At 39.9% G+C, this 58,389-nt stretch overlaps 2 protein-coding genes across 4 annotated transcripts in view; both read right to left on the bottom strand.

Annotated features, from left to right (window-relative positions):
* Positions 1 to 2,609: 2,609 nt before the first annotated feature.
* On the bottom strand, positions 2,610 to 36,589 carry Dguok (deoxyguanosine kinase). Of its 3 annotated transcripts, XM_047521863.1 has the most exons (7): positions 36,406 to 36,589; positions 26,178 to 26,290; positions 14,544 to 14,716; positions 10,408 to 10,555; positions 4,108 to 4,223; positions 3,303 to 3,402; positions 2,610 to 2,838 (listed from the first exon to the last, which is right to left on the bottom strand). In XM_047521863.1, exons 1-7 carry the CDS (start codon positions 36,545 to 36,547, stop codon positions 2,812 to 2,814), a joined length of 819 nt encoding a protein of 272 aa, XP_047377819.1. In that variant the 5' UTR covers positions 36,548 to 36,589; the 3' UTR covers positions 2,610 to 2,811. The 3 variants fall into 3 exon arrangements, with proteins under 3 accessions (XP_047377819.1, XP_047377821.1, XP_047377820.1); XM_047521865.1 differs by lacking the exon at positions 26,178 to 26,290 and having other exon boundaries at positions 36,406 to 36,537; XM_047521864.1 differs by lacking the exons at positions 4,108 to 4,223; positions 10,408 to 10,555.
* A 6,637-nt stretch (positions 36,590 to 43,226) lies between these two features.
* Positions 43,227 to 58,389, bottom strand: part of Actg2 (actin gamma 2, smooth muscle) — a 21,514-nt gene continuing 6,351 nt past the window's right edge. The window contains exons 2-9 of the mRNA XM_047522234.1: positions 55,810 to 55,971; positions 54,539 to 54,667; positions 51,422 to 51,532; positions 51,065 to 51,149; positions 49,111 to 49,272; positions 48,075 to 48,266; positions 46,403 to 46,584; positions 43,227 to 43,446 (exon numbers count right to left, since the gene is read on the bottom strand). Of these exons, the coding sequence (XP_047378190.1) occupies positions 43,303 to 43,446; positions 46,403 to 46,584; positions 48,075 to 48,266; positions 49,111 to 49,272; positions 51,065 to 51,149; positions 51,422 to 51,532; positions 54,539 to 54,667; positions 55,810 to 55,935 (1,131 nt within the window). The 5' untranslated portion in view covers positions 55,936 to 55,971 and the 3' untranslated portion in view covers positions 43,227 to 43,302. The remainder of the gene's footprint in view (positions 43,447 to 46,402; positions 46,585 to 48,074; positions 48,267 to 49,110; positions 49,273 to 51,064; positions 51,150 to 51,421; positions 51,533 to 54,538; positions 54,668 to 55,809; positions 55,972 to 58,389) is intronic.

Raw genomic sequence — 58,389 nt, 5'->3', positions numbered from 1 at the left:
TTCATCATTATCTCCTTGGTATTGAGAATATGCAGACACTCAAAAATATTTGCTGATGAATGAAGAGTGAGGGCCTGGTGCTCTTTTCCTAGGTCTGCTGGTGAGTTCTACATTACTGGTTCCTGGAAATACAGATGAGAATTAAATAGTTGGGCCCTTCAAAGCTAAATGGCTAAAATCACTGTTTCCAAAACACATCAAATACCCTATCTTCATCTCTGGTCTTGTCCAGAATCTGAAGCAGCAACCAAGCATGAGAACAAGTACTTTCAACACAGATGTCAGGACAGTTCAATAGGGGAGAGAACAGTCTTATCATCAAATGGTGTTTACGGGGACAACTGGATACTCACGTGCAAAAGAATGAAGGATTATTTTCATTATACACAGAAATTAACTCAAAGTGGATCATAAACCTAAAGAGTTAAAATGGTAAGATTCTTAAAGAAAATATAAGAGCTGGATGTGGTGGTAGAAGAAAATACGGGAGTTGGATGTGGTGGTACACACCTGCAATCCCAGTTACTCAGAAGGCCAAGGCAGGAAAATAGCAAGTTCAAGGCAAGCCAAGCAATGTAGTAAGACCCTGTCTCAAAATAAATAAATAAATAAATAAAAGAAAAAAAAGTAGAATAGCTGTGACTTTGAGTTATTTGGTCTTCTTTTAGACATGGTACCAAAGGGATAAATGACTAAAATAAATAAAATAGACTTCATCAAAATGAAAAAAATTTAGCCATGCCTCAAAGGATGCTATGAAGAAAACAAAGACAACTGGTAGAATGGAGGAAACATTTGTAAATCATTACATCTATCTGATCAGGGACTTGTACCCCAATCCTGAGAGCATCAAGAACTCTCAGGATTTGAATACAGACATTTACCCAAGTAAGATATACAAATGATCAGTAAGTACATACAAGATGTCAATCTCATCAATCATGCATATCAAGAGGATTGCATATCAAAACTACAATGAGATATCATTCCACACCTCCTAGGACAGCTTATCAAAATGACAGATATCAATTAATGGATAAACAGAATGTGGTACATCCATAAAATGAAACATTAGTCATATTACAATCTGGAAGAATCTTGAAGACATTATGCTAAGTAAAAGAAGCCAGTCACAGAAGATTATATAATTCCATTTATATGAAATGTCCAGATTAGGCAAATCTATAGAGACAGAAAGTAAATTGGTGATTATATAGGGTTAGATGATAGGGGGGAATCTTGGGGGAAAAAACAGGATATGGGCTTTATCTGGAGAGATGCAGATGTTCTAGAATTTGCTATTGGTTGTACAACCCTATTATAATACTAAAAACCATTGATTTGTATCTTTTAAATGGATTAATATGATTATTATATATTAATAAGGCTATTAAATTTTTTAAGTGGGATAAATTGTTGAATTTTTCCCAAAACATTTGTTAGAAGCCAGTCTATCATTCATTTTCCAAAAGTATGAAGAACAGAAACACAGATTCCTGTCTTCCAGGACACTCTTAAGTCTCAAGTTCATTTTCCTGTGTCTGCAGAACTGTCATGGGCTCAATGTAGGAAATTCATTCCTGATGAATCATGGACCTACAAGCTTCTTGCAATACAGCATTTCAGTTCTATACAGTCATGTATTTTTCCTCCTTAACAATAAATTGTCCTTGAAGCTTGAAGAGCAGCATAAAAACTTTCCTTTCTGTACAAAAAGAATCACTCCATTCAGGGCATCTGTAATTCACCAGGCAAGGTATTCAGAGTAAGCCAGAGTACAAGGATGGCCTATCCCTAAATGTTAGATCCTGAACTTTGGGTTCTTGATGTTCTCTCCCTTTCCTTCTTTTGACCAGAGCTGGAGATATAACTCAGTGATACAGGACCTGGGTTGGCTCTACAGCATAGAAGGGGGTGAGGGTGGGGAGAAAAAAAAGAAAGAAAAGTCATTCTCTCTTTCTTTTGGTCAAGTTCTTCAGTTCTCAGGTAAAGGACTAAATCCCCCACTCCTAGTCCCTGGTACCAAGAGAAACAGATGGGAAGAGATAAAAAAGCCTCCTTGAGTTCAGGCCTTCCCCATTCTGAGGATTCACACCTGAGTTTCTCCCACCCCCTGAGCCACTTTATTTCCCTTCTTCATACATGGCAGGGCTCTGGGAGCAATTCATGCCCTGGCATGTCAGAAGAAACAAACCAACAAAGAGCAAGTCTGGTTGGTGAAGGATTCCAGAAGGAAAAAGGCTAAGATTTTTCTCAGGTGAAAACTACTAGTTACCCATGCATGGTGATGCATGCCTAGAATCTCAGCAACTTGGTAGGCTAAGGCAAGAGGACTGCAAATTCAAGGTCAGCTTGGGCAACTAAGCAAGACCCTGTCTTAAAATAAAATAAAATAAAATAAAACAAAACAAAACAAAATGAGTTGTGGATGTAGCCCAGTGCTAGAGTGGTTGCCTAGCATGTGTGAGGCACTGGGTTCAATCCCTATTACAGTTGAAAAAAAAAAGAAAAAAAAAAAAAGAAAATTGATATGATATTAGGGAGTTCAGAGCAGACATCAATAGAGACATCCTGAAACAAAATGAGTAACTCGATTAAAAAAATGAATGTCAATCAACTTTATTTTCAAAATCCTTGATACATATATATATAATGGCAAAAACTAAAGACAGCATAAACACACCCCTGTGTGTCAAGAGTGCTTGAGGGGCAAAATGGGATGGGGATGGAAAGGTGGGTGGGAGGTTTAACATTTTCTAGCTTCAGAAAGTCAGAGAAGCCCAGTTCACAGCCAGAACATCTGAGAATTGGTTACAGATTCTTTATAAAGGTGTTTACCTGTGGGAAAGAGAAAATTCGAGTTAAATTTCACATTTTCAGCACACTATTCAATGGTTCACTCACAATGTGTATGTATGCAGTCCCATGAGTTTTTGTGAGGAAGAGAAAATAGGCATAGAGAAGAAATGTGAGCTACCCAGGGTCATATAGCAGCAAGTGGCAGAGCTGGGAATAGAATCCAGAAGTCTCATTTCCCCAGTTTTATAATACCTTAGAGGAGAAAGTCAGCTGGAAAGCATATGTTACAAGTCAATTATTCAACAATTATTACCCCTACATACTTCAGAGAATAGGAATTTTATTTGTAACTTGTACAAGATCCCTTTGGCTTTAAGAGTGTAAACTGCAATCTGAGATGCAAAGCCCAAAGTTCAATATATTAAACTTTGAAGCAAAGACCAGAAAGATAAAAATACAACAGAGGAAAACTATTAGAATGCAGGAATTAAGATCCTTCCCACCTTCTTCATGAGTTCTTCTTGTTTCGTTACTTCTTCAGAAAAATCATCATTGACATCCAACACCAGAACTGGAATGTTCAGCAGAGCCTCAAAGTGCAGCCTATATGAAGCATGAACACAAAAAAGAAACCTGAACCAAGCATCACATACACACCAAATTTTAACAATTTGGAGAACACAGCTCAATTCACATGGCTTCTCAATGAAACAGCACATATTCAGCATTAAAAAACAAAACAAAACAAAATAAAACTCAATAAAGTTGGTTGGAAAGAAGGTGGCTAAAATTTCTTTTTTTCCTGAGACTGATACTGAAGGTGAGAACCCTAAACATTTGAAGTGGACAACATATTAAACTAAAGGGAGGGTAGTCCAGAAACTAGGAGTGCTACTTTAGTAAAACAACCATTTTTCCAAAATTTTCAGTTCTCCATCCTAAGACAAGTATCATCACCATCAATTACAATGTTTAATCTAGGAAAATGTAGAAGATAGAAAAGAAACAAAAAGCTGAAGCAATAGTATCTAATAAAAAGTGGAACACCTTTTTTTTTTTTTGGTATTGGGAATGAAACCCAGGGACATTTTATCACTGAGCTATATTCCCAAACCTTTTTATTTTTTGGGACAGTGTCTTGCTAAGTTGCCAAGGCTGGCCTCAAACTTGAGATCCTCCTGCCTCAGTCTTTGGAGTCACTGGCATTACAGATGTGAGCCCTCTCATGTCTAGTTGAACTTCTTGTTTTGAACAATCAACTGTAGCAAAGTAGGTCTCTGTCTGATATTGATCTTTTCTCCAACTCACTTGGTTGTCTTGTGAATAAGCCAGGCTTCGTGCTGATCATGAAGTTGCTCAAGATAGGTCAGCTCAATTCCTTTCTCTTCCTCCCTGGCCCTCTGGTGCAGTCTCTTCAAACAAACCTAAAAGACATCCCAGATATGTTGAGTTCATCTGCTGTTCTGTCTGTTACAATGAAGTCAAGGGAGCCCCGAGACCCACATACTGTCTCTGTGTCCACCTTGGTTACTATAAGCCATAGTCTTGGTTCTGTTGCTTTGTTCCCTTATTCCATTGGATGATCTACACCATCCTCTCCACCTCCATCTTAGACCTGCTCTTCCTCTGGAATATCCTTAGCTAGTTAACGGCAAACATCATCCAACCAGGAACCTGGCAGTGCCTTTCTTTCTTCATCTACCAATCAATGAGGAAGTCACAAAATTTTCTGTAATATCTCTAGTTGGTTCTCTCCTTGCTTCTCTTCTCACTGCCTTAGTCAGGTGCTCACTGACTCTCATTTGGACTATGGCAAATCTTTTGCCTCTCTGCCTCCTGAAGAAGTATTTGAAAAGAGCACAGGCCTTAAAGTCAGAAAGTCTGGAGTTCATCAGTTTCCATCATGCACTAGTGGTATGATCTTGGTGGGCTTCCATTTTCCTATCCTCCACCCACCCCAGCTCCCACAGAATTCACTGATATAAGGCAAGTCAAGCTCCTGGCAAAAGCTGTTCTCCCCTCCCAGTTGGTCCCTTAGTTCAGCCTTCCATAGCACTGATACATATACATATATAATGGCATTACTTTCCTTGCATTACTTCATGGACTCCTTACTGCCTATAACCATAACTAAGGTTCAAGGAAGTATTAGTGACCTTTTATTTATAAAAGGGTAAGTAATTTGAAACATCTCTTTCATATTATACCAAACACTCTTTCTGGAGTAGAATGCAAAATCTGTACAGGTCAAAGATAAAATGAGAAAATGAAAAGAAAAAAAAAATGGGACACTTGACACTAACCTGCCTTCCCCAGTTCACTGTGTGTGCTGAACAATATCTATTCTGCATCTATCTGGTAGAAAGCACACTGGCTCAGAGAACACAGGTGTCTCCATCATTACTTGTCACACAAGGCCACCCCTCCTACTTCTCAACTTCCTTAGCTCCTCCCCTTGTCTTGTTGCTTCAGTCAGATTTGACCTTCTTCCTCTGAGACAAGTCAAGCTCCTTCATTCCTCAAAACTTTTGCTCCAAATGTTTGTTTTGCCTGAACTGCCTCTGTTTTTCTCTCTGCCAGGAAAATGTTTTATTATTCAATGTTATCTGTTCTGGAAGTATACTGGAAGATGGATTAACCCACTAATTTAGGACTTCCCTCTCTCAAATACTTAAAAAATGTGAGCATTATCCCTAAGTGTAGTACATAATGTCCTCAGAGACTTGGGGTTTTTGCTGTTTCCCTCTTCTATTACCTTTCTGCTAAGCAAATTTCACTTAGGACCTTATGTCCATCTTTCCAAACTGATGAGCAGACACAGGTCTCACAGGTTAATACTTTTAGTTCTTATCACCTTTTCTATGCCTTTTCCATAATCAATTAATAAGATAATAAGTTAGGGGCAGTTATAATAATAACTGTCCCTATCCTTGGAATTTGATTTGCTATTAGCAATTTGGACAATGGAGGAGGTAACATGGACTCATGGAAGAGGCAGGTATGCTCTCAAATTCCCACTTTTGGGGAAGTCCCCCTTTACCTTTGGCCCACTCAGAATTGAATGCTGGCAAGGCTCTGGGCAAACACAGACTACCAGTGGTTTTTCAGATGAATCAGAGGATAGAGTGAAGTCTGCATAGGACACTAGGAGGGCACACAGTGACTGGGGGACACCCAGGAGGCAGGCTTAGACTCTGTTCTTGCTTAGGGCTGAGCACAGGATATGGCTGAGTAGGTGGTCAATAAATACTCATTTCATGTATTCATTTACTATTTTCAGCTGGACACAGTGGCACACACCTGTAATCCTAATGATCCGGGAAGCAGAGAGAGGATGATGACAAGTTTGAGGACAGCCTAGGCAATTTAGTGAAACCCTGTTTCAAAATAAAAAATACAAAGGGCTAGAGATGTGGCTCAGTGATAGTGAGCTTTAGGTTCAATCTCCAGCACTGGGGAAAAAATCCATTTTCACTCCCCATCTATCTTTTTCTTCTACTTTCATTTTTTTTTGGGGGGGTGGGGTAAGGGAGGTACTGGGGATTGAACCCAGAGGCACTCTACCTCTGAGCTATATCCCCAGCTATTTTTATTTTATTCTAAGGCAGAGTCTCACTAGATTGCTGAGGCTGGTCTTGAATTTGGGATCCTCTGGGCTCAGCTTCCCGAGCTGCTGGGATTACTGGTGTGTGCCACCATGACTGGCTTACTTTCTTTTCTACTTTCCTTCACTTGGAACCTTCCTTTTTTTCTTTCCTTCTATTTTTCTATCCCTATATCTCCACCCTCAATGATGGCTCTAAGACACTCCCCCTTTCCTAATCACAGCTTTTCAATGTATCACTGACATTCAGCTACCTAGTTCTCTTCAGCCCCAACCAATGTTATTAACTTTCTGGATACTTTCAGAAATAATTTATACACATACTTTCACCTAAAAAAAAAAAGTATATAAAAGGTGTTCCACCATATATTTGGTATCTGCTTTATTTCACTAAGCAAAAAAATCTTAGTTATACATTAGTACATAAAGAATTTCTCATTCTTTTTTATGTTCTCAGAATTTTCTAGTGTATGGACAGAGTACAAGAAATTCAAACAGTCCCTACTGATGAACACTGGGTTGTTTCCAATAATTTGCTACTGCAAACAATGCTGCCTGGTACACAGGCTACTCTGCCCATGTGTGAGCATATCTATGGAGTAAATTCCAAGCAACTGATTAACAGGCCAAAAGGTATGAGCATACTGCCAAACTGCCTCCTTGGAAGTCAACTAATTTATATTCCCACCAGTCAGTAGTTTAGGATTTCCTAAATTACTACCTATGTTCCTCTCTGAGAGAAAAATATTGTCTGAATTAGTGAACATTTAAAAAAAAATGTATGTTTTTATTTTCAAGTACATAAAAGAACACAGCAATTCTTACAAAAGTTACTTATAATTCATTGCGACACTGATGTGAACACTGATTTATTAAAATAGGTTAATATTGTCCTTTTTACTATTAATTTGCTTAACAAAGTAAACTCCTCCCTGCCCACCGAAGTCTAGATAAACTCCTATTTTGAACATGTGGCACAATTCTTGCTTTACTGACATGGTTATGACAAATTCTTTTTTTAAAAAAAGTTCAAATAGTGCTTTTGCCTGGCCCCACTCATCACGGTCCTCCTGAATACACACCTGAATAAGAACAGGAACGAGAGTGTAGGTGCAAACTGCAGGGAGGGACCCTTCGGCTCATCTTCTCCTAGATAGCAGGGAGAAGAGCTAGTATTGACTGCTCAGGGTCAGAGACAGGAACTGGATGGTGACGACTGCTGGGTCTGCTCATTGTGCCTCCCAAGCCCCAAACCCAGGAATCATTTGTTCCCACACACCTCCTGCATGCCAGTCTCCATGCTTCACAGTACCAGGCAAGGCGTGGCTCTTTGAGGCACCCTGGTCAGCTGCACTCTCTCTGCCTGACTCCAAGGCACTGAGGGAACACCAAGACCCAGCCATTTCTCTTCTTATTTTTTTTAAATTTAAGGGAAAACAGGTGAAAAGGAGCTGAAATCCCTACTGAGGTCCATCTCACATGCTCTAAACAGCATTTGTCAGTATTCTGTGCTGAAGTATTAAGCACTGGCACAGCTGTTCCCTTGGGTATAGTTACCTCTGAATCTCAGAAGAGGCTGGGCAATGTAAGGGAAGGATATGGGCATTCCTGAATCCCTGGATCTAATGCCATTAAAACAGAATTAAAATCCGCAGCTATAGGCTGTGGTTGGAGTTCAATGATAGAGTGCTTGCCTAGCAGGTGTGAGGCACTGGGTTCAATCCTTAGCACCACATAAAAATAAAAAAAATAAAGGTACCGTGTCCATTTACAACTAAAAATATTTTTTAGAAAGCCCTAGAATTAAAAAAATAAAAAATCCCCATCTAACCCAAAACAAACAAGCTATTTTTCTTCTCTGCCATTAAGTTGCAATAATCCTTCAACTCACTTCATTCTTACCAGCTAAAATACTTTAATTCATCTCCTCAAAAGAATATATCAGTGCCTCCAATGATAATCACCATCACTACCCCTGCCCCTATCCAGGTCATTCATTCAGAGTTCATTCAGAGCACATACAAAAAAAGTGAAGGAGACTTCCTTGCTTTTCTGTGGGTCCCGGTGTCTGAGCCCAACCTCCGCTCCCCAGAAATACGGGCCCATGAGCTGGTCAGGCAGTGCTATTTTACTCCAAGGAACAAATCAGCCCACCTCCTCCTTTGCTCCTCCAGACACTGTCTTCATGGCACTGAGCTAGCTGCACTCAACTTTTATCTCCTTTGGAATAATGAAGTCAGAACTCTCCCTTCTAATGCCCAGCCCCTCAATCTTCTGCTTCTTTCAGTCCAGTCATCCCATGGAAAACCTGTCACCTCTTTAAATGACAACCAAATCCTTCAATCAGCTCAATAACATAGTCCTTGGCCCTGGTTATAAGCCCTCCTGGGGCAAGCCTTCTCTCATCTTGAACCCTACCCTCAACTACTTCAAGCTACCCTCTTTGGCAGGGAATTCTTTCTCCATTTGCTGACACCTACCTCTAAAATAATCACTTTCATGAATTTGCCTCTTATATACCTGCTCCCAAGCAACAAACAGCACTGAAAGAAGTCACAGAAATGTCAAATTGCAATTAATGCACTTAACTTTAGCATAGTTCTCTCTCTTCTCTTTTTGGTACCAGGGATTGAACCCAGGGGTGAAAACCATGGAGTTTCATTTCCAGCCCTTTATTTAAAACAGGGTCTTGCTAAATTGCTTAGGACCTGGTTAAATTGCTGAGGCTGGCTTTGAACTTGTGATTCTCCTGCCTCAGCTTCCCAAGCTGCTGGAGGTGTGCACCATGGCATGTGGCTAGTGTGGTTCTCTTCATAAAGAGAATCTTCACTGAAGGTTCTCAGCCCTCTGGCCTCACAGAATTTCTAGTTCATTTTCATTTTAAACCTTAGACTCTCTTAATTTCTGTAGAATCTCTTATTCCCTCCTAATGTAGCTTCTGTCCTATAATTTCTAGAAACTCACAAAACAAAGATCCCCAATATCTGGATCCCGTCATATTCAAAGGCCTCTTATTTGGTTGCTCCCTTCCTAAGATCCTCTGCTCTATGGCCTGTGTGAGTCTCTGATACAGTGACTCTCCCACTTGTTTTCTGACTGCTTAATCTGCTCTCAGGCTCACTTTTGCCACAAGGCTTAGTCCTAGCTCTGAAAAGCATGGCCTCTAGCCTCCAGACAGCTTTCCTTCCTTCTAAGATTATGTGGTATAGCAGGCATTTGACTATACTTTAGAAGTAATTCTCAAAAGCTGAGAGCAATGCATCTTTCAGCAAGTACTTCTTGCCTTAACTTAGACTCCTGCTCCAGAAATCTTTAGTGCTATCTTGTCTTAGTCAATGGATTTTACAGACAAGGACTCCTCCAGTGCAAAGCTTTCCCCAGGGTTGCCCACTCTCGCTGTCAGTCAGCAGAAACCAAAGACCATACTGTCTCCAGACACTTCAGTCTCCTGTCATGACATCATCCTGTATGTCGGTTAGCTCTAAAGTCCAAGTCAGAAAGCCACAGAATGTACTTCTGTAGTCCATCCTGTCATTCCCATGGTCTCCTCAAGGTTAAAAAAGAGGCTATAAATTAGGGCGGTATCAGGATGAAGTTAGAAAATCCTTCTTCTCTCTTTCTCCACATCCTATCCAGAAAACCACCATGAGACCACTACAACCTCTTATGACCCTTCCATTGGAAGGAAGCACTGAGGCCACTGGCTGTAGTTCAGAGTGTATGGACACTCTGCAAACCTGGAGTGATAGAGATAGTGCCCAATTTATTCTGGCTTTGTGGCTTCACTAAGAGGGACCCTTCAATGCATACTTCACTGCTTGAGCACACTGCTGCACAAGACCTGTGGGACATGGTGTGCTCAACACTAGAATAGGGGGTATCCACCTACTGCTTTCTCTGCCCTGGATAATGCCTGTGCTCTAACTTCTCCAACAAGAAAATCTGAACGTCACCTCTTAGGTTTCATAAAGTCTTGAAGACTAAGGCTTTAGGTTCAGAGTTACCTGGGGAGTAGCCTGGAGGTAGATGAAGCCATGTATCGAGAGCCGACTGGCAAACTCCTGCAGGAGAAAAGTATGCCAGTCCTGATAGATGTGCCATTCGATGTCACTGAGGGAACCATTTTCAAAAAGATTCTTTGCAAAGATATACCTGGTTGTAGGGTAAGAATGGGAAATGAAATGAAAAGCACAAGAGAGAAAGAAGCACAAAAATCAATAACCAACTTGTTCCATGCCTGTTCAAAGCACTTAACCTTTCTAGCTCCTCATATATCCTTAAGAAATCTGTATTCTTAACCCACATCTTCTTCCTTGTTCAACACTATGATGAGAAACAGTACCTCGACTTAGAGGCTGAGATCACAGCTTTCCAGATGGAATAAGTCATTGCAAGAAAGGGGAAACCAGGGCTGGGGATATAGCTCAGTTGGCAGAATGCTTGCCTTGCAAGCATAAGGCCCTGGGTTCAATCCCCAGCACCACACACACACACAAAAAGGGGGGGGGGATACCAGCTGGGTGCATTGGCACACAACTGTAATCCCAAGCAGCTTGGGAGGCTGAGGCAGGAGGATCATGAGTTCAAAGTCAGCCTCAGCAACAGTAAGGTGCTACACAACTCAGCGAGACCCTGTCTCCAAATAAAATACAAAATAGGGTTAAGTATGTGGCTCAGGGGCTGAGTGCCCCTGAGTTCAATTCCCGGTACCAAAAAAAAAGAAAGAAAAAAAGAAAAAAAAGGGACACCAGAAGAGTAACTCACTGGTCCATGACAATTTTTAAACCAGCGGGGACATACAGCAGAGAGTACAAACTTGAACTTTTGAGATTTCCTGGTGATGGCAAGGCCCCAAACAAAAACCAAGTGAATCCAGCATAAAGCCACCCAGCACATTTCATTTCAGGACTGAGGGCGTCTGAGTCCTCAACCTGCTGAGTTCCCCTTTTGTCTAGCTGAGAAATGAAGAGGGAACTGCCTTTATGTGGTGTCATCTATGGAGCAGGAAATGCATTTCCTTGTAATTTCAGTATTAACAAGAAAGTAGACTCTCCCCCAAAGTACATATGAACTTCTACTAGCTTGCTTCCTCTGCTGCTGAGCTTCTGAGTCAGATTAAAGAAGGCTAAAGCTGAAAATCAAACTAGCTTTGGTCCTTGCTTACTTCCACAACAAAAGGAGGCTCTGGTAAATAGGAAATCAGAGCTAAACAGAAACCATGTCAGAAGGGTCAATTCCGTTTTCAAATCTCAGGCATCTTGATACAAAACACAATTTACATCCTCAACAATGAACTTCAGTTTCTAAGGCAACGCTCAGCAACGGGCCACTTATGGGAAAATGAAATTCAGAATCCTTGTGTATGAACAACTCGGGAAGTATAGCCTGCAAGGTTTTGAGTGTGCCCTTAGGAGAATATTTTTCGGAGTAACTCTGCAGGGTCTGATCCCGGTTATAATGCTCATTAGCCATAACACACTGGGAAGTCACCTGAACTCTCTCAGTCTATTACTGTGATGACTACATATAATACTCATAAAGTGCTTAGAAAAGTGACTGGCATAGTATTCAAGATATCTAGTTATTACTGAAACTGCTTTTTGCTAGACTATAAAGAAGCTAATGTGAAAACTACCAAATGCAAACTTTCTTAGTCTAGAATGATTTTGCTATAGTCTAGCTGAAGGTAAAAGGAAAAAGGTGACTTTTGTAATTCAAGTTCTGAAAAATGTTTAGCTTTTCCACAGATAACTAGAAGAAATCCTGATTTTATAAAGAAAAATTTAAAAGTCTATAAAATGAGCTGAGAATGAGCACTTCCCTTATTTTTCCAAAGCTAATAGTGATAGGTGAGAGAGAGTACAAGGTAAGGTGCTGGGCACTAAGAGAGATCTACTGCAGACTGAATGAATATAGGGGCTGTGAAGAACAGGGCTCAAGGCCTAGCAGTCAGGGTCTCTGTTCTAAAACCACATGCTAGTGATTCCTTTAACTCAATCAGAAAAGACTTAGATTTCTTTCTCCCTGTACTCTACTATCCCAGAAGACCATGTTCCTCTTTCAGAACACAAATCAAACATGGAAGCATGTTTTCAGTCCCTGTTAGACTAGGATTCTCATGGAGGTGGTGACTGGATCTGCCTTCTCTGCTATAGCCCTAGGAGCAGGCCTGATGCCTCAACACAGGAGGCATTCAATAAATCTGCACTGAGCCAACAAATAAAGGAATGATGTGTGTGTGTGTGTGTGTGTGTGTGTGTATGGATGCATGTGTGTGAACTGAGAATGAAACCCAAGGCTCTATGTAAGCTAAACATCATATTCTACCACTGAGCTAGCCATACCCTAGCCCTATGAATGAATGAATTTTTAAAAGAATAAGGGTCTAAATTATCCTCAGTATTAGAATTTGTAATGTAGTTATCTCTTCTGTCTCAAAAATGCCCCTTCTGATGAAGGTACCCAGAATGATGTAGCTGTCCACAGTGTGATCATTCTTACCTCTGATCCAGGTAGCTTAACAAAGCATTTCTAATTAATGAAGTATTTCTATTTCTCTGTTTTCATCTAGGAGGTCTCTTATATGCCTACCTCACTAAGGGGCTAGAAGTCAAAAGATCAACTGTGAATGCTTCCAGGCAATCCAGGAGATCATATGTAACTCAACTTCCTAGTCTCAGAGGCAAGCCTTGAGAGACGAGAGGAAAACAGAGAGAAGCACAGTATACAGTAGAAAAATAATTAAACTCAGACCCCAACCATTTGTAATCCACCAATTTAGCTTTCTTTTTTTAGAAGAGACCCCTCTTGGGGCTAGAGAAAAGGAATGTGTAGCCCACATGGTTTGTTTCATGTATCTTGCATGAGTCTGAAGTAGACAGAATAATCACAAGCCATTTACAAATGAACCCTTATTTTTTTTCTTCTAGGAGGCTTTATGGGAGCACTAAGAACTAGTTTATCTAATTTAAAATCCTAAGTATCTTCAGCAGAGCTCTGTGACACACGCCTATAATCCCAACAGCTTGGAAGGCTGAGGCAGGAAGATCACGAGTTCAAAGCCAGCTTCAGTAAAAGCGAGGCTCTAAGCAACTCAGTGAGACCCTGTCTCTAAATAAAATATAAAATAGGGCTGGGGTTATGGCTCAGTGGTTGAGTGCCCTGAGTTCAATCTCCAGTACCAAAAAAAAAAAAAAAAAAAAAAAAAAAAAGTATCTTCAGCAGTGGGTAGACAATGAAAATTGATAGATCAAAAGGGCTTACTACAGATAAGTTTGCTTAAAAGCACTATTCCACCAACAAAGTTCACAACCTTCACACATGAAAAACCTCAGCAGTATTCAGATAAGTCACCCTAACTTCATCTCTTGGTGGTCCAACCCCAAGTTACAGCCTGATCTCTGTGGTAGAATGGAACCAGGAAATCTGGTACCTGGATGGGGTAGTTCTTTTGGAAAAGACAGGCTCACCTCCCAGGCTATCTGCTAGCCTATACTGAAAGTAACCATGCATCTTTTTCCTTCAGGATTAAGTCCTGTCCTGAAGTACATAGGTACTTTGTGTCTACTCTAGAGTGGCCAGCAATAAGCCCTATCACAAAAGAAGGGGGTCAAAAAAAGGATAGGACACAGATTTTTGCAAATGTGCTATTTTTGCCTAGACATTCTTTTTTGAAGAATACAAAGAATTAATAGATCTCCTGTTATCATTTTGGCAACACACATTTTAATTGTCTATATTTTTCTTAAAGGTGATAACCAATCAAGGATTCATCCGGTTTCCTGGAACATATACCGCTACTCAAGAGTCTATTTTGTACTTTTAAGTGTGTAAGTTATACTAGATAGTTACCAGTTTGCCTCTGTGTCCTAAAGTAAGGAAACATAAGGTAGTCAGGTGCACTGTGGGAAATTCAATGCATTCAATTTATGAAAAACAACCTCCTTTTCTGACATATAACTCAGCAGAATTACAACTCTGGAAAAATCTATAGAGTTGTCTTTAAAAGGAAGATTTTTTTTTTTTTTTTTTTTTAAGTACAATTTTCATTGACAAGACCCAGCGCAGGACCCATGCAAGAAAAGCAAACACACAGAACTGAGCATGGGGCTTGTGACTGGCAAATGGCTTGGTGTCTTACCTGTCACTGTACACAGATCTCTCAAAGATCTGTACGGGCTTCTTGGCCTGCACGAGTTTCTCAGGGAAGGGCTCCAGCTGTACTTTCAGGCGGCTCATAAAGGAAAAAGTCTGAAATATGTAGGACCATCGTGCTGGATCCTGGTACATCATGTCTAGCAAGTTTCCCAAACTCTGGGTAGAAAATACAAAAAAGAACAATTTCCTAGAAGGTGTATTTATTCCATAGTACACTGGTACACTATCTCCTCACCCTTCACCAAGAAGGTTTAACACTCAATCCAAGAAAATACAAGTTTCCTTTCACTAAAAACGTACAATCAGATACTCCAGCTTAATGACATCATCAGTAAAGAGATTTTCCTACCTTTATTAGACAAGAATCTGAAAGAGAGGGATGACATGCCACCTTCAAAATAAGAAAAGAGTAGAGGAAAACCATACAGAATTAACACATTCACAGCTAGGAAGGGTAGTGCACACCTATAATCCTAGTGACTCAAAAGACTTAGGCAGAAGGTTTGCAAGTTTGAGGCCAGCCTGGGCTACTTAGAAAGATCCTGTATCAAAATTAAAAAAAAAAAAAAAATTTAAAGGACCAAGGATGTAGCTCAGTGGTTGAGCACCCATGGACGGGGTCAATCCCTAGTAATCCTAAAACAAACAAACAAAAATAAAAACAAAACACATTCACTGACTAAAGGAATGGAGCTTTTCAGAGGAAGAGTGAACAACCAACAGCTATCCAAAATTCTACTCTGAATTAAATCTTTCCATTGTAACACTATGTTGATTTTCTTTTGAGATTCCATCTGTGTCTCTTTCTAAAATGTCAAGGCAGGTAAGAAAGTGCTTATTTTTAAAAGTTCAAGCAAACAAAGAGAATTCTATATATTTTATAGAAGGATTCCAATTTGTTAAACAAAAACAAAACCTTCCTCCTTTCTAGAGAATTTATGAAAAGCAATTTGGAGAGTTTTGTTGATTCGGCATGTATACGTGGAAACAAGTATGGGATACTCAGGAGCCCTGGGTTCTTTTCTGGTTCTACCACTGATTTAATACAAAGGTGAGTTTTGTGCAAAGCACTTTGGATCTGGATTCATTCATTCAATCACCATTAACTGAAGGCCTGTGTGGATGAGGTGCTATATGGACTAGGTGCTACAGTGAGTATAGAAAAAGGAAGTAATACTTATTTTGATATTTACTATGCTGTTATCTCATTTTATTTTCAAAACAGTTTTGTGAGTTAGGTAATGTTAAGCCTATTTTCCAAAGGAGAATATCCCATCAGAGGTTAAGTCATTTACTTGTTCAAGTAAATTGGGGAATAAGAGTTGAATGGGGAGTCAAACCTGGCCTCCTCTAACCTCCTCACTCCAATGCTTCTTATGAAGATGAACTAGAACTCAAGGAACTCCCAACACAAATGGAAAAGGAAGACTAGGATACAAAGAGCTAGAATATAAGGCAAAATGTGACGGTCAATCACATTAGGAAGTTTCTTGGAAAAAATGACATTAAGCTGGGAAGTAAGAGGGGTGGGAGGGGTGGGGGGAAAGGGAAAAAATAACAGAATGAATCAAACAACAGTACCCTATGTAAATTTATGATTACACAAATGGTATGCCTTTATGCCATGTACAATCAGAGAAACAACATGGATCCCATTTGTTTACAAAAAAAAAAAAAAAAAAGCTGGGAAGTAACTGACGAGCAGAATTTTTATAAATGGAAATGGGGGTTAAGAAGAAAGCATTTCAAATTCAAGGCCAACCCCAGCAAGTAAGTGAGGCCCTAAGCAACTTAGCAAGACCTTGTCTCAAGATTAAAATAAAAGGCTGGGGATGTGGCTCAGTGGTAGAGGACTCCTGGGTTCAATCCCTAGGCTCCCCCTGCCAAAAAAAAAAAAAAAAAAGAGGAAGAGGAAGAAGAGGAAGAAGAAAGCATTTCAGGTAGAAACAAAGACAGAAGGGGCTTTGAGGGGGAGATTAGGTAAAAAGAGTTAGTATAATCTGACTAAACAGCAGCACTCTTAGATTACAAAGAAGGGTCATAGCTCTTTGAAAAGCTTTCAAAGAAGCAATGTGTATAAAACTGAATGAATCAGAACCCATTCACTCAGATGTATTTCTCTTCTTCTAATAATCCCCCAATGCACTAACACACATTAGCCTCACAAATGGCCCCTAATAGAAGCAGCAAAGGCACAAACTTGAATCTCCCTGAGTCTCTGACAGTGTCATTCTAGACTGTAGGAGCAGCACAGTTTATAGACTGAACAATGGAGTAGGGGGGCACCAGGCAGGCAGATGTAGGAGGTGGACTGAGTGTGAACTTCCATACAGTGGACCCTGAACTACCAAAGAGAGACTATTCTGGAACAAAATCCATACAGGACCTATATGATTTGCAAAAGAGCCATCTTTGTTAAAGAACAAATGCAAACATCCCTCTAAGTGTGTAAATGAATAAAGGGACAATAATTGGATATAAAAATACTCTGCAATTCAAAGGAGAGAGGACCAATTTGTGTGCTCAGACAGGGCTGTCGTTCAAAACAGGAGAAAACAGAAATATCTCGAGATTCTAGAGATTATATCACTGATAAAACAAAAAAAGGCTGTTAAAGGGCTGGGGTGTGGCTCAGTGGCAGAGTGCTTGCTAGCATGTGAGGCACTGGGTTCAATCCTTAGTACCACATAACAAATAAAGATGTTCTGTCCATCTATAACTACAATTTTTTTTAAAAAAGAGGCTGATATAAAAAAGGAAAAAAGGGCACTATGAAAAGAACATTCTTTTCTTTTTGAGGGGAGGGGTATCCAGGATTGAACTGGGGGTGCTTAACCACTGAGCCACATCCCAGTCCTTCTGTTTTTTACGTTGAGACAGGGTCTTGCTAAGGACTTCACTAAGTTGTTTAGGACCTTGTTAAGTTGTTGAGGCTGGCCTCATGTTTGTGATCTTCCTGCTTCAGCCTCCTTGCATGTACCACCACACCTGACTAGGAAAAGAACATTCTTTAAAAAAAGAAAAAACATTCTTAAAGAAGACAAAAGCAATTTCCAAAGAAAAATACAAAGACAGTAAGTAGCAGACTGTACTGAAACAAACCCAATTAGTGAATCAGAAGATTCATACTGAGTATCAGCTTAAGAAATTTCCCCTAAACTAAGAAAAAAAAGATAGAAAATTATGAAAAGAAAAAAAGGCATGTTAGGATGAGGAGATTTTATATACATGGAAATGTAGCTGTAGGTACTCTTTGTTTTTTCTTTTCTTTCCTATGGAAAGGTACACCAAAATGTAATGTCACCTGGGTTCCACTTCCCAACAAGTAAACCAATTTTGTATCAAACAACTTCCCACATAGGAGCCAAAATGATTTCCTGCAACTTCAACGTACATATCTCCATATCTGTGGGTTCCACAACTATGGAGTCAACCAACTGTGGATTGAAAATATTCCAAACACAAAAAATTACATCTATATGGAACACACAGGCTTTTCTCTAATCCTTTTCCCTTAAACAATACTGTATAAAAGTAGTTACACAGTATTTACATTGTAATATGTATTAAAAATAAGCTAGAGATGATTGAAGAGTATAGTAACAGAGGATGTCCTGGAACCAATCCACTGCAGATACCAAGGAACAACTGGACCCATAGCTAAGATAAAGCTTCCCAATCAAAGAAACAATTTCTACTCTCAGGAAACAAGAATTCAGAGTTCCCAATGAAAAAAGAGCTGAGGAAGATGTCGGTTCATGAAGTAACACCTCCCTCACCATGAAAATAACTACTGAATAGAAATGTGATAGCTCCACGTATTTGGGGGGACAAAAAAAGTTTCATGATACAAGTAGGAATTTTAAGTGACCATATGAAAAACAAGCTAAAATCAAGCAGAAAATAAAAGAAAATCTGAGGTGTGAGGTTTCAGCAAAGAAATTCACTGAGAACCAGAAAAGATTTTATGTGTTTTGTATGTGTTTATCTATACAGTCATTCCCACACACAGACACAACAAAAGGAATCCACAACTGGACCTAACCTGGCAAAATGTCAACAGTTCTTTAAAACTAAAACAAAAGCAACTACAAAAATACCAATGAGCAGCAAGCATGGTGGCACACGCCTGTAATCCCAGGAGCTCAGGAGGCTGAGGCAGGAAGATTGTAAATTCAAAGCTACCCTCAGCAACAGCAAGGTGCTAAGCAACCCAGTGAGACCCTGTCTCTAAATGAAATACAAAATAGGGCTGGGGATGTGGCTCAGTGGTTGAGTGCCCCTGAGTTCAATCCCAAGTAACCCCTCAAAAAAGAAAGCAATGAAGAGAGACAGGACACAAATTACTTAGAAAGACAAAAGGGCCCAAACCACATAACACTTTCCTATAATAGAGTACCTTTTATATTGCAGGGCAAAAGAAAGATGGTTTCAGACAAGCAACCACTCAGAAATTATGCCACCTACATATCCTTTCTGAAAAAATTTTTTCTACAATGTATCTAAGCTAAATGGAAAATAAATCAAAATAAAGAATTAAGAGATGGGAAGATGCAGTAAAGAGAAAACAGTGGTCAGTGATAAACTAGAAAGGAGTTTAGTATAAAATGACTAATGTGGCTATGTGACTTAATGCAAATTTAAGAATTACTATTAAAAGAGAAGTTTCATATGTCAAAAACATTCTGAATCTACAAAATTACAGGATTTCAATATACCTGGGGATGGCTGGGTGTGGTGGTGCACACGTGTAATCCCAGTGACTAGAGAGGATGAGGCAGGAGGGCAAAAGTTCAAAGCCAGTCTTAGTAATTTAGTGAGGCCCTAAGCACTTTAGTAAGACCCTGTCTCAAGAAATGAAAAGGGCTGAGGATGGAGCTCAGTGGTTAACACCCCTGGATTCAATTCTTGGTACAAAAAAACAAAACACAAAAAATAAAAAACCAAAAACCAAACATGGGGATGGAATCTGTGAAAAAAGATAATAAAAAAGCACTATTTCTCCCCACTTCACAGACTCCATTAACACTGACAGATTGGTTTAAATATGCATATTTTAATTTACCTGTACCACTGATAGAACAAAACTAATAAATTATCTGAATAAATGAAAGGGAGGAAAATGAAAGAAAAAATTAAATAGAAAAAAAGATGAAAACACAAAATAAGGCAATAGATGATCATAAGAAAAAAAAGAAAAAAAATCCCCAAGAAAGGCACACCATCAGATTGGGGAAAAACTAAAAATCCTGTTTCTAAAAGCAACATCTAAAAAAACAGATTGGTTGAAAAGTAAGAGAAAGCAAAACCTACTGATATAAATAAAAAGAAAGTGGATGCAGCGACTCTGTATCAAGCAAAAAGCATTACGTGTTGTAAGAGGGTTTTTAATAACTACCAATAAACTAATAAAGACCCCACAAGGAAGTCCTGAACCTTTTCCCAGGGAATTATAAAGCACTGACATACATAAATAGTATGCAAAGTCAATTAAGAACACAAGGAAAAGAAGTAAAATTAAAAATATAAGGAAACACAGACAAAATATAATACAGTACACATTTTAACCCACTTCTCTTAGAATTTATTTATTTTTGGTACTGGGGATTAAAGCCTACCACTGAGTTACATCCCTCATCCTTTTTACTTTGAGACAGCATCTGAATTGCTGAGGCTCTCACTAAATTGCTAAGGCTGGCTTCAAACTTGGGATACTTCTACTTCTGTCTCCAGAGTTGCTGGATTACAGGCATTCACCATCTCAGTATTTAATAGAAAAAGTAGATGTCAAAAATGAGAATGTGACATGCCTGTTCAGTTCCTTTACCCATTTATTGAGTTATTTGGGTTTTTTTGGTGTTAAGTTTTTGAGTTCCTTGTATGTCCCAGAGATTAATGCTCTATCTGAGGTGTAGGTGGTGTGTGTGTATTTTTTAAGCAGTGCTGGGGATTAAACTCAAGGTCTGGTGCATGCTAGGGAAGCGCTCTACCGCTGAACTACACTTTCAGTTTAAAATATTTCAAAAAGTACTAATTTTACACTATTAAATTTGAAAATCTCAAAAGGACAATGTTTTAGAAAACTGAAATTACTGAAATTGAATCAAGGTGTTAAAAAAAGAAAGAAAAAATTGCGAATAAGAAAGAAAACAGTTTTCTAATAACTATTCCCCTCAAACAGCACCAAATACATATTATTTTACAGATGATGTCTATTATACTCTTTGAAGAATAGATATTTCTTATTGTAAGGAAGATTCAAAGTTTCTCAGTTTATTTTCATAACTCTGGTGGTATCTGTCCCAAACTGTCTATACAAATAGTAATACTAATTAATTTCAGCAATATGCACACAAAATTCCAAACAACATATTAGCAAATTAATGGAATAATAATACTACACTATTACAAAAAATAAGCTCATCTGGAAATGACAGAATGGTACCATTACCAATCTATGACTAATACTAAGAGATTTAAAAAAATTCATGGTTACCTCATTAGATGCTAAAAATTCTTTTGATGGAAATTCAACATTTGGTCCTGATAAAAAGTTAATAGTTACTATCCTAGTAATGGAAGGGTACCTCCTCCACATAATCTATTGAAATGAATAACAGAACTTAAAACTGACATATTAGAGAAAGGAGGGATTGTGTAAAGGGAAAAGAGGGGTGGGGGGTAGGGGAGAGGAAAAGATAACAGAATGAATCAAATGCTATTACCCTATGGGAATGTATGATTGCACAAATGGTATGCCTCTACTTCATGTACAAACCGAGAAACAATATTTATCCCATTTGTGTACAATAAAAATAAATTTAAAAAAAAAGTAAAAAAAAACCTGACATATTAGAGGAAGTTCATTAAAGATAGAATAAGATAAAGGGGATTCTCTTCATTGCTATTATTTAATATTGTTCTGGAAGTTCTGAAAGAAAATAAGAAAATAGAAATGAGGTATGGACATTGGAAGCTCTTATAAATAATTACTGTTTACAGCAAATTATTATTTTCTATAACCCCAAGCAAATAAAGAAAAAAAAAATCTGAGGCATACAAGTCAAATCCAACTAATTACTTTCCTTCAAAACAGCAATAACCAGTTTGAAAAGACTGGGAAAAAGATACCAGTCACAATAACAACAAAATAAACATTCTAACTGGGACTACATTAAACAAAAACATTACTGGGACAAGTAGATACCCACTTGTGAAGGCATAAAATCTGAGTCCTCTAACTTTTAAAGTCACATAAAGCATAAAAGCAAAAAAAGCATCAAAAAGAAATGATGTGGATATTTTTAAAATCTTTGCTATAAGCAGGTTTTTAAAACTTTAACATCAAAGGCAGTAACTATGAAGAAAAAGATGGACAGATTTGACTACATAAAAACTGAACTGTATTAAGAACTGCAAAATGTATCACATATAAAGATAAAAGAAAAATGACAAACTGGGAAAGATATCAGTAGTACATGACAGAGTTAATATACTTTGCATTACAAATTGCTCTCATGATGGGGCTGAGGATGTGGCTTAGTAGATACAACACTTTTCTACCATGTGTGAGACCCTGGGTTCAATCCCCAGCATCACTGAAAAAAAAAAAGAAGAACAAAAAACAACTTGGAGCTTTTATAAAACCATTACAAAAAGATGGAAGATCTCAAAAGCACGGAGTGAACAGGCAACTCACTAAAAAGAACAATAAAAAACAACGTGACAGGAAAAAACACGATCAACTCATTGGCAATCAAAGACATATGAAATAAATTAACATTTTCTTACCTCTCATGTTGGCAAGGATGAAAAGGAATAGTACTGCTGAGGGTATGAGAATGCTTCCCTTTTCTGAAGGGAAATTATGTGAGACACAACAAAAGTATCAACAACATAGATCACTTTTGGACATCAAAATTTGAGTTCAATTATCTTAAAATAGACAGACACATAATATTTGGTTATTAGAAAAAAGACTTTGGTCAGGTACAGTGGCACATGCCTGCCTATAATCCTAGTGTCACAGGAGGTTGAAGCGGGAGGCTCACAAGTTTGAGGCCAGCCTCAGCAACTTATTAAGACCTTATCTTAAAGTGGAAAATAAAAAGGGTTGGGGATGTAGCTCATTGATAAAGCGCTCTTGGGTTCAATCCTCAGTACTGAAGGGGAAGGGGAGATTTCACTACAAGGATATTTATCAATGAAACATTGTTTGTAGTAGGGAGAATTGATAAACTATTCAAAAGGAAGGATTGCACAACTAAATGATAATTTCCTATTATGTAGTAGACTGAAGCCATTAAAATGACAATACTATGCAAGGAAGACCTTGTCCATTAAATGACATGCAGGTGGCAATCACAATCTTTGTCTTAAAAAGGCAAATGTATGTATATATTTTACATGTAAGTATACGTAAATATATACATTTTATCCTCTGTAGAAAGAAGTGTTAAAGGACAAACCTGTTAATCATTTTTATCTCTGGATAATGGAATTACAGGAGTATTAGTTATTTATTACTACTTAACAGATAATTCCAACGTTTAGTGGCTTAAACAAAAACATTCATTATCTCCGTTTTTATGAGGCAGGAATTTGGGAAGCAGATAAGCTGGGTGGTTCTGCCTCAGGGTTTCTCATGAAGTTTCAGTCAACATGTTGGCCGAAGTTCTCACTGTCTAAAGGCTACACTAGGCTGAAGGACCTGCTTCCAAGGAACCTGTGGACAAGAGGCCTCAGTTCCTTGCTGTATGGGCCTCCTGATAGGGCTGCTTCATGAAACAGCAGCTGGCTTCCCCCAGAGCAAGACACAACATCTTTTAGGACCTACCTTAGAAAGCCACACTATTATCTGCTAAGTTCTACACTTTAAAAACAAGTCGCTAAGTCCAGCCAAGGCAAGGAGAATTAAGTGCTCTATCTCATGAAGGGAGGAGGGTCAATTTGTGTACTATTTTGAAATCCCAACAGGTAACCTGTGGCGTATGCAAAGATATATAATTTATTTCTAAATGGAAAAGTTAATTTCACAAATACATGTACAAACACATATATATACGGACATAAAGAGACAACTTAAAAAACAAAAATCTTCAATAAACGTGCCTACCACAAAGTGTAATACAATTCTAGGCTGGAATAACAGAAAAATGGCACCCAGAACAAGTTATATGATAACTTTGTACCACCAAAACAACACCTGTCATGTCCTATTCAGCTCTGAGTACCACACTTAGTTGTTTCTAGTAGAAAATGAACACACACTGGTGTTTATAACTTACACAAAGTTACTTTAGAATGAGGAATAGCCTGGAGAAAAACTAAAGGTGTTCACAGCTTGAAAGAAAGTAGGCACATCATTGCTTTCAACTGTATTCAGGGTTGTCACATGGAAAAGACTTAACAAGTAAAACTAAACCAATGAGTTGGAGCCATAGGGGTTCACTGTGGTTCAATACAAGGAAGACTATCAACAAGAAGAGTTGGTAGAAACCCAAATGAGACACTCAGTGAATACTCCAGGTGGCTGTAGAGTTGTTCATGGAGCCTGAGGGAGCACTATGCTGCCACTACCTCAACTACTCTAAAGTCCTGTCCAAACAAGTCCCTCTTTACTCATACTGATGTATTTGGTGTTGAAACCAACCCCATAGCTTTTGCCAACACAGCAGACCTACTTTAAGCTGAGATATAAGTGAAACATGGTGCTTGGCATGGTGCAGTGCCTGGCATACAGTATGTGTTTCATAAATGTTAACTCTGTGTTGACTTAAAAGTGATAGGAGCCAGGCACAGTGGCACCTTCCTGTAATCCCAGCAGCTTGGGAGGCTGAGGCAGGAGGACTGCAAGTTCAAAGCCAGCCTCAGCAACTTAGGGGGGCCCTAAGCAACTTAGTGAGACCCTGCCTCAAAATTTAAAAAAATAAAAAGGACTGGGGATATGGCTCAGTGGTTAAGTGCCCCTGGGTTCAACACCAGTTACCAAAAAAAAAAAAAAAAAAAAAAAAAAAAAAGGTGATTGGATGCTCTGTTAAGTTCTCTTGCAACTTTTAAGACTTAATAAAAAAAAGTTAAAGTCATTATCGTTGAGTTGCATTGCTAAGATTTTTTGTTTGTTTCTTGTTTGTTTTGGTAAGGGCTTGTCACTTCTTTAATGTAAACTTTCTGTTATCTATACCTACAGAAAAGTGCACACATCAGATGTGTGCAGCTCAGTAGATAGTCTCAAAGTATGGGTGATTATCTTGATGTAAAAAATTCTTCTAGGTGAAAGAGTGGAAAAAACAAAGAAGGAAGGAAAGCCTACAAATGTAGAGGAAGATGATCCTGAGCTGTTCAAACAAGCAGTATATAAACAGACCACAAAACTCTTTGCTGAGCTGGAAATTAAAAGAAAGAGAGAGAAGCCAAAGAGATGCATGAAAGGAAACAACAAAGGGAAGAGGAGATTGAAGCTCAAGAAAAAGCCAAATGAGAAAGGGAGTGGCAGAAAAACTTTCAGGAAAGTCGAGATAGTGGGGTGGAAAGCCAGCGAAACTTCCAAGCAAATGCAAAGGGGAAGAAAGAGGAGAAAAATCGATCTTCCTGAGACTTCCAAAAGTAAAAATGGGTCACTCATAGCCACAGAACCTTCTCCCAGCTCTCCTTCCTGCTCTAAAGGACTCATTCTTTTCCTCTCACCTTCACCACAACACAGAGTAGGTGTGCTGTTCAGTCTATTTTGTTTTCAATGCAATTTAACATCAATCAGAGTAATTCTTTTGTACATTAAATTGAGGGGCTCTGTTTAAAAAAGACTCCCCCCACCTGTTACCCTTAGAACAACCAGGATTGGAAGGTGCTACAATAGAAACTCCATGTATAGTTTATGGAAATCATCCATTAGACATATTGCTTACAGTGGTGGTGGTGTCATTTCAGAGACAAGCCTGGGCTACATTAGGGAGTCCCTATGCCTCAATTCTTGTTTTGGGGTGTGCCAACTTTTGAAGCCCTAGATCTATAAAGGAAGGCAGTTGGGCATACGGACCTGTTGCTTGATATCCTGAAGTCCTCTTGTATTTGGCATGTGCCCTTCTGTCTGACTGACAATCAGTGTGGCACAAGGCGCTAAGACACTTATAAACTTGTTCCAAAAAGCTAGCCATCTTCCATCCAGTACCATTGTGTCCTAGCCTGCCTGCATTCATTAGTGGTAATATTCTTTATTTATAATAACTTTTTATATTCAAACCACTGAAAAAAAAGTCACTATCATTAACCATTAACCCTGATGGTCAGTTTCAGTAATAATAAAATAATAATATAAATACTTAAGGGGAGGAATGACAAAATTCATCTTCAAAACCAAGATGGTTGGACAGCTTTGGGAAACCACAAAGAACAGAGGCAGGCATTGATACAGACATATAAAAGCCACAAAAATCAAAATGAAACATATTCGAACAAGTCATATCCTCTCTGGTATATGTGGTCTGCTTTCTGGAATAAAACTACTTAAAGCAGGAGACTCAAACTGGGCTATTTTACCTCCTCAGAGCAAATTAAATTATTACAATTAAATTACTCACCCATGCCTCCTGCCAACTACCCGCCACAACTGAAAACTTACTTTTTGGGTGCCAGCAGCCTGGATATCCCGCCATGCTGCTACAGGTTCTGTAGCTACATGCCACTCTGGGTACATTTTCGTGAGTAACTTCACAAAGGTGGACTTCCCCACAGCTGCAATGCAAACAGCATGTATTGGGATGCTTCCCAAATCAGGCTGAAGAATGCTGCTATGCTCTACCATAAATGCCCACTCAAGGGAACAAGTTTTTCCAATTTCAAATTTCAGCCATATCTTTGTCTTTGGAATAATGATGATTAAGGCCAGGCTAACCAGAATCTTCATAATGAATATAAGTTACAGGAAAGAAAAATCCCCTCAAGGTTTGATCTGTAATTTTAATGTCCCAACCTCCCAGAGGTAATGAGTATTTAGGAATAGCTGAAATTTTAACAGATCCATCGTAAGTAGATGAAATCAGCTACATAAATTGTAAAGCTTCAGTCACAGTCCTATTTGCTCGTGACAGGCCAAGGGCGGGGGAAGGATAATCCACGCAGAAGGAGCAATATGAATGAGAGCCTGGAAGAGAGAAAAACTTTGCACATGACAAGATAAAAGAGAAGTCTGAGGCTCTCAAGTCAGCATGGTTACAGCATGGGTAAATGAGGGAGAAAAATGGCTCAAGATGGGGGTGGCTAGGCAGGCAGGCAGTCCAGGGTCAGATCACCCAGGCCTTGAAGTCATCATAAGTCTGACTTCTATTTTAAAATCAAAGGGAAGTCAGTGACAATGGGGTTTAAGCAGTAAAACTGCATTCCTTCTCATTTTCAAAAAAACACTACCCCAAGTGTGTTAGATTGGGCAGAGGAGGAAGTAGGCAGACTAATCAGATGACGAAAGCAGCTTGATCAGAGTAATGGCAAGGATATGGAAAATACTGGTTGTTTTGAGAAATATTTCAAAATAAACCCAATCTAGTACCACATACTCAAGTGATCTTTTCCATTTACATCCATATCTGGTCCATACTTCTGAGCTCCAGAGGCAGAGCCTTCCAGGCATCTTCATTTGGACATCCCAGGAAAACCTCAAAGTCAATATATTCCCCAAATGATTATCTTTCCCACTAAACTGAACTTCCTTCTGTATCCCATATCTCAGGATATGGCAACATCAGTCACTCACTGTCAGAACTTCCTCTTCTGCCAAACTTAAAGTGGCCACTGAATCCTTCTGCATTCGTTCCTAACTCTTCCCCATTTGTCCTTTTCTCTCCATTTGTACCTCCACACTCAAGGTTGGGTTCTCATCATCACTTGTCTCTCCAACTCCAGTCTGTTCTTTTCAACCCAATTTCTATGCTGCAGCCATACTGCACATGCAAAAGATTCTTGCTGTCCTCAGTATAAAATCAAACCTGTTAACCTAGTCTACGAGAAATAACAGGGTTTTGCCCCTGCATATATGCCCTAATCTCAGCTTTCCTACATTCCTGTTGGACCATATTCTTTGCAACTCCAATCATGCCATGTTCTCTCCTGCCAATGTGACTTTGCATTGTTTTCCCATTTTCTGGAGCACCCGTCTCTTTACTTGGCCAACTCCTACTCCATCTCCAAGGTTCTGCTCAGATGTACCTCCTGTGAGCCCTGACATCTCTAAAATGGATTAATTAACCCTCCTCGGTGCTTACCCTCATATTCTGGGTGAGACTCCACTACTGTAATTAAAACTGTAGTTAAAGATGGGGTTCTTCCAGGGTAGAAAACAAAGTCCAGCCAAATGTCTTGACTAATATATAAAATAAAGTAATAATTTTGGTTCCCTCTGAGTCCCGCATTTGTGAACTCAAAACAAACTTCAGAGTGTATCTGGAGCTTAATCTCTATCCAAAGTGATCTTTCTCAAGTGAGTTCCACCAAACAGAACCAAGGGAGAGAAGGGGGCACCATTCCAGTCAATTCTATAAGCCACTGTGGTTACTTATCAGGAGTGCTATGTCTCAGCACAAGAGCCCACACATCCAATATGTGACATTTATTACACACCACCCCAACTCCTTTCTGAATACACAGGATAAGAACAAACAACATGAATTTGTGCATTTTGTACAGTCATGCTCTTCTCAGTCCCCACCTCCACCCAACTTGTTTGTCTTTTCATTTTGTTCAGCCTCTGCTCTTCCCACACATCAGTGAATAAATGCTTTCCTCTGCTCTTCCAGGCCTGTGTCTAAATCCTTTCCACTTCCAAGCCTAAGTTCCTACCTCCTTCATGAAGTTCAGGACTTCTCTAGGTCACATCAAATTCCTACTACACTGATCAGTTATCATTTGGTTGAGTCTGTGTTTTCAGATACCTGTCTGCTCTGAGTAAGCCTTACATTAAAACATATGGCCAGTGGTCACTATTTAGATTGTAGGTTGTTCAACAGATTTAAAACATGGTCCCTGTTTGGATGAAAAGTTATAGGCTGAAAAACTACTCTAAATAATATGGAAAGATAAAGGTAGCTGATTTGTTTGTTAGAACTGAAGGATCATTAGCATTACTGATATTTTTATATTTTTTAAATACTAATTTTTATACACATACACACACACACACACACAGATAGATAGAGCAGTACTGGGAACTGAACCCAGGAGAACTCTACCACTTAGCTACATCTTCAGCCTTTTTTTTTTTTTTTTTTTTTTAATTTTGAGGCAGGATTTGCTAATTGCCTATGTTGGCCTCAAACTTGCGACTGTCCTGCCTCAGCCTGCCAAGTAGCTGGGATTATAGGTGTACCCCACTGTGCCCAGTTGAATTACTAACATTTTTTAAAAGTTAAAGAACAATTACTTAAAAAAATCTGTTTAAGAAAGAAGGGAAGGGCTCTGAGGGTTAGGGAGAGCCAATATCACCTATGTGATCAGACACTATTAGTTCATCTAAGAGCAGTATGGACTAAGACTCCAACTCATGCCATTTAAACACATAAAACCTAGAACACCAACAAATTAGAAATGGGAAATATATGGTTCCAATTACTGGAACAATCACTCCTGATATCCAGGGCACCCTGCACACCACTCCTGCTTCCAAGGCTCTGGAAAGCCAGTTTAGTAATCATAAGTTAGCTTTAGCACAGAATGACAGTAAGTGGTGATGGAAGGTCCTGAGAATTGTGCTGCCCATGTTGCAAGGCAGGGAGACTCTAGGTAATGCACCACAAAGCAATATTTACTAAACCAATTTCCCTGAAGCTAAGCTGTGCCAAGCTCTACCCACAGAGTAGATGGATAATGTGTAATAATTACTTTTTAAAAAATTCAGTTATATTAAAAAAGCATATATTTAAAAAAAGATGGCATAACTTTTCCAGTGCAATGATATCTGATAATAGTGTTTTTTTTTCTTTTTCTTTTTTCGTCTTTTTTCTTTTTCGCTTGGGCATTCTTGTTTTGTTTAAAGACAAAAGTCTTACAGTGTTACTAGGGTCTTCATAAGAGTGGTAGTTTGGTTCTCCACTGCCACAGAAGCCTCCTACTGACCAGAATACCCATGTAAAGAAAGTCCACCTTCTTCAAGCAATACTGGCCTATTACCCTATTATCTCAGACTTAGCACAATTTAGTTACAGGTTGTTATCTTTCAATACACTGTTACTGTCTTAACATTTGGGAGGTACCTGACCCCACAAGCAGCATCAAATCTCTCTTTTGGGCCTTGGCTATCAGCATACTTTCTATATGTCATGATTCTAAAAAGAGATGGGAGTTACTTTCTTAGGGTATATTACTTCAACATGTTGATTTTTATTAGCTCCAGGATTGTCATTTCACAAGCTGGACCAAAGTGTTCTGTTGTTAACGTTCATTCTTTCCTAAAGTGTGACTTTCTTTTCCCACAAATTTTTCTAAGAACTGTAATGCTACAGGTATAGCTAATTATGCTAAAATCTAGTAGTAAAACAGTATCTGTTATACTATTCCAAATAATATATACTTAAGAAGTACATTTTACTAAATATACTTTAAGTAAATATCACCTCTAGGCATTTTCTTGAAACAAGATGGAAAAACATGAGAAAAAATCCAATTCTGAAATCCTTTACCAAAGTCAAAAAAGGTATATATAAAATTGTCTAATAACTTAAAAATTTTCTCCCAAAAAGAGTTGATAGTCTATGTCAGGAACTACATTTGATACTGATACATTCAATCAACACATGTTTATGGAGGAGTTACCAAGAGGTAAGTAGCTCTAAAATGATGAAGAGACTGAGATTTTGCCCTCAAAGAACTTATTCTATCCCAAATCCAAGACCAGGTACCCAGGATCTGATAGGTTCTGATCCTAAAAGCATTCTGAGCAACCTTAATAATCAGTTAGCAGTCTTAACAGAAACTTAATACAGTTTAACCTTGATTCCTATATTTTATTTTCATGGGAAACTATTAACCAGGAGGTGGTAGGGGGAGGTTCCTCACAGCTTCCAGAATATGATGCAAACTCATCCTGTTCAGCACAAAAGAGCCTCACTGATCTGGCATGCCCTCCTCCCCCACTCTGCCTACCCAGTGATTCATTCTTCCACTGTCACTTTGTCTGTGAAGCCTCCTTGAACTCTCTCCAGCTCCACTTCATCCCTAGGAAGAGTTAATTACTGCCTGCCCTGCCTTACCAAGGTACTACACTGTAATTATTTGTTCACTCATCACTCTCTCCGGCTAGTCTAGGAGTTCACTTTTTGAAGACACAGACTGTACCTTCTTCCTTCTGTATCATGAGTATCTAGCCAGGTACTAAGAATAGAGATGGATAGAAGGAATGAAGTGAATCACAGAAGCAGAGAATCAATATACAATATCTGAAATAAATTGGTGCTTTCCCTCCAGGATTCTTTGTTCAATTTTTACAATCAATAAAAGCAAAAGGCAAATTAGTGATGTTAATATCTAATTTGAATGTTGGAGGAAGCATGCTATCAGAGAAGCCTTCTGTTGCTTTCTGTACAAATGTCTACACTGAAAATAAAAAAAGTTTCCTTCTCTTTGGTTGGAGCTTTGAGAATAAAGAGTGAGAATGGTCTCAGATGACTCACTGATAATTATATTTCAGACAGCAATCCTTACTTCAATTTAGGTTTGTATTCATAAAATAACTGACTTTGAAGATAACACACTTCAGTGATGACAAGTATTAAAAGACAGGTTAGGTATTTCTTTTTTAGATGTTCAGGGATGCTAGGCACCAAGTTTTTGACTGTCAATTATACATTGCATATAACTTCATAAGTATTGTTAGATGCCATTTGTTGCTACTTCACTGATCCATTTTCCTTACATGGTAATTTCTGTAATTTCCTGTCTGTAATTTCAGGATCAGAGTTAGAATGGCAGAATTCCAAGAAAAGTCCCTTTAAATATATAAAACTTCATTTAGGATCAGGGTTCACCTTCTACTGTTCAAGTTTCCCAAATGGGTGGTCTCTTCTGATTTGTTTCAGGATGCCACTTGTGATCAGAGAAAAATGTAACTCTTGATTCAAAAAACATATAGAGCTGAGTGTGATGATGTATGCCTGTAGTCCCAGATACTCAAGAAGTTGAGGAGGAGGATCTCTTGATCCCAGGAGTTCAAGACCAGTTTGGCCACACAGCAAGACCCTGTCTCAAAAATACAAAAACCAACCAAACGAAACCCCCCAAAACAAAACCTACAATCCAAAAAAGAGTTCCATATAGTCCCTCTTTAAGTACCAATGATCAACTTCCATAGGGATATCACAGAAAAGGATTCAAGAATCTACACTGAATGAGTACAATGCATCAGTCATGGGGCTAGGTACTGGTGATACAAAGATGAACCAGACACTAGGTGGCTCTGACCAAGAGAAGGTATTGAATATGTAAACAATTTCGACAGAACTCAAGTGCTGACACAGTTGTGGGTACAAAATGTTATGACAGCCCACAGAGGAAGAGTGACTAATTCTGTCTGGGGAGAGTCATCTGGGCATGTGGAGTGATGGAAAGTAATGAAAAATGAAAGTAAAAAGAGTCAGATTAAGTCCCCCAGTCCACTTCCAAGACTTGACAACTACTACCATCAGCCAACAACTTCCAGATCTGAAATCTCAGCTCCCATCTCAAGTCTCTCCTATGTCTCATAGGTACCTCACACAAAATGTATCACTCTTACCTCCCCCAGACCACCTCTTACTTTAGTCCACATTGTGTGTTAAGAGTCAGTACCCAAATTATGAAACTCAATGTCATCCTCTTCTATTCCTCTTTCTTAACTCCAAGTAGCCACCAAGACCTGTCAATTCAACTCTCAAAATGTTTCAAACCATCATTTCTTTGTCTCTCCACTCCCTCTGTTCAGGTTTGCATCCGTTTTCCTTCCAATTACTATAAGAACCAGAAAACTAGTCTCTCTATTCCAATTCATTCATTCATTCATTCATTCACTCAACAACTGATGGCAAGGCACCATGGGTACTGCAGCAAATAAGACATACAAAGAAAGTATCTGTTTTATGGAACTTTCTATTCACTCATTATGGTCAATTTTTTTTTCTTTTTTTTACTGGCAGTACTAGATATTGAACCCAGGGACACTCTACTACTGAACTATATCCCCAGCCTTTTTATTTTTTATTTTGAGACAGGGTATCTTTAAGTTGCCCAGGCTGGCCTCAAACTTGCAACCCTCTTACCTTGGCCTCCCCAGTGGCTGGGATTACAGGCCTGTACCATGAGGTCTGGTCCATTTCCTTTTTGAAGTTAATCTGCTCACAGCACATACTAACTTCAAGTCTTAACAGTCTCCCACTGACAACAGGATACATTCCTAGCATGGTCCACATGCTCTTCAATATGGCACATCCTATCCTTCAACCTCTTGTTCAGCCACCCTCTCACAGGTTTCTTAAACTTCAGGCACATCCAGCTACTTCCCTTCTATTTAAACTGCATGTGTTTTTTCAGCCTTCACCACTTTTGGCAAATGCTACTTCCTATGTTTGGAACATTTTTTCCTCTTCGTAGGAATACTGGGAATTTCTATTGTGGAGATTTAGAGTTTCTATGCTCAATCATCGATCACATCACTCAGTGTAGAACTTATGTTCAGAAGTGTGCTTCTCCCACTTGGTTGTGAGCTCCTTGAAGGACAGGAGTAATACCACATTCATTGCTGTGCTCAGTGTGTGGGTGAACTTACAGCAGTCACTCTGTAAGTCTCTCTTGCATGAGAAAGCAAGGAAGTAGCACAGAATCTGGCTAGGTGAGAAAGCAAAGGTCAGGAGAGTTAGGAACTCAACCTGCTCAAAGAATTCACTTGTGAAGAAGTACTCTGGCGTTTGAGACACAGTTTCCTTTAGGGATGTGTTTCTCAAAGTACAAAGAGACTATCTTTAAATAACACATTATGTAGGTAGCAGGACCTTCTTTTCTCATTTTTTTTTTCCAGTTTCTGATTTGGTTAGAGAACACATACAACTGCGGTAACTGGTCTCACTTTCCCTCCACAAGCACTAACTCCAGGTGGGCCCTACTGCAGCCCAGCAATCTGATACTTCTCTCACTCACTCATTAAATTATTTCATGTTTTTTCTCTCCTAGATGTCTCTCATAATCTTTCCTGTTTCACTAAGAAAGCGGACACAACCAAAGGACCTTCCCCAAGTTCTCACCACACCTCATACATTTGGTATCAGAGCTCATAATTTTGCATCCTTCCTTTGAGTAGGGAAAACTGTGCTCCTAGCTAAAGTAAACTCTTTCCACTTGGGCAACAGATCCCATTTTTTCTTGCTTACTTAAGCAATCTAGTTAATTCTAACTCTCTCCTGATTCATCAATTTTCCCTCTTTCTACTAGACCATTTCCATCAACTTACAATGATGCTTTATTCCCTCATAAAAATAAAAACAATTTAAAAACTGTCAAACTCCCTTCCAATTTCAGCTACCACACCATGACTCCTCTTTCTAGAAAATGTTCCGAACAGTTGTCTTAACCCACTGTCTCCAATTCCTTACCTCCCATTCTCTTTGAATTTATGCCAACCAGGCTTTGCTCCTACCACTCCTAACACTATTCCTTTCAAGTTCACCTAAGATCTTCATTTCCTTAAACAGTGTAACACATTCCCACTCTCTGTACTGTTTTCTCACTTGGCTTCCAGTATATCATTTCCTTTTGCTTGTTCTCCTATCTAGAGGTCCTTACTTTTCAGTCTCTTCTGCTTATTCTTTTCCATTTCTTCAATCTGCCTACCCTATGGCTTAGTCCTTTCCATCAATATGGTCTCCTGACTTTAAATATCTACATTGATAGCTCCAGTCCAGAGAGTTTCTGAATTCTACACTCATAGATCCAACTGCCCAACACATTCTCTTGAATATCTAATAGGTACATAAAAACCATATATGCATAAACCCAAAATATTTTGGGTTTTTTTTGGGGGGGGTAACTGAGCAGCTTTACTACTCAGCTACATCCCCAGTCCTTCTCATTTTTTTTTATTTTGAGACAAGATATTGCTAAGTTAAAGAGGTTGGCCTACCGGACACAGTCCTGCCTCGGCCTCCACAGTATCTAGGATTACAGGTGTATGCCACCACACCTGGTTAAAAACCAAAATCTTGAAATCTTTCTTTCAACTTGTTCTCCCAATCTTCTCTATTTAAAAAAATCCAAAATCCATCTTTCAAGTTGTTCAAGTCAAAATAATTAGGATCATCACCAACCCCTCTCTTTATCTCCCTCTACACATCATCAACTTCATCTGGCCCTACCTTAAAATGTAACTTTCACTGTAACTATTATTGCAATGGCCTCCTAATACCTTCTTTCAACATATCAGTGAAGTGATCTTTTGTCACTTGAGAACTCAAACCATCTAATGGTTTCCTGTCTCAATCGGTTTAAAAATCCATGATGGACTACAAAGCCTATCTGCCCATTCCTTACCCATCTGACCTCATCTTGTTCCATTCTCTTCCTTGATCACTCAACTCCAGTCACAATGGGTTCCCTCCTATTCCCTGAACCACTTTCCAACCTCACAGCTTTTCTACATGCTCCTCACTTTGCTTGGAAGATTCTTCCCCAATTATCCACATGGTTCATTCACTCACCTTGTTCAGGTATTAGAACTTTGCCACTCTATCAGTGAGTTCTTTCGTGCTCATCCTATTTAAAAAGACAACCTCCCTCAACCCCTCATCCTTGGTTTTTCTCCCATGACGTAAGTTACTTTACCACACTTTTAATTGTGTTTAATTTATGTTGTTTATTGTCTACAACTCCCTATTAGAGCTCCATGAGAGCTCTACAGTCAAGCTCAGTACTAACATATGGAAGTGGCCCAAAGGGTGACTTGTTGAATGATTACATGAGAAATTCTCAGTTTGCTGCTACAATGTCTTCAGTGCTCAACACTTGCTAATCCCCTTTTATGGCTCAGTGCCTTTGCTGGTCAAGGTACCAAATCAAAATTAGTAACATAAAGTTGAAATGTTTTGTTTTCATTTTAATTTTCACTACTTTTTACTTAACATAGTGGGTTACTACTAACTTAACAAAATTATTTTTAACTTAATATCAATTTTTAATTTTAAAAAGTGAGTTCCTTCCAAGAAATTTACAGTGCAACTAGCACAGGGACATGGCAAAAAAAGTGAAAGTGGTATTCGAATGGCTTAAGCTTAGGAAAGCTCTTGGAGTAGGGCTGTCAGATAATATACTGAACATCCGTTAAATTTGAATTTTAGATAAACAATGAATAATCTTTTTTTTTTGCATGTCCTGAATACTGCAAGTGACACACTAAAATTCATTCTTAACTTATCTTAAATTCTCTATGAACTGTGCATTTATTTTTTGCTAAATCTGGCAACGCATCTTGGGCAAAGAAACTGCACCGTTTGTTGCTTCCATTTCGATCAGGGACAGCAAACTAGTAGAATTATTGTCCCACCAGGAGGGTCACACCAGGAGGGTCGCACTAGGAGGGTCTACCTACAATCTGCGTAGCTTTTGCACCCCAACAAATATGTCCCTGTGGGCGGATACTGGAGCCCAAAGTCCTAAAAACCGAAGCGGGAAACACCCACAGTGCACTTTGGGAGAAGAAAGGCTAGGGCAACACAGAATAAGCAGGTCGGTAAGTCGCATCAGACGGGGGCGGGGTGGGGGTGGGGTCCTGGGCCCAGCTTCCTTTCCCAGCCTCAGTCTCCTGCTTGGCGGAGGCCAAGGGTTGGCAGCCACTTTCTGGCCCTTACCAATGTTGCCTTCGATGGACAGCCTTCGGGGCTTGTGCCCCGCGTGGAGGCCCCTGGAGGAGGGCACGCCCTCAAGAAGGTTCTGGGCCATAGTACTGAAGAGTGCGCGAAGCCGACTTAAAAAGAGCCGGCCTGCTGCCATCCCACCCACGCTTAGCGTGGTACTCACTTCCGCTGAGAGCACTTCCGCTTAAGGTACCGCTGTTTACGCGTCTCGGCGCGCTATTGACGTCAAAGATCTCCAGGCAGGAAGTGGGTGGGGTTAAACTGACTGGGAGGGCGGGGCCCAAGGGACCCTGTTTTCGCGCTGTTGGTACTGCGTTGACAGGAGGAAAATTCTTGTGCAGCGGTGCGGTAGAGTTTGCAGCTCACTGGAGTTGCAACTGTGGGAACAGCCCCTCCGTTTTTGTTTCTGGAGAAGTAACATTTTAAAAGAAAAAAACTGAAGAAAAAAAAACCACCTAAAAAAAGACACAAGTATACAATCCTGTCACCTTTGCATTCTTATAGACAAATCGAAATAATGGTAATTTAAAGAGGTCTTCCTCTCCAGGTGTTTGTTGTCTTTTTTAAAAATTTAGTATGGGAAATAACTGAACGATTTTAAGTAGTAAAATGACAGTCTAAGGACTTACACGAATTAATTTTTCCTGTTCCCTTAACTCCCAGCACAATGCTGGAATATTGAATAAATGAACAAATTAGTTCATTAATTACACTCCATCTCTTATTTTGTCTCTTGAATAAGTAAATAAATGTTCGCTCAATCAACTTGATTAATAATCAGAGAACCCCATCAGGATAAAGAGGCGGAGGCTGAAGGTTGTGAACCTGATAGGTAGGTGTGTGAACAAGGCGGGGGCGAGGGGGAGGTGCGGGGAAGGTGGGTGGCAAGAGAATTCAGAATCGGATTTGTTAAAGGCTGAGAAGAGGCACCACTGTAGAAATTTGCTGGTGCACTAAACCCAAGTTCTGTAGTTGGTGGAGAAATGTGCCTTGCGGAGGTCTGAGCTGCTGCCACCAATGAGATCTGACTGGATTTGTCCTGCCACACCCCATCCTTACCAGAACCTCCGAAGTAATCACTTACATATCAGAGGGCACTTCCAGGCCCTATGGCTTAAAACACAAGGGTCAGTCCTGAAGTGGACAGGTCAAGCCAGCATTCATTATGGCAGGACTTAGATGTGAGAGATTTTAGAAAATGAGAATCTGACTGATTACACTGTGGGTGGGGAGACTGTCTCAAAGTGGTGAATGAGACAACTGTCTTGAAGGTGTTGGCACAGAAACTACAGGGCCTTTTTCTTATGTAGATGTTTATATGGGATGACTGAAGTCATGCTTCCATTTTAAGCACATTATTTTAAAAAATAGATTGAAAATGTCTTCAGAATAACCTGGGTGGGGCACTGATAGAGTTTTGAGCAAAGTCTGTCCATTTCCATTCCCACTTCTGCAGCTGCCTCTGTGTGAAAAGTTTACTCTTCTTTGACTAAGCCAGGCATGGTGTTAGAGGCACCTGCCTCTAATCCCAGCAACTTGGGAGACTGAGGCAAAAGGATCCCAAGTTCCAGACAGCCTCAGCAATTTAGTGAAAGCCTATCTCAAAATTTAAAAAAAAGGGAGGGGGGCAGGAAATGTAGCTCAGTGGTAGAGTGCCCCTGTGGTCACTCTCCAGTACTCAAAACAAACAAACATTTCTTTGCCTATGTAAACTCAGACTTGAAAAATATTCATGCAAAAAAGTTTGAGAGACTGCATCCTTAGGGTCTGACTGCCTCAGGGCCCTTGTGAAGGTTAAATGAAGTTGTCTTCAGATTTATATTCATGCAGGCAACTAACCTGCTCCTAAAAGTTATTTTTTAACACTTAAAAAACTTTATAATAAAGCATAATAAATATATAGTGAGGAAAAGAGCATATGTTGTAAGTGTACATTTCAATAAAATGTTCACAAACTGTACGCTCCCCTGTCACCTGGATTCAAATGAAGAAAAAGTGCATTACCAGCAACCCCAGAATCCCCTATATCCCCTGCCAGTTACTGTCCCTCAAGGGTAATCACTAGATTGAATTCTAATAGCAGAAATCAGTTTTGCCTGTTCTATATATAAATGGGATCATTTAAGAAGTGCTTCTTTCAATTGACGTAATATCCGTGAGAGTTATTCATGTTGTGTGCAGTAGTTGTAGTTCATTCATTTTCACTGCTATGTAGTATTTCACTACATGTCACTATTGTATTTTAGCAATTCTACTATTGATGGACATTTGGAGTTGCTAGATTGGCGCCATAACAAATAATGTTGCTATGAAATTCTTGTGCATGTCTTTTGATCAACAAAAGTATGTATTTCTCTTCGGTATATATCTGGTAGTTGAACTGCTAGGTGATAAATTATATATACACTCAACTTTGGTAGATATTCCCAAATAGCTAATAGTTGCATAGTGTCTGGTTATACCATTTGACATTGCCACCATCGATAAGTGACAGTTTGGGTTGTTCCACTTTCATACCAACAGCTGCTATTATCAATTTTTTCATTTTATCCATTCGGCATCTGATGGTGCCTTGCTATAGTTTTAGTTTTTATTTTCCTGCTGATTTAAGAAGTCGAATAACAGCTGGGCACGATGGCAAATGCCTGTAATTCCAGCTCTGGAAGTTGAGGCAGGAGGAATTTGAGTTCAATGCCAGCCTCAGCAAAAGTGAGATGCTAAGTAATTCGGCAAGACCCTGTCTCTAAATAAAATACAAAATTGTACTGGGATGTGGCTCAGTGGTCTAGAACCCCTGAGTTCATCCCCGGTACCAAAAACAAACAAACAAACAAACAAAACAAAAGGTTGAATAGCTTTTCAGATGTTCATCGACTATTTGAGTATCCTTTATTGTAAAGGATATGTTCAATTCTGTGCTCATTTTTTTTTTTGGTTGTCTTTTACTTATCTTGTTCTTTAAATAATCTGGGTTTGAGTCCTTTGCAAACATTTTCTCTCCCATTTTGTGTTTTGCTTCTAAAAGTTTTCTTATTTTTTATGTTTACTGTACAGTATAAATTAATAAACAAAAATATCTTTTGCCTAATTGACTGTTTAGTTATTCCAGTACTGTCATTAGTAATGATCTTTCTATCCCATTTATTTATTTATGCTTGTTTGATTATTATACCATACATAAAAAAATCAATATCTTTCTTGGTTCTAATTCTAAATTCCTAGAAGAGAAAATTAGATCAGCCCAACTGTCATCAGAGCAGAAGGAAGATGCATTTAGAAGCTTAGAAGACCCCTGAGTTCCAGGCAGGACTTCTCAGAGCTGTGTTGGTCCCATCAGCTGTGGCCAAGGAATAGGATCTCATGGAGTAAACACAGGTGTTGGGATCCCACCTCTATGCATGAGAAAGGAAGACCCAAAAAGAATGGTGATCAGTCCCTACTGGCAGTGGTAAACAGAGTGTTTTGCAGAAAGTTGTGGCATAATGGTGAACAGAATTACTTCCCACCTTTTTAGAAGAATGAGTCTCTTTCTTCTCCTGGGTGGTTGTCAGAGATCTGCTGGAGTTTATGAATAAGAACTAATGTTGTGCTGCAGGGGACTCTAGTCATGCAGCATCCATTTGTTCATCCAATATTTGCTAAGTATCTACTAGATGTCAGACACACTGCTTGGTCCTTGGAGCATAACTCTGAAAGATGTACTATTTTCCAAATGATTGTAAATGCTACTGTGATGAGTAAAATGCTGATTCATATTACAGAAAATGCCATGCAGTCACTAAAAATTGGAGATAAGCCTACAAAAATGTAACTTTCTTTTGCTGCCTGAATTTATGGTCAGCTACATTTCATCTACATCAGTGATTTTCTAATGTGCTAAATATTTGTCTTTGTTTAAAAGCATGTTTCCAGAATGCCCTGCCAGCAGGGATCTTACCTGAGCTAGCCAAAAGAGGACCTGATGTGAGATTTGGAAGGCAGAATGAGATCACCAGCAACTCATCTAGGGAGATCGTCTAGTCGGATACTGTGACAGATATGCCCAGTAGATAGATCCCAGTTAAGTCCCCATGCAGTAGTGATCCCTCTCTAATTATCCTACAGTTCCTATTTTGCAGATCTTCATTTCCCTAACTCCTTCTACCTTTGGGTAAAGCCTCCTTCCTGTAATAAATTCCATACTCCCATAATACTCATTGGTGGCTCTGCCTGCCAAAGGAACTCTGGCTACTACATCCAATCATAAAGGGAGGTATATGGGGAGATGTTTAAGAATGTGGCCTTGCGGGCTGGGGTTATGACTCACTGGTGGCATGCTCGCCTAGCATGCGTCTGAGTCTGTGGGGTTCAATCCTCAGCACCACATTCGTGTTTTTTTTTTTTTTTTTTTTTTTTTTTTTTTTTTTGCGGTGGATTGAACCCAGGGCCTTGTGCTTGCAAGGCAAGCACTCTACCAACTAAGCTATATCCCCAGCCCTCAGCACCACATTAAAAATAAATAAATAAATAAAGGTATTGTGTCTACCTACAACTAAAAAAAAAAAAAAGAAAAAGAAATATACTGAAAGTGTAGCTCAGTGCTCTCAAGGTCCTGGTCTCCATCCCCAGCACCACAAAATAAAATACGTGACCTGGGTGAGGATCAGGAGGGAGAATCCACTAGCAGCACCTGTCTTTCACTTTCCTCAAGCCATTGTTCTTCTAGATAAGTCAACATCCACTGAAAAATTTAAGACAGCACTTTTTTTCTTTTTATTTTCTTATGTGCATCTTTTTTATTTATTTATTTATTTATTTATTTATTTATTTATTTATTTATTTTTTGAGTACTGGATATTGAACCCAGGATACTTTACCAGCCCTTTTAATTTTTTATTATTTCATTGTATTTATTTATTTGAGACAGGATCTCACTAAGTTGTGAAAAACCTTGCTATATTGCTGAGTCTGGCCTCAAACTTGTGATCCATCCTGCTGCCTTAGCCTCCCGAGCCCTGGGATTACAGGCATGCACCAACATGCCCAGCGGCACTCTTTTTCTTGAAGTGGGGTGGGGGAAGAGCGGGGAGGAGAGAGAGAGTGAGGAAGGGGAGTGCAGGGAAGTCAGATGGGTATGGGGGATTGGATGGTCAGCCTACCCATCTTCCCTGCTTGCTGTGATTCCAACACACCCCACTAAAGCAGGTAGTGTTAGTGCTACCTGTCCTGGAAGCCCTGTGGTGTGTGTCTGCCCTCCAGCCTTCTCCTTGTGTTTTCTTTCCCAACAGCCAACCTTTTCTGAGGCCCTCAGCCTAAGTAAGTACACATGGAAAGCCAAGGCCTTCACATTCCCCTGGACTGTGTTCTCACTAATTGCTGGTAGGCATGAGACTGTGAACCAGCCTCCCTGCCTCCAGTCAGGCTCCAGAGTTGCAGTGTGGAAAACAGGCCAAAGCTGCCTGCTGGGGGACTTTGCCTGAGATCATCCCCTTGCTGGGCTTCCTCTTTCCTCTTCTGCCTCTTGTGGTCTACTTACTAGGTTCCCCTGAGAGCACTTCCTTAGTAAGTCACTTGCATTTGAATCTTCCTTTCAGGGTCTGCTTCTGGGAAACCCATAGGAAGGCTGAAGCCCTCTGAGAGCTTTTGAAATCATGCTCCTCCACCTCACCTACCTCCAGAGGGCAAGAGCAAGGATGGAATAAAAGAACATCTGACATTGAGGTCCCTTCATTTAACAACTGAGCCCCACTGTCTCCAAGTGGGTGTGTCTGGGATGACTCAGACAGGATGTGATCAGGAGCATGGGACTTGGCTATGGGAAGAGAGGGAAGAGGCACCAGGCAGAACTGAGGACCTAGTCCTGCTACTGACTAGCTGGGTGACCTTAGTAACTAGTAAATAGCTGTAAAAGGAGGATAACACTAGTACCTGCTTCATAAGGTTATGGTGAAAATTAAAGGAAGCAATCATGTGAGACTCTCTACACAACACCTAGCATATTATAAGTACTCACTAAATATTAGCTTTACTTTCTCATAGTACTTTGTGGGTGCCTCTCTTTGCCCTCATGTCATTGTGCTACATGTTCAGTAATTGTCTGTCTTCCCTTTTATGCAGTGATATCATCTTTATGCAGGAATCATCTTTGTGAGAAACATGAATCACATGTGGTCTTACCCAGTAGCTCTACATGCCAAAAATTCAGCAAATACTTGTAAAAGTAAAGAGAATTGACCAAAGGCAGGGGATTGGGAGAAATATAATATGAAGCGGGTAGGAAAGGAAAAAGAGAAGGGACAAAGAGATGGAAGGAAGAAAAGAAAAAGTTCTTCCCAAGGGTGCTATTCCTTTCTTGATTAATTTTGGAGACAAATGCAACCCAATCTTCAATGTCAAAGGAACTGAGAGATCTTAGGCCCACTATGAGTTTCCTTTTCCTAAGTACAAATAACCTTATATTCGAGACACTTATGTCGCATCCTATAAGACTTGGGTTCATGTGCTCTACTCTTGAATTACCCTTGAGTACTAGAACTTACACCTCTGGAAGCCCAAGGTTCTTAACCCCCCAGAGTCATCTAGCTCTCATTCTTACTTGCATTCAAGGAAAAGAAGAAAAGATGGTACAGCTTTGGAGTCGGATATACTTAAATTTTAATCTTGCTTCTGTGTAATCCTCAGCAAGACTTAACTTCTCTGAGCCTCAGTTTCCTCCATTATGGGGACATATAGTACCTAACCCATAGGAGCATTGGGTGGACTAGAAATAATTTGTGAAAAACCCTTTGCATGTGTATGAGACACAGCCCAGGAAAAAAAGAACCCACATAGAGAAGTAAGGTTTGCAGGTTTTAATGTTTCATGACTGGTAACAGCAGTCTCAAGAGAATCCTCAGAGAACCAGTTGTGACTTTAGAAGCACTTCCTGTGGACAATGGAGGGTCCTGCTTCATCATACTCGGGCTTGCTGATCCACATCTGCTGGAAGGTGGAGAGAGAGGCCAGGATGGAGCCTCCGATCCAGACCGAGTACTTCCTTTCAGGGGGAGCAATAATCTGTGAAGAGTAAATGTTTGAATCATGATCAGCCCCCAAGAGCACAGGCAAGGAAGTTGGGCATGGTGACACATACCTGTAGTTCCCCCACTCCACACCCCAGTCAAAAAAACAACAACAACAAAAAAAAAAAAAAAACAGGCAAGGAGGACTAGAAATCTTCTCACCATGCTTCCAGACTGCCCTAGGAAAGGGTAGCCTCCATGATCAGAAATGAACAGGATAAACATTGTGGTAGACTAGATTTTTCCACTCCCCTACCCCTCCTCTCATCCTCATGGGAAAAATTCTTGCTCTATCCTGTGGCTTTGGCTGGACCAGGTGTTCATCTTGTCCAATGGGAGGTTAGCAACCATGACACAAACTCATGTTGAAATAAATGTGCTGTGTGGTTGGGCATACTTTCCTTTGTCTCTGCCATGTTCATGAAAGAGCTTTCCTTGAGGAGCTGCTGGTCCTCCAACCTGGGCCCCATAGTGAGAGATGCAGACTTGACCTGAGATGGCTGGGCCTGCAGACTGCCTGGCCAAGCCTGACCTTGATCTGCAGACCTGCAGATGCATGAGCAATAGATGCTTCATGTTTTCTGTACCCAAGATTTCATAGTTGTTTGTTACTCAGCAATAACTGACCAATACCAATATCTATAGGGGGAACCCTATTCTGTTCTGGCCTGGAGTTTGGATGCATAATCAGGTGGGGCTGGCCTGCCTCTGTTCCTGAGTCTAAGCCTGTCTTTCCAGACCCTGTTTTGAGCTTCATTTGTCTCCTCCTCCTTCTTCTCCTCCTCCTTCTTCAGCTACTACTAATACTGCTGTTCCTGCTACTGAGAATTAAATCCAGGGGCATTTTACCACTGAGCTATATCCCCAGCCCTTTTTATTTTTTATTTTGAGACAGGGTCTCTCTAAGTTGCTCAGGCTGGCCTTGAACTTGTGATGCTCCTGCCTCAACCTCCCAAGTCACTGCGATTACAGGTGTGCACCACTGCATCCAGCCATCAACAGCCACTTATCTCTGAGCACTTCCCAAATTTATGCATACATCGTTCGTCCTTTCCACTAGGCATCCTGAACTTAGCCTTTTGAAATTGGTCACCATGTCAAACAATTTCGAACACCTACACATGGATCTAGAAGGACTATGACCATTTAATTAATTTCCTAGTTTTTGAAGGGTCAAGAATTCAGTGCTGAAGCAAATCAGCACAACTGATTTTTTTTTTCTCCTTAGAATCTCTCTACATTTTTCCTATATTGCAGAGATCATGGAACTGAAGAACAAGAAGGATCTTTAGAACTCAGACAGACAAAGGTTACCCAGATGCTCCTTCAACAGATATCTCAAAAACTAGTAATGCACAGTCACTAATAAGGTAACCAGTTTTATTGCCGGGCAGTTCTGGCTCTGAGAAAACTGGCTTGTCTAAGGCTGATGATCTTAAATCTCAGCTCCATTCTCCCCCTAACTCTCTTCCCTTGTGTCCTATAGGTTTGCCTCCTCTCTCCTGATTCCTCTCCATAATCCTGTTGTCCAACTTGGTTAGGATATTTGTACCAGGTCACATGCCCCAGGGCACCTCTGCTTACTCTCTTTCCCCTGTCTGTAGAGCCCTCCTCCCGCCTTTTTTGTTGTCTTATTTAGGTTGAACTTGTATTGGTCTTGTCTTTAAATTAGATCCTAAACTCTGTGAAGGCCAGGTCAGGGTGGTGGCTGATGAATTGGGAAACGTCCTATCACTGGTGACTGTTTATCAATGTAGGTGAATGGGGCACCTCAGACCCATTGAACAGAATCTGGGGTGAGACTACATGTGGCATCCTGGCATGGTGCCCTCCATGTGGCAGGTCTCAGAAAGTACATTGCTCATGCAGTTCTGGGTGAGAAGAGCCTGTAGTTCTTGCCAGCATTCTGGTGACCTCGGTCTGTTACCCTGTGATGAACACCTGGTAGGGGAAGGCCCAGGGCAGCCTTCTTTTCTGAGGAAGATTCTTGGAATTCTGACAGAGTACACATCTTACATTAGGCCTACTCCCCCAAGAGCAGTTTTATTTTGAGACTAAAACTTTCCAGCAATTTCTTTCTATTCCCAACTCTTACTCTAAACCTGTTAGCATGAAAGTTCCTATAAGCCCTGGGAAGGTGGGTATGATTGCTTGGAGACCAGAGGCAAGGGAGAAGTGGTAAACAGGTGGACTCCCATCCTATTGAGGCCCGGGAATTAGAAATGCACCCTAGGGAGAAGCAATGTGGAAAGCCAGAACCAGGATGCACAGTGGATGAGAGCAGCCTAGCCAAGAAACCAGAATGTCCCTGTGAGTTTGTCATGGCAGCTGGCTCATGGTCAACCATTCCCTCTTTGGATTTCGATCTCCTTTGGGTAACATCCAAATCCTTTAAAGCTTTAAAGACATTTTAGCCTTGTCTCTTTTTTTCCTCTCCTTCTATTTCCCTCCTTTTGACTTCTTCCTCAACCAACACAATATTCTTTTTTGTTTGGTTGTTTTTTTATTTTCTTGGCACTGGGGATTGAATCCAGGGGTACTTTACCACTGAGTTATGTCTCCAGTTCCTTCTTATTTTTTATTTTGAGACAGTCTCACTAAGTTGCTGAGGGTCTCACTAATTTGCCGAGGCTGACTTTAAACTTGTGATCTTCTTGCCTCAGCCTCCTGAGTTGGTAGGATTACAGCTGTGCACCACCACACCTGGCTCAATATTCTCTTTATCTCAAATTCTTTCAGTTTCTTCTTGTATGATGTCCATGTGACAAGAGTTTAACCATGCTAAACACATCTCGAGCCCATTAGGGCTCAAGAAACATAATCCGCTAATTTGCTCCAGATGAGGCTGATACTGAACCTAAGAGACCACCAGGTTCCTGTGCCTGGCAACACATCCCAGGTAGGCAGTCTCTGTGCAAAGAACAGGAAAAGGTATCTAGAGCAAGACCCACCTTGATCTTCATGGTACTGGGGGCCAGGGCTGTGATCTCCTTCTGCATCCTGTCAGCTATGCCAGGGTACATGGTAGTGCCCCCAGAGAGGACATTGTTGGCATACAAATCTTTACGGATGTCAATATCACACTTCATGATGGAATTGTAGGTTGTCTCATGAATTCCGGCAGACTCCATTCCTAGTGGAGATCACAACACCCATTGTTTCATAAATACAGTTCCAGCTCCTCATATGATCCTTCTGCTGCTTTTACAACTACCCTAGTTCAGATCCTTAATCAACTTCCCACCTGGATTATAAGATCAGACCCCCAATTGGTCTTGACCCTGCTTTTAGCTCCCCCTGTTTTGACTGATCTTTCACACTGTTGACCAAGACATATTTCTAAAGGGACATTTCCTCTTACATACCATCTTTTCTTTTTTTTTTTTTAACAGCTTTACTGGGATAAATTCACATAGCATGAGCTTTTTCTTTTTATAGTCTATGGTTCACAATAAAACCCATCAATACGTACGACTATAATGCACCAATAAAAAGGTGGAAAAAAGATATTGTTCAGTAGTTTGTAGTATATTCACAGAGCTGTGAAACCATCACAATCAAATTTTAATTTGATTAAAATTAAATAAAATTTAATGTGCCCTTTGGAGGACACTTTTTTTTATTGTAAACAAATGGGATACATGCTGTTTCTCTGTTTGTACATGGAGTAAAGGCATACCATTTGTGTAATCATAAATTTACATAGGGTAATGTTGTTTGATTCATTCTGTTATTTTTTCCCTTCTCCCCACCCCTCCCACCCCTCTTTTCCCTCTATACAGTCCTTCCTTCCTCCATTCTTGCCACCCTCCCTAACCCTAACCCTAAACCTAACCCTAACCCTAACACTAACCCCTTCCCCCCATTATGTGTCATCATCCGCTTATCAGCGAGATCATTCGTCCTTTGGTTTTTTATTGGCTTATCTCACTTAGCATGATATTCTCCAATTTCATTTTTTTAAATTTTATTTTATTTATTTTTTTTATTATTGTAAACAAATGGGATACATGTTGTTTCCAATTTCATTTTTAATGCTCCACAAAGAAACCTCCTACCCATGAGCAGCCTTCCCTACCGTCCTCTTATACAACCCTAAGGAAAGTAATTGTCCTTGCATTAAATATTATTCTATAAATCTTGTCTTAATACCATCTGGTAGGTTCTATAATTATTTACAATTTATACATGAGAAAACTGGACTTTGAAGAAGGTAGTTAGGTCCAAGGTGACAGGATTTGGAGGCACAGAGTTGGGACTTAAAACCAAGTCTGATCCCCAAACCTACCCTCTTTCCTACCGTAGATATGTTCCAATGACCTGAAAAGTGGTTGGAAAAGTATCCTGGTATTTGCAGTGTATTAATCTCATTCTTAGTTCCATGTTATATTCTCTAACCTGCTTTTCCTTCATCTTGATTTCCTTGCCCTTTTACTTAAAATTAGATTTTATCTAGTTGTTTGTTTATATAGTTTTGATCCTTCCTGGAAAAATATGTAGAAATAACAAACAAACTGTCCGTGACTTCTGGTATTTCTCTTTCCATACCTCACCTACCCTCCACCTGAACCCCTCCACCATGCCCTCTAGATCAGTGAGCAGGTTCTGCAGGCAGCACCTCACCAATGAAGGAAGGCTGGAAGAGGGTCTCAGGGCAGCGGAAGCGCTCATTGCCAATGGTGATGACCTGCCCATCTGGCAGCTCATAGCTCTTCTCCAGGGAGGAAGATGAGGCTGCTGTGGCCATCTCATTCTCAAAATCCAGGGCCACATAGCACAGTTTCTCCTTGATATCTCTCACAATTTCTCGTTCAGCTGGGAAGAACAGAATGACAGAAAGTGAATACTCTGATCTTCTAGTTTGGTTGTGCCACTGTGTGATCGCCTTGAAAACCTCCTTATGTCTACTTTGGATTCAGTCTTAGGATGATGCTAGAATTACCACCCCCCCCCCCCGCCAAGAAGGTTAACCATCTCTTCATTCCGTGTAAAATTGCCCACGTTGTCTAAAGTGGGACTTCAGAAGCTTGATTCCCAAGAAACACTTTACATAGGATTTCCCCCTGGTTCTCGTCACTGTCCTGATAAAGCCATGGCCTTCCTGAGGGCCCTACAGGGCACACTTCCAATCTAGACTCAGACTTACACTTTGTGATCTTACTGAATCTTAAGCTCCCTACCTAAAAACTCACTTTTCTCAGTAGGGCCCTGTGATGCCCTCTTCTTAGAAACTCAAATCTCTTTAATTACATTTTTCTTCAGACAAACCACAGCACCCCTAGGTAATGAAAGGCACCACCATATCTTCACTACCATTCAGCCCTGTCAAAACCACAGGTCCTAGTGTGACACAGACAGAGGCAGCAGGTCCCTGCTAAAGGAGGGAATGCTGGAAGAGGTGTAATGGAGGGGTCAACTGAGTGACTCTCAGAGTAACTGGGCCCAAGCCCAGTGTGTCTTTATTAGGAATCTTTCTCCTTTAACAAGCCTGCCTTGATTATCAGGTCTTGACCAGAGGCACAGCCCCAGCTTAGGGCTAGTCTACCCCAAGAGAACTAGAGGACACTGGACCGTAGAATTCTTCTCCATCCTAAGTACCTGCAGTCCAAACCAGATTTGGTTCTCAGTTCAAGTCAAAATCAGGAAAGGGCCTGGATACCTGTGGTCACAAAGGAATAGCCTCTCTCTGTGAGAATCTTCATGAGGTAGTCTGTGAGATCGCGGCCAGCCAGGTCAAGGCGCATGATGGCATGGGGTAGGGCATAGCCTTCATAGATGGGGACATTGTGGGTGACGCCATCCCCTGAATCTAGGACAATGCCTGTGGACAGAGAGGATGGTGCCAATGAAAACCTCATTCTTGTCTTTCATCTATTTTTTTCTGAGATCTGTTATTAAATGATCTCTAGCTACCATATTTTCCTTTAGTAATTAAGAAAACTCACCCACCATTAGAATCATCAGTCATATTTGTGTGTGTGTGTGTGTGTGTGTGTGTATCATTTTTTTTCTCCCAAATGAGACTATAGACTTCTGGAAGGCAAGTGATATGTCTTCTTTTCTTAGATTCTTTGAAATATATTCATGATAATGCACACTTGTTGATTTGCATTAAATCTATGCTACATGTTCTTGAAGTGAGAGTGGACATCCTTCAGGAGTTAAATATATATATATATATATATGTATATATATATATGCACCTAGATATATATATATATATATATATATATATATATATATATATACACATGCACTAATATATATATGCACCTACAATCAGAATGTTAAATCTGGAAGGAGCTATGTAAACCAGTCAATCTGAAAGAGGTTAACGTTCTCTATTAATGAAACTTTTATTAAACCATGAAAGGAAGTAAGATTTCTTTACATAAGAAATTCCTCTTGAACCAATAGTCATATTGTAATTGATGCAGAAACACTGCTGTATCAACATTTAAAAAACATTTTATTTCATTTTTCACTTAGTATGATGTTTTATTTTTCTTTCTTTCCATATTTTTTGTTGGTCACCATTATTTTTTAATATCGTCCTGGATGTTCTAGCCAATGTACTAAGACAGAAAATGTAAATACAAATATTATTACCAAAAAGAAACAGAATTGTCATTATTTGCATATGACATGGTTTTATGTTTAGGAGACTAAATATGCCAATTAAGAAACCATTAGACCATCATAAGACGGTTCAACAAGGGTTAGATGCAAAATAAATGTTCAGAACTGGTAATTTACTCTTGCATACAAATTCTTATTATGACAAATTTTATAATAAAAACTAGAGAAAATCAAAAGGTCTAGCAAAAGAGAAGTGACTAAATAAATAAATAATGGAACTATCATTCCATGACTACCATGTGTTCAGTAAACATAATGCTTATATCATAAAATCAAGTGCAAAGTTCAGAACACAAAACTGTGTGTGCTATGTATTTCCTCCTTGCTGTCCTTATTACCTGCAGTGAAATGATCTTTTACTTTTATAACTCCCCCATTAAACTGTTAGCCCCACAATGGCACGATCTGTCTTATTTGTCGTGTATGCCCATGGCCTGGTACACAATTTGGCACATTCTAGAGAGTAATGGGAGATATTTGATAGATGAGTGAATGGATAAATGAATGAATACATGATAAACAAATGTTTGAATGGTATTGATGAAAGCTGTTAAGTCGCTATTAAGGATCGCTTTGTTGTTGAGGTTCTGTGTTTCCTGAGCATTCTTCCACAGCAAGGTCACATATGTGTACATCTATCATCACAGTTTCTACTGTTGCTGCTTTATGAGGTAGAACATGACATTCCAGTGTCATGGAATGTGTGTATAAGTTCCTGGAATGCTACTGTAAGGATCAGCCCTCACTGAATGTGTGTGCTAGTTATGCTTTGTTCATGTAAATTCTTTCCAACTCTGTGGAGTAAGCTCATACCCAGCATTCCCCATGGGCCTTCACATCTGTTATCTCTAAGCATAATTTTCTTCTGGACTTTGCCTGTCCCTTTGATTGTTCCAAGCAGGATCCTCTGCAGGAGGTCAGCTTGCCCCTACTTCCCCTGAAATCAGAAAGAAATAAATTACAGGGCTACTTACCTGTGGTGCGGCCAGAGGCATAGAGGGAGAGTACAGCTTGAATGGCGACATACATGGCAGGAACGTTGAAGGTTTCAAACATGATCTGAAAGGACAGTGAAGAATAAAGGACTATCTGGCAAAAATCACAGCACCTTTTGGCCTACAGAATGATTCTTAATCTTATTAAGGACAGGAACTATGCCAATTTGGTACTTCTTCATACTATTCCCACTTCCTATACGGCCTGCCCTGGGCAACACATACAGAAGGCCTTCAAAGCATTCTGTTGCATTGATGTATGAAGGGGAGAAAGTATCTGATTTCAGCATCCGAGTTGCACTCTTGTGCCAGAGCTCAAGTCTTACCCACTCTTACCTGGGTCATCTTCTCCCTGTTGGCCTTGGGGTTTAGTGGGGCCTCCGTGAGCAGGGTGGGGTGCTCTTCTGGTGCTACCCGTAGCTCATTGTAGAAGGAGTGGTGCCAGATCTGGTTGAGACAGAAGCCAGATTAGTCTAGCAGGCTCCCAGCAGGCTGGAAAATTCTGATGGACATGCCTATGCTAGGGGAGTATGGCCCAATGTTGCACAGGATGGGGCTAGATCTGGAGAGGAGAATGGTCAGCTTTAGGATTTCTAATTGACATTTAGAGGGCATATTCTTTCTCAACAGGGCCCCAGGCAGGCCAGACCTGGAGCCAACATACTCTGTGTGTTGATTGTTTCCATTTGACTTTCTTTCTTCTTCCCTGTTCTCTTTTATCTCCTATGCTTTGTGCCTTAGGGGACCTGGGCACATTGTTCTTTCTTTCTGAATTCTGTGTTTGGCCACTGGAAGATACTAGTAAGAGAATTAGAGAGTGGGAGGAGAGAAAGTGGTCAGGGTATTTCTCCTGGCAATGGTGATGTTCTCCATGAACTGGTGGGTGGCTCCTTTTCCAGGACTTCAGCTCTCACTGGGCTCCAGTGACACTGCCCTTCCCCACCTTGTGTCTTCAGACCTAGGGGTGTGAGAGCTCCCATTGTTGCTGGTACTTGGGTGCTTCAACATCCCTTTCTGTTTACCTTAACCCTGTTCACATCCTTTTTTTTTTTTTTTTTTAACAATTTGACATTTGACTTTTGATTTTTTTGATATACTAGAAGGTATGATTTTTAAGAAGTCAAATTTGTCTTTGCTCTATGAATACTTTCACCAGAAAATCAATTAAACATGCACATTTACTTTTTAAAATCTTTGAATTATTTATTTTTCTTTTTATTACTAGGGATTGAACCTAGGGGTGCTTGACCACTGACCACATTCCCCAGCGCTTTTTTTATTTTGAGACAGAGTCTCACCAAGTTGCTGAGGCTGGTCTTGAACTTGTTATCTTCTTTCCTCAGCCTTCCCAGCCTCTGGGACTACAGGCATGCACCACCATGCCCAGCTACTCTTTGAATTTTTATATTTAACTTTTCTTTTCAGTTGGTATACAGTTGGTTAAATGGTATGAGATAAGATACTTCAGCCCCTCAAATAACTAATGAGTTGTCCCAGAGTAATTCGCTGAATGGTCTTTTTTTCCTCCTCTAGTGTAGGAAGTTTCATGTATCATATAATTCCTTTTTACCTTTGTGCTGGCATCAAATTGTTTTAATTTTTACAACTCATATTATGTTTTAGAATTTGGATATGGCCAGTCTCTTTTTCTTACTCCTTTTGTTCTCATAATTTTTCCCATTTATTTCTCTAATCATACTTTATGACTATTTTGCATAATTTTTCTTGGAATGGCAATGAATGTATAAATTATTTGGGGGAAACCTGGCAGCCTTACTCTATTCAGTTTTCCTTTTAAGGAACATATCATTACTATCTTAGAGGTTTCTTTGAAAGGTTCACACATTGTCACTACTATGAAAAAATATTTTATTTCTTATGTTTTCAAGTTAGATACTGTGAGATATATATGAATAACGAATGCCATTTTCTCTTTAGTGCTAATCCATGTTCTGGGATTATACTAAATATTAATTTAATTCAATCTCCAAAGCAACCTAATGAAGGAAATATTTTTATCTTTACTTATCAATGAGAAAACTAAGGCTTAGTGGAATTTGCATCCAGGTCTATCTGATGACACCAGTGTCTGTGATATCATCCACTAGACTGTAATGGGAAAGCTATTGCATTTTATGTGCTTATCTCACATCCAGAGCAACTGAATCTAGGATTTAGAGAATTATAGATTTCAACTAAATATTCTTTATTCCCAGTTGCAGTCTGCTCAATAAGTTCTCTGTTACCTTTCAAAGGACAGCCATCTTAGAAAAAAAGACTCTTACACAACTGTCAGTGGATTGAAGAAATATTAGAGCCAGGCACAGTGGTGCATACCTGTAATCCCAGTAGCTCCGAAGCCTGAGGCAGGAGGATCACAAGTTAAAGGCCAGCCTCAGTAACTTAGCAAGGCCCTTGCAACTTAGTGAGACTGTCTCAAAATAAAAAATAAAAAGGGCTAGGGATGTGACTCAGTGGTAAATTGCCCCTGGGTTAAATCTGTAGTACCCCTTTCCCAAAGAGAGAGTATTAGAAAGGCTCTGTAAGCATTTTACACACATGATTTTGTTTTTCACAAATGTTAGCATTTTAAAAATGCCCTTCCTTCACATTTTCTTACATAGAAGAACTTCTAGAAAACCCTAGAGTCCTACTTAAGATTTTCATTAAAGAATCATCATAGTAATATAGCATCAATTCACCTATCTGAAATCAAAAGGGAGAAAATAAAAAGAAGAGAGGGTTATTTGTATCTTGGAGGCAGCACCAGCATTTTATTTTATTTTATTTTCGGTACCAGGAATTGAACTCAGGGATGCTTGATAACTCAGTGATAACTGAGCCACATTCCCAGACTTTTCTATTTTTAATTTTGAGACAGGGTCTTGCTAAATTGCTTAAGGTCTCACTAAGTTGCTAAGACTGGCCTTGAACCTGCGTTCCTCCTGCCTTACCACCCCTGGCTGCAGCCCCAGTCACTGAGATTACAGGTGTGCGCCCTTGCACCCAGTAGCACTAGCATTTTAAATAAGGGTGAACGCTGGCCAGAGCAAATGTTGAGTGAAAGGAGGAAGCTGGAAGGTAGATGTGGCTGGTCCTCAGATGCCCTGACAGGAAGTTTGGAACCTACTGTTGTTAATGAAGAGCTACTGAAGATTCTAGAAGATGTGAATGGCATTTCTAGAAAGAGGAACTTTGCAGCAGGGTGGAGAATAGGGTGAGTGAGGACAGGAAAAAAGAAAGCAGTGGGACACCATTACAGTAGTCCAGGGAGAAAGGCTGACAGTCTAGGTTGGAGAATTTATCATAGGGGATGGAAAGGAAGGAGAGAAGGATATGAGAAACATTTTCAAGGAAGAGTTGAGAAGGCACAGTGGGCTGTGGGATATGAGGGTCATGATGATGTATCATTGTTAAAATCAACACAGGGGAGTTGTGGGGTGGTCCAGATACCTTCTCCATGTCATCCCAGTTGGTGATGATGCCATGTTCAATGGGGTACTTGAGAGTCAGGATCCCTCGCTTGCTCTGAGCCTCATCCCCCACATAGCTGTCTTTCTGGCCCATTCCTACCATCACACCCTGCAACACAAAAGACAAGGAAAGAGAAGTGAAGTGGCAGAACGCTTAACACGGAGGAATTCAGGAGCTGAACTGACTCTGAAGAAGGAAGAGAATGAGAAAAAGAGCCATTTCCCCCCCAGATACAGGACAACAGAGGGTAAGGTGGGTAGACACAGGTGAGTGTGGAGGTGTCAGGAAGAGGAGGTAAATGATTTCCTGTGGCTGACTTTTCTTCTCTCTCCTAAGACAATGTCATTTTTTAAAAGATAAAATAATATCCATCCGTACATTTTTCCTCCTTCTTCTCCCCCACCCACCTCACACACACACACACACACACACACACACACACACACACGTACTTGCTCTCCTTAGGGATCCTGGGCACACCTCCGCATCTTGCTTGTGCTTTCCTTTCTATTTGCTGGAATCCTCCTGAGCCTTCAGTACTCCTTTTTCTATGAAACCTTTCCTTTGCCAGGTTCCTCTGTTCAGACTTAACCTCTCCCCCTATTATTCCCCCTTGGTAAAATATTTTGCCTCCCTCACAGCCCATGATCAAGTTAATTGTGTGTGCATCGTCATGAAATGCAAATTTCTTAAAAGAGGCCAGTCCAAGAAACCAAAGGCCAAACGTTCTCTCTGATACGCTGACTCAGATGGAAATAAGAAAGACAGTAGAATGAATCGGACATAACTCTGTTCTTATATGAATACACAACCAGTATAACTCTACATCATGTACAACCAAAAAATGGAAAGTTATTCTCCATGTCTATAAAATGTAAAAATATAAAATTTTACAGTCCTGTATAACTAAAAATAGCAAATAGAATTTTTTTTAAAAAAAGCAAGTGGCTTATTTAATTGCATGTATCTTAATTCCTCCAAACCTAGCAACTCCCAAAAAATTAAACCAGACATAATACATCATGGTAAGTCTGATAGATATTGGTTTTGGCCTGGGATATTTCTATTTAAAGAATCCTGCTGTATCATTTAGTCAGAAAACAGCTTCCCACCCCACCCCAGCATGCATGTGTGTATACACACACACACACACACACACACACACACACACATACACACACACTCCTCAACAAAGTTTCCACAGTGTGGTTCCTAGTGGTTCAAAGTTTTGGATCCAAATGAGCACGCACCTGGTGGCGAGGGCGGCCCACGATGGAAGGGAAGACAGCCCGGGGGGCATCATCTCCTGCAAAGCCTGCCTTGCACAGGCCAGAACCATTGTCACACACAAGCGCAGTGGTCTCTTCTTCACACATGGTGAGTGTAACCGAGTGAACTGGAGCCTGGAGCACCTTGGAGTTGTAGGAGAAGAGAACCAGTCATGTGTGTCAAATCATATTGTAAATATCTTCTTGGTTTTGTGATCTATGTCACCTGCAACCAGGGTCCAGTTCCGGGAAGGACAGGTGTGGACTTGGCCTCCCACTCTCTGGCAGTTGGGCTTCTTCCCTCTACCCTGCTGTTATGGATTGATTTGTGTCCCTTCTCCAATTCCTATGTTAAAGTCCTAACCCCCAATACCTCAGAATGTGACCGTATTTGGAGATAGGGTCTTTAAAAAAGGTCATTAAATGGAAATGAGGTCATTAATCTAACATGACTGGTGTCCAATATGACTACTCCCATAGAAAGGATATCCTTATAAGAAGAAAAAATTAGGACACAGGGTCATGCAGAGGGTGGACCATATGAAGACAGGGCAAGAAGACAGTCATCTGCAAGTCAAGGAGACAGGTCTCAGAAGGATCCAAACCTGCCAACACCTTGACCTTGATCCAGATATCTAGTCTCCAGAACTATGAGAAAATTAATTTCTGTTGTTCAAGTCTTCAGTCTGTGTACTTTGTTATGGTAGTCCCGCCAAAGTAACATATCTCCTTTTAAAGATTTGAAATGACTACAAAGGGGTTGTGGCTCAGTGGTTGAGCACTCGCCTAGCATGTGCGAGGCACTGGGTTCGATTCTCAGCACTGCATATAAATAACTAAAGGTCCATCAACAACTAAAAAAATGTTAAACAGAAAAAAGAAATGACTACAAAGCTTTCATTTAATGGAGTGAATCACCTAAAAAGACTTGAAGTTTAGAAAGAGTTGAAGAACTTTCAATATACCTAACAAATGGTTATTATTTATAATATACAAATAACTCCTATAATCGACAAGAAAGTAATAGCTAAAAACAAAAAATAAAGAGTGAACAGATAACTGAAAGAAAAGGAAATGCAAATATGCAACAAAAGATGCATCGGCCTCTCTACTTACAAGAAGAATGCAAATTACAGAAGATCTTCCACCCATCATATTGTTAAGATTCAAAGTTTTTTTTTTTTTTATCATGTTAAGATTCAAAGTTTCTTTTTTGTTTGTTTGTTTGTTTTGGTACTAGGGATTGAACTCAGTTGCACTTGACCACTGAGTTGTTTAATTTTAAAGACGGTCTCATTAAGTAGCTTAGCACCTCACTTCGCTGAGGCTGGCTTTGAACTCTCGATCCTCCTGCCTCAGCCTCCCAAGCCGCTGGGATTACAGGCATGTGTCACTGAGACCGGCCTATGATTCAAAGTTTTGTGATAAGTGTTTGCAAAAGTGTATGAAAGCTGGTACTTTTAAATTAGGGAAACATGAAATGCACATTTTGGAACCACCCAAATATTCAAATAATGGGATACTATATTGTAGTTAGGAAAAGAAAGGCAGATCTGTATGGGCTAACGTGGGTAGATTTTTAAACCATTCTTGCTAAAAAGCCAATTGCAAAAAAAATTTTTTTTTTTTGTACCAGAAATTGAAGCTAAGGGCACTTAACCACTGAGTCACTTTCCCAGCCCTTTTATATATTTTATTTTGACACAGTGTTTTGCTAAATTGCTAAGGCTGGCTTTGAACTCGTCATCTTCCTGCCTCAACCTCCCAAGTTGCTGGGATTGCAGGCATGTGCCACTGTATCTGGCTATGTGATTTCTTTTTAAACTACAAAAACATTATGTATTTTCCATGATTTCCTCCTTGTGGAGATAAATATATAGCAAAAATTCTGAAAGGCTCATTGTGATTGCCTCTGAGTGGTGGGGAAGGGAACCGGGAGAGGAGGTGCTGGGTTTTATCTGTCATTGTTTAACTTTTTATAAGGAGACTACATTCACATATAGTTTATATAAACAGAAATCAATAATATATTATTAAAGAAAGAAGAAGTAGTTATCTGTGAAGGGTACAGTCCTAAGGATGGAAGCACCTTGAAGAGGATGGGGAGAGAGAGGGAGGGAAGGAACTTCATAATGGGTCTCCCTGTCTGCTGCCTCGACAGATGGAGGAAACAATTTCCTCCTCCATGCTGAGGGCTAAATCAGGAAGATGTGAATTGATGAGGATTTTTCCAACATCAGAGATAGTCTTCCTGTCTTCCTGTCTTCCTTCCTGCCTTCCTTCTGTCCTGTCTGCTTCCATTCCTTCCTCCCTTCCTTCCTTTTTTGATTAAAGACAGCATCTGACAAATTCCTGGCACTTGGTGATTAACAAGAAGCAACAGAACCTCAGGGGGCAGTGAGCAGATGGCCTTCTAGCTGGGACACGGGTAGGGTGCAGTGGAATGGGAAAGACCCCAGGAGAGAAGGTGGGGAGGCAGCCTTTCAGAAGTCCAGAGAAAAGGGGACCCACAAAGCAAGAAAAGAGAATGTGCCTGTGAAGGAAGAAGGCTGCAGAAGCATC

Source organism: Sciurus carolinensis, chromosome 13, assembly GCF_902686445.1.
Source record: "Sciurus carolinensis chromosome 13, mSciCar1.2, whole genome shotgun sequence".
NCBI classification, from domain to species: Eukaryota; Metazoa; Chordata; class Mammalia; order Rodentia; family Sciuridae; genus Sciurus; species Sciurus carolinensis.
The sequence above is the reverse complement of the archived record's forward strand: the minus strand, read 5'-3'. Positions and strand labels throughout refer to the sequence as shown.

Coding starts and splice junctions, on each gene's coding strand:
- Dguok (XM_047521863.1), bottom strand. CDS start 36,547: ATGGCAGCAGGCCGGCTCTTTTTAAGTCGGCTTCGCGCACTCTTCAGT. Junction 10,556..14,543: donor AGATCTGTGTACAGTGACAG/GTAAGACACCAA, acceptor CCCTACAACCAG/GTATATCTTTGCAAAGAATC. Junction 2,839..3,302: donor AAGAAGAACTCATGAAGAAG/GTGGGAAGGATC, acceptor TCTTTCCCACAG/GTAAACACCTTTATAAAGAA.